Source organism: Acomys russatus, chromosome 29, assembly GCF_903995435.1.
Source record: "Acomys russatus chromosome 29, mAcoRus1.1, whole genome shotgun sequence".
NCBI classification, from domain to species: Eukaryota; Metazoa; Chordata; class Mammalia; order Rodentia; family Muridae; genus Acomys; species Acomys russatus.
The window spans coordinates 26636520-26706583 of NC_067165.1; the positions used below are offsets into that span (position 1 = coordinate 26636520).

Below are 70064 nucleotides of genomic sequence, written 5' to 3' on the forward strand. Positions count from 1 at the left end.
GCAGCCCCAGCCCCGCCCCTGGGCAGCCCCAGGGTCCCGGGCTCTCTCTGCCTGCCACACCTGGATATGGTCCTTGGTGATGAGCCAAGGCCGATGTGCCAGTAACTTGTTGATCTCGCTGAGTTTTCGAAGTTTTTCAGGGGCCCGGTCGAGGCCCAGCAGCCACTCAGGGTCACCTCCAGTCTGCAGGAACTCTGTCATGTGGGTACCCACCAGGTAAGAACACTGGTGGCGGGCAGCAGCCTGTGGAGGGAGTCAATAAGCCTGAACTACCCGCCTTCTGTGACCCATCCTGGGAAGACCCCCTTGAAATCTAAGAGGCAGAGAAATCTATGGTCTAACTTCAGCTCCAGTACCAGCTTGCTGGTCACCTGACCCCCTTTGCTCCTCACTTTCCCCATTTGCAAAATATACACTTAAAGATGTCTCTCTTCAGCCGGGGTGGTGGTGGCACACATCTTTGATCCCAGCACTCAGGAGGCAGAGGCAGGTGGATCTCTCTGTGTTCCAGGCCAGCCTGGTCTACAAAGCGAGTCCAGGACAGTCAAGGCTACACAGAAAAAAAAAAAGGTGTCTCTCTTTAAATATTTTATTTAATTTTAATTTATGTGCATCGGTGTAGGGGTGTCAGATCTTGGAGTTACGGACAGTTGTGAGCTGCCATGTGGGTGCTGGGAATTGAACCGAGGTCCTTTGGAAGAGCAGGCAGTGCTCTTAACCATTGAGCCATCTCTCCAGCCCCAGGTGTCTCTCTTTAAAACTTAAAATTCCATGGACACCATCAGGTAAAGCTAGAACTTCCTTTTCACCTTTAAAAAACAAAAAAACAAGCCGGGTGTGGTGGTACACGCCTTTAATCCCAGTACTTGGGAGGCAGAGGCAGGCGGATTGCTGTGAGTTCGAGGCCAGCATGGTCTACAAAGGGAGTCCAGGACAGCCAAGGCTACACAGAGAAACCTTGTCTCAAAAAACAAAACAAAACAAAACAAAAAAACCAAAACAAAAACCCAAAACAAACAAAAAGCTAGGGGGTGGGGGTAGGGGGCTGGAGAGATGGCTCAGAGGTTAAGAGCATTGACTGCTCTTCCAAAGATCCTGAGTTCAATTCCCAGCAACCACATGGTGGCTTACAACTATCTATAAAGAGATCTGGTGCTCTCTCCAGATCTCTGGTACAGAATGCTGTATACATAATAATAAATAATGGTGCACACCTTTAATCCCAGCACTCAGGAGGCAGAGGCAGGCAGATCACAGTGAGTTTGAGGCCAGCCTGGTCTACAAAGGGAGTCTAGGACAGCGAAGGCTACACAGAGAGACCCTGTCTCAAAAACAAACAAACAAACAAACAAACAAAAAACACAAGGCTGGGTAGTGGAGGGTACACAGCTTTAATCCCAGCAGAAGCAGGTGGATCTCTGTGAGTTCGGGAGGCCAGCCTGGTATACAGAGTGAGTCCCCAATAGTCAACGCTACACAGAGAAACCCTATCTCGAAAAAACAAACCAAAAAAAAAAAAAAAAAAAAAAAAAATCCAACTCAGGAGAGTCCCAGCAATGAAGCTAGAACCACTATTTGGCCGCCCTGCAAGCATCAAGCCCAGGCAAGCTTACCATGATGGCAATATAGTGGCGCCAGGAGCTGGCCAGGGGTCCATCCGTGTGCAGCAGCTGGTAGTGCAGGCGCCAAAAGCTGCTAAGGTAGTCGGGGTGCAGCCCCATCACCACCGCCAGGTTGTCCACCCGCCCCGAAGACATCATCGCCTCAAGCCCCAGGTGCTGCTCCAGGCTCTCAGCTCCTTCCCGAAAGATCTGCTGGGCAAAGAGGACAGCATGGGCTCTCTCCTGCCCCCCAACCCCATACTGACCAACCTCTTCTCTGTTTTATACATATAGTTGTATTATATAGATATAAGATAAGAGCAGGAAACTGAACACCACCAATCACATCCACAGGAGGAGGCCGACTAAGCAATACTTCTTAGGTACCTTATAAGGTCTACCACATGTTGGGCGCTGTCCAAGTACTTCATATAAACTTACTCAAGACAGCTAGGAAATTAGGGTTTCATTTTCTCTATTTTTACTCTGCAATGATAAAAAGATTTCTTTCCTTCTTTTTATTTTTTTTTTCCAATGCTGGGGATCAAACCTAGGGCCTCGTGCACGCTAGACAAACGTCATGCCACTAAGCGTCATCCCCAGGCCCTCCTCCCTTCTTATTTTTTGCAACAGGGTCTCTCTGTGTAGCTCTGGCTGTCCTGAAACTTGCTCTGTAGACCAGGCTGGCCTCAGACACACAGAGATCGGGCCTGGCTCTACTTCCCGAGTGCTGAGATTAAACGTGCATGCCACTACTGCCTGGCTCCCTTCTCTCTTCTGCATAGAACCAGGTTTTTACACTTCACAATCTCGGGGCTCAGAGTGGGATCAAATATCCTGCGACATTGATCCTCTTGCCTCTACCCGTCAAGTGATGGGATTATAGGCATGTGCTACTGTTAGGATTCTGCTTTACTCTGCCTACCCGTGATGACATTGCCTACCTGCCACCCGGGTGTGGCCCTGCCCAGGGCTATATAAAAGGACAGAACCTCCTCGTGGTCCCCTCTCTCAACTCCCTTACTCCTTACTTTTCCTCTCTCTGTCTCTCCCTGGGCTACCCCTTCCCCTTTCCTTCTCCCCCCATGGTCATTTAATAAACTCCTCTACAACATAATATCTGCTGCTTGGTACCTTATTACCTTATATCTTTATATTTAATCATAAAAACCACCATGACCAGTTTATGTGGAGCTAAGGATCTAACCCAGGGCTTTGTAGACGGCAGGCAAACACACTAACATCCGCAGTGGCCTATACCACAGCCCCTGTCCCCTTTCCTTCCTCCTTTCCCTTCTTGTTTGTTCACTGTGGAGCTGGGTCCCAAACCCAGGGTCTTGTGCATGGCGAGCAAGTGTTCTGTCTCTGAGCGACACCCCTATCCCTGACTGGTTCATTCACCTAACAGACAGCTATCTGATTAGGAATCTCCTTGAGTGTTTGAACTTGCCCTGTGAGGTGAATACTATTATTTTCCTCCATTAACAGATGGAAAAGCCAGATCTGCTTCAGGCCACAGATCTGATAAATAACAGAAACAGGATTCTAATCTAGATGAACTCCAAGGCCCCCTGTTTCTCCCCGCCCCCTTTTTTAAAAAAAATAAAAGATAAATTATTTATAAACAGAAAAAAAGAAAATACAGGAACAATATGTGAGAGTAAAATGCTGGCATACAGACGTAAAATACGAGTGGCAGCCCACTGTAGTTTGGGGATCTCAAGTTTGGCTGTGTCACTATCATCTCATCCTTTGAAATTCCTTCTTTGCAGACAACTTTGAGGTTGAGAACATCCCAGCTTCAAGAGCCTTTGTATGCAACTAAATGTATCAGGAGTGGGAAAAGAAAAGATCCTGATCTTCCTGTGGTCCATGCCCCCCACGCCCTTCCAAACTCACCTCCTCCACTGGGATGAAGGCACTGGGCCCCCGAGGGCCTCGCCGAGCCGGGCCTTCTCGATGCTCCTGTGCAGGGAAATACGTGGTGGTTATTTAGCAGAAGGGAGGACTAATGAGGACAGAGAGAGCTGTTAGCTGTCTAGCCTCCTTCTCCAACCCAAGTGTCACTGAGTTTCTTTCTTTTCTTTTTTCTTTCTTTTTTTTTGGTTTTTCGAGACAGGGTTTCTCTGTGTAGCCTTGGCTGTCCTGGACTCACTGTGTAGACCAGGCTGGCCTTGAATTCACAGAGATCCACCTGCCTCTGCCTCCCGAGTGAAGGGATTAAAAGGCGTGAGCCAACACACCCAGCATGTCACTGAGCTTCTGAAGTACGTTCTTGGTACAGCCTTCATGGAGGAGCCAGGGAGAACATTTAGTCCTGTTGGGTGTGTAGCGAACGGGTAAGAGAAAGAGCTGGCCTGTACAGGGACTCAGCCAGGGCCCAGAAACCAAGCATGGCTGGGCGGGAAAGGAAAGAGATAGCTTTCATTTTGCCTGTCTCCAGGAGACCAGTGTCTCTACAGTCCCAGAGGACTTGTGTACTATATAGAATTCTTTACACAGGCCAAAGAGATACCCCAGTGGGGAGAGGGGTTTGCCACCAAGTGGGAAGACTTAAATTCAATCCCTGGGCACCCACATGGTAGAAAGAGACCTGACTCCTCCTACAAGTTGTCCTCTGACGTCACACACACATGCTGTGATTTATGCACACACACTTTTTAAAACAAGAAATTAGAAGTCCAGGACAGCCAAGGCTACACGGAGAAACCTTGTCCCAAACAAACAAACAAACAAAATAAAAAGAAAAACAAACAAGAAATTAAGCTACCGGAGTGGTGGTGCACACTTGTAATCCCAGCCCTTGGGGAGGCAGAGGGCAGGCGGATCTCTGTGGGTTCCAGGACAGTCAGGGCTACACAGCGAGACACTTATCTGGGGCTGAGGGGAGACTCTTTTCAAATAAGAGCCCTTTATATTCCAAAGCCAGTTACTACTACTCTCCATGCCTTTGAAGAAGCTTCAATACCTCTCAAATATTCATTTTTCTTTCTTTCTTGTTTCTGTCTTCAATGCTGAGGATGAACCTAGGCATCATGCCTGGCTTGCTGGGCACACTCTACACTCAAATGCACCCCTCACAGGCCTGCAAACAGTCATGTGCTCATCCTTCCTTCAGAAGCGTCTAGGCCGTCATCACGGTCAGCCTCGTCAACTGCCCCTGTCTGCACCAGCCAGAACCTACCCGGCACCCAGATGGACTTTCTGGAGTATGAATCACTTAAGTCCCACTTTCCCTTACCAAAGCCTTCCTGATAGACGAGTGATCCAGCCCCACTCAATGCCATCGTGGGGCTCGCTGTATCAGCCTTGATACAACTGATCCAAATAAGCCGGGTGTGGTGGCGCATGCCTTTAGTCCCAGAACTCGGGAGGCAGATCACTGAGAGTTCAAGGACAGCCTGATCTACAAAGCTAAGGCTACAAAAAGAAACCCTGTCTCAAACCAAACCAAACCAAAAAATCCGCCTGCCTCTGCCTCCCGAGCACTGGGATTAAAGGCTTGCACCACTATGCCCAGTGGTAAGTAGATCTCTAAATTCAAGGCCAGCCTGATCTACAGAGTGAGTGAGTTGCAAGCCAGCCAGGGCTACATAGAGAAACCTTGTCTCAGAAAAACAAAACAAAACAAAAAGCCCCCCCCCCCAAAACAACAATACAGAAGTGCTTTGAAGGAGAGGCAACCTATATAGGCCTACAGGATAACAAAAGAAAGAAGGAAGGAGCCTGGTGGCCTAGGCATGCATACTGGTTCTTTGGCTAATTTTCTGTGCTGTCTGGCCTAAAAGTTAGGTAGACTCTCTGGGTCTGATTCCTGAAGGCAGAAGAGACTAGGCTGGCCCCTTTCAACCCACATCCCCCCCCCCTTTTCTTAGCAGTCCTGGAACTCAACTCTGTAGACCAGGTTGGCCTTGAACTCCAAGATCCAGCTGCCTGCACCTCCTGAGTGCCAGCATGAAAGGCCTGTGTCGGCAGCCACCATGCAGGGTTTCAACCCACACTTGGAAGAGGTAGCAGTAGCAGGCTAGTCTGGTCTGAGGACTTACAGAAACACCATGCTGCACAAGCACTCCCTTCACAGCTCCCCTCCCTCCCTCACTTGAGAAAATGCCCAACAGCTCTGTCAGGAGATAAGACCTGCTGACTCCACCGACTGGGCCTCCAGCTCTCCTGAGGACCTGAGGGCAGACTGAGAAAGCACAGCTAAACACCTGCAACACCAGCATTGGGGAGGCTGAGGCAAGAGGATCAGAAGTTTGAGGCTTTGAGGCCAGCCTTGGCTACCCAGTGAGCTGTTGTCTCAAAACCAATCAACAAACGGAACCGTTGGAGTGGAGCCATAGCTCCTTTGTAGGGTGTCGCCGTGGAGGGGGCTGAAAGCATAGCTCAAATAGGTGAGCATAGCCTGTGTAAGGCCCTGGGTTCAAGGCTGGGCACACACAAAAGAATGTTTTTGATAGGCCGGCCCACCAGTTAGCAATGTGAGCCTCAGTTTCCTCCTGGAATAACTGGACTTTCACTGGGGACTTTACAGCCCCCGCTCCTCTCTCATTTGAGAGGGTGGCCCAGCAGCTCTGTCTGGGAAACAAGGACTGCTGCCGGTGCTGCTGTGCTTTCCTTGTTCTCTTTTTTATTTTCATTTTTCATCTCAGAACTTTAATATCCACACATACCCAAATCGTTTTGTTTGTTTGTTACGAGGATTTAAAGGGACTGACTGTGCCACAGTTTACCTCAGCGCCTCCACCAGGAAGAGCACTTTGTAAAACTCCCTGTCATTAACTTCATTGTTATTTTAAACAAGAGCCTCCCTGCCCTGCAAGTCCATTAGAATCCCTTTGTGAAGCTTTTTTTTTTAATTACTAAAACCAAAGCCCCCCCTTCAGCAATCCACACAGAGATTGGGGGTGGGGGGCAGGGCGGCAGCGGATGCTTTTTACCAATGGCTGTCTCAGGCACAGAGCGCAGTGCTAAGTGCTTTCCAGGTAAAATCAGAATTAATTTGTTCATTTGACAATTTCTTGATGACTGTATTGCAGGCAGTATGAATACACTAGTGAAAAAGACAACGTCCCAGCCAGCCTTCATATAATTTTCGTTCCCAGGGAGAGAGCAAACGAATGATGAACAGGATTTCCAATCATAGGAGAGGGATGAAACAGAGCCGTGAGTAATGGCGGGGTGGGAGAGAGTGTGTGGCATTTTAGTTTAAGAGGACAGGAAAAACTACTGGGGAGGTAAGTGACCTTTGAGCTGGCTGAGAAGGCAACAGAGCCTGTGAGGATGAGAGGACCAGCGGTCAGCCTCTAGGGACACTGGAGAGCCCTAGATACAAGGCTAGAGACTGGAATCCATATGGCTCCAATACCCTGACCGCTCCCCTCACTTCACACCTGGGCATGTCCAGGGCAAGCTGGAGGAGCAGGGCCTCACTGCCAAGATGTGGCATCACTAACACAGATGTCCTCCCAGGCCCTGGGACATCCATAATAGCATTGAGCAATTACAAGGAAATCCCTGGTTCCACTGGTGTATGCGTTGACTCCACATCTGCTACAATCTAAACTAGATGGTAGAAGCTGCGACTAACGTGTTACAGCTAAGAGATAAGGCACTGAGAGGTCCAAGTTAGCATGGTGGTGCACGCCTTTAGTCCCAGCAATCGGGAGACAGAGGCAGGCGGATCTCTAAGTTTGAGGCCAACCTGATCTACAGAGTGGGTTCTAAGACAGGCAGGGCTACACAGAGAAACCCTGTCTCCCGTGTCTCAAAAACAAAACAAAACAGAAACAAAAACCAAAGAGTGCAAGCAGAACTTTCCAGATGGGGGATGCTTTGCATCTGCACTAACACTCATGGTAGTCTCTTTCCATTCTTCATGCCCAAGCATTTGAATTGTGACCACAGCAACAACAACAACAAAAATTTCAATTTTTGATTACCTTAATTGGAATTTAGCTTAATTAGTTAAAAAAACTTTTTGTAAAGGGTTTTCAAGACAGGGTTTCTCTGTGTAGCCTTGGCTGTCCTGGACTCACTTTGTAGACCAGGCTGGCCTCGAACTCACAGCGATCCACCTGCCTCTGCCTCCCGAGTGCTGGGATTAAAGCCGTGCGCCACCACACCTGTCTAAGAATAAAGTACCAACCATCTAACAAGTGTCTAATATGCAATTTGAACCCAAAGGGAGCCATTTCTACTCCACCATAACCGGCTCTGGAAATGGGACCTGACCTAGCGATTTGAATCCATACCTCCCAGAGCACTGTTCACCAGCTGCTCTGGCCCCTCACAGTAGCCCAGCCTGTGTTCTTCTCTGGAGTCGGCCAGCCCCAGGCCTCAGCAACAGATACCTGCTAGGTCATTCTGCAAGCTGGTAATAAGGTCTGTCAACTCCCTGTCAACTGAATCCAGATTATGTGTCCCGGTTTACACTTCAGGTGAAGACCTCCAAGCCAGCCTTGGGGGGGAAGGGGCGGAGGGGCAGGCCAGCAGAGCAGCAGACAGCATGGACCGGCCCAAGGCTAAAAGTGCTTTACTTGCTTTGTTCTCACAAGCACCTTAATTCCTCTCAAACATCCTGAGAGAAGCAGAACTTGACCTCTCTTCAGAGACAAGTGACCTAAGCTCAAGAGTGGTCCCTTTCTGGCCTGGCACAGTTCATAGGGAGTTTCAGAGCCTCAACAGTTGACAAGGGTCAGTTAAGAATGCAGCTGCAAACCACAGTGAGCCCTGCGGGGGTGTTACTAAGTAGTCCAGGGGAGGGAGGCTGGCGCAGAAAGGAGGGCCTCGCTTTTGAAACTAGCTTGCAAAGGCGAAGGGGACTAGAAGAGGTAGGCAAAGGAACTCATCTGGTGAGGAGAAAAGGCTTTTCTGAGGAAGTGACAGACGTTTGAGGAAGTCGTTCTAGAATCCCATAAGCATGTTTTGAAAACATACAAGAGTCAGGTCCGTGGAACTTACTGGAGACAGGTGTATTTGAAGGCCTTGATCCTCTGCAAGAAGGTCTGAAACGGTTGAGCGGACTACCCACCCTTCCCTTGGGTCTTGCACACTAGGGCCTGGACGATGGGCGCCCTCTCTTCTCAGGCTCCCACTTAAAGCAGACACCCTCAAGGTCATCTTTTCTTGAGGGAGAGGGAGCTGTAGAAATGTTGTAAACCTTACCAGCTTTCCTCAATGCTGGTAAAGTGACTTTCTTAAATCTAGTGGGGGGGGGGGTCGGGGGACACTTGTAATTCCAACCCTCAGGAGGTTGAGATGGAAAGATAGTCTCGAGGTCGAGGCCGGCCTAGGGGTGGGGGAAGGGGGAGCTCAGGTCCTCTAAGGCGTCCTATCTCCCTAGGATCCTACCTAGACCGCCTGCGATTGTCTTCCCCTCCAGGCACTGTGGGGAGAGAACTGGGCTGGCTCTCCTCCTTAGGTAGCAGAGAAAAAGACTCAGATTCCCTCCGGAGGCACTGGGGGCGGGGCGGGATGTCTGCTAAGTCAGTCTTACAGAGAAGCTAGCATTTTTAAATGCAAGGACGGTTCCCTGCAATAAATAAGTCCCAGGCACTCTGCTTCAGGCCTTTGCTTGTATTTGAGGTTAATTTGCCCAACAATATCTTAGTAATACCATCAAAATACCTATAAAAGAGACTGCATTCAAAGAGGCCACTTGGCCAAGATAAGCCAGCAAGAAAGTGGAGGGTGGGTCTGGAATCCAGGACTCACTTACCAGAGCTCTCACTAACAACACTGTTCACAAAGCAGGCAGGCAGGAGTGATCGGCGAAGAAGGCACAGAAGGGGGGGGGGGACTTTCTTCACACAGATTCCTAAACCTTGCGAAGAAACCACGGGCTGCTGGGCGGAGGACCCCCCCAGATATGACATTCTTCAGGTATGAGCAGAGCTTCTCTGAGGGTCATACACCTTCGGACTAGCACTCTACCCATTTCCAGCCCTGGCAATATACCTTCCACACTGCTCTAGGCTTAGAAAAAAAACAAAAGTACAAAACAAGACCAAATTTAAAAAAAAAAAAAAAAAAAACCCGAACAATGCAAAGACTCACTCTCTCTCTCTCTCACTCACTCTCTCTCTCTCTCCTTCTCGGCCTCGATTTTCTCGTTCTGTGAAATGGGCCTAAAGGGCAGTTTGTATTTGCTGTCCTTGTCAGACAAAACCTACACGCTGGCATCCAGTAGGTGCTCCATAAAGGATAGACGGTGTTCATCGCCAAGGCTGATGGAGGAGGACGGCTTTCTTTATACCTTGCCTCCCTGCTAAGAGTCCCTCTACGCTCTGAGGGGACAGCAAGACAAACTTTGAGGATCCCAGAACATTCTAATAGGGAGCAGCCTGAGACTTGTTACGCTTTGAGAGTCCGGACCAAGGGTTATCCGTTTTCTCCCCCCAGCTCTGGCTGCTGCCGCCGACGATCAGGCGGCCAGCCAAACCCCTAAAGCACTCGGGCTAGTTTCCAGACCGGGGGTGCAGGTGGGGACTGGGGAAGGGGGGAGGTCGACCTTCGCTGGCCAGTCCCAGGTGGCTCACTCCCTTCGCTGCGCGATCGGAGCACACACGGACCCTAGAAAGAGCTCCCAGCCCGCCGGCCCCTACAGAGAGGAAGGGAATCTGCGGAAGGGGGCGGGGTGGAGGAGTGGTCGGGTCTCTCCGGCCGGGATTTGCCTGGACTTGAAAACGTTCGCTGCTCCAGAGCACAAACCCACAGAGAAGGCGTCCCCTCTCATTGGCCTGGAGTCCGAAGGAGGCAGGGAGGGCTCCGCAGCCCCCTCCCTCCCAGGGTGGTGGGGGCGGGAGAGGCGAGGGCAATGGGAAAAAGAAGGGAGACCCGGAGGCTGCAGTTGATGCAACCCTAGCCCTAGCTTACGTGCTCCTAGACCCTGAGCCCGGGGAGGGGGGGGGGGGTCGCACCAGACTTAGCCCGGGTCAGCCCAAGGCTCATCAGTGGCTAGAGAAGAGCGGCGTCGCCCGGCGGTTGCTTACCTCTCCGGTCCCGGGGCCGTCAACGCCGCCCCTGGCGAACGGCAGGTAGCTCTTGATCTCCGCACCGCCCTCGGAGTCCGCAACGATCATGGTGTGCGCCAGGACCCAGCCGCGGCTCGTCAGCGCCCGGGGCACCGGAGGGGGTCTGAGGCGGGCGCGCGCCGGAGGCCGGGACTAGGGGTCGCCGCTGCTGGGGGAAAGCTCGAGAAGCCCTGGGTGTCTGTCGGGATGCGGAGAACCGGCGCTACCTCGTTGGACACTCCTTCCAGCCCAGCTTGGGGCACTATGACCGGCCTCGGAGGCCTGGGGTTGGTCGCGGCGCAGGGGTTTTCACGGCCGGGAGTGCCTCGGAAGTCCGCAGTAGCCAGCACTGCTCGCGAAGCCGGCGCTCCTCAGCATCCCCACCGCGGAACTGCCAGCGCTCTCCCGGCTCTTGTCAGCCCGCTGCGGTCCCTGGGGGAGGGCGGGGACACAAAAGCCTCACCGCACAGCCAATCAGATGCCTGTTTCCCGGGAAGGCGGGGCCGACACCTCCCCCCGGAGCCAACCGTCCCTCCAATCAGCACCGAGAAGCGCCTCGGAACTCTGGGAGCTGTAGTTGGCCTCGCACAGATGCTGCAAACTTTTGCAAGAAGGGGGTTAGTCAGATCTCTGGCAATACCAGATGAGAGTGACAGCCCAGGGAGTCATTAGGGCTACGTGATGAAACGGGACTTCACGGGGCTGGACCAGACAGCCAGGTGTGAAATCCCTTCCGAGTAAGTTCTTCAGCTTTCCAGTTCCTGGAGGGACTGGTTAGGGCTGCAGAAAGCCCTAACCACATCCAGTTGTTCTAATTATAGATCAAATACCACAAATTGAAGGCCAAGAGCCACACCCTGTCCCCTCAGGCTTTGAGAGATCTGCACCTTCAGAAGCACCAAACCAAGGAAATCACCTTATTTTTGGAGTCTAGGGAAAGCCCTCGCTGAAATACCCTTGGCTCGTCTCAGATTTAATCTCAATCCGGATTGCTACAATTTCCCTCTTCTGCCCTGCCTGGGTGCCTGCCCTCCTGTCTTCCACCCTGCAGGACCTCCTGGAAACTTTGTAACTTGGGTGTCTGGCTGAGTCTATTCTGGTTTCTCCCTCTGGCCACTCCCCCCTCTGACTCCTCTTTTTCCTTCCACTCCCTAACAGTGGGTGCTCCCCTAGTTTCTGTTTTTATCCCTCTTTTTTTTTTTTTTTTTCTAGACACTCACCCTCTTCACTTCCTGGCACTCACTTCTCCTCTTGCCAGGAGATTGCCTCTTCCAACGCCCCCAGCACTTTAAGCTCCATTCGCCGTCACTTTTAGTAATCGCATCCTTCAGGCTGTTCTTCTTTGTTTCTTTTAAAATTTCTCTTTATTCTGGTCAAGGAGTCCCTGACAGACCTGGAGCGGACTAGTCCTTTCAGTTTCCCCCTGAAACAGTCTGAATTTCTGTTTATGATACCAAGGATGCTCTTCTGACCTGGTCTAGTTCCTCTCTAACTTTAGTGGGGAAGGCAGTTGGCCAGCCCCCTCTAGAGCTCCCTAAGGAACATTTTAATCTTTTTCATACTCTGCCTTGTACTGTCACTTTCTGTGCATTTGTCTTATCTGAACATGTGTATTATAAACTTGTTGAGGCCAATGTCTACATTTTGACATCTTTTCCTCCCTGCTTTATGCCACCTGGCACAATGGCCTTCTAGTAACATACCCTTGGTCACTAAGTATCTCTTTCTATCAGATTTGGTTTCTCTTTAAAAGCATCTACTCTGTGGGCTGGAGATGGGGCCTAGTGTTACAGTGTCCACTTTAGGATCCCAAAGCCTTGGCTTCTGGTCCCCACACCCCAAAGAGAAGACAAACAAAAATCGCTATAATGTTAACAGCCAGGTTAGAATGTTTTCAGTGCTATTTCATCAGCTATGGAGTAAAGTTAGACCTCTAGGTTGATCCTCAAGGCCTGCCAAGATACGTGTCAGTGTTAGCCCACATCTTTAGTCTTACCTGCCACACCCACGATCCAACTGTTCACCACTCTTTTGCAAGTCTCGCCTATGGGAGACACATGGAACCCTCAGTGCCCTCTCCCTGCGGGTGGCCCGGATGCAGGATGCAGCCTTCAAGATGCCACTAACTACAAAAGCCTTCCTTAGCCCTGCTGAAAGATGTCCTGCCCGTTCCTCAATGCCTCCCACCTCTCCCTTTAGCCCTGTTTTCCAAATCCACTCAGCTACACTATCCTATTTGCAAGCCATACCCCTTCCTTCCAGTTAATGGACTATATTACCAATCACTTGTACAAAGTGAGGACACTTCAGTGCAGAAAGGTAAAAATGGATTGTCAAGGTCACACAGCATCTTCTTTTGGCAGCATTAAGCTGTGGGAATGTCATTTAAGACAGTAATCGTGTCTCCCTCTCTATCCCTCACCGCACTGGCCTGTTATTTAATACTTTTGTTTTCAGTACTGGGGATCAAAGATCAAATCAGGGTCTTTTACATGCTAGAAAGCGTTCCTCTGCTGAGCTACACCTCCATGCCTCTAGTACAGATTTTTGAATGAATGTGAGTTATTGTCTTCATAAGAATAATCCTTAAAAAAAAAAGAAGAATCCTTTAGCCAGATGGTGGTGGTAGCAGTGGTGGTGGCACACATCTTTAATCCCAGTACTTGCATGCAGATCTCTGTAAGTTCAGCCTGATCTACAGAATGAAAAACAACAACAACAAAAACAAATAAATAAAATAATAATCCTTTAACAAAGATGGGCATAGTGTACATTCTTGTAATACCAGCACTCAGGAGTCTAAAAATAAAAGAAAACTGACTTTCTGATCATCAGAGATAAAATGAATCCAAGCCGGGCGTGGTGGTGCATGTCTTTAATCCCAGCACTCGGGAGGCAGAGGCAGGCGGATCACTGTGAGTTCAAGGCCAGCCTGGTCTACAAAGTGAGTCCAGAACAGCCAAGGCTACACAGAGAAAAGATAAGATGAATCCACTTATAAGACAAATGGTTTGGGTTTTTTGTTTGTTTGTTTTTTCAAGACAGGGTTTCTCTGTGTAGCCTCTGCTGTCCGGGACTCACAAGTGCTGGGATTAAAGGCGCGCGCCACCATGCCGGCCTCAAGACAAATGGTTTTGTGGAGGAAAATCAGAGGGCACTAATAAACCAAAAGTGGGCGATATTTCGTGACCTAGCTAGTGTTTGGTTCTACTAACGGGAGTCCGGGCTACACCCATTATCCCATTATAACTCTCACCACAACCTCCTTAAGTAGCCTTTATGTCCCCATTTGATGGATGACAAAACTGAAGCTCTCAAGAGGTGCGCCGGCCGAGGTCAGGTGGCTTAGTAATGGGCAAAGTGTTCTAAGGCAGTATGACTCCATAGCAGAAACTCTGCCACACCAGTGATGAGAGAGGGACGTGCTATGTAGGAGGCAGGGAGGCAGGCTGGCACTTGTCATTGATGCCTAGAGCAGAGATAGGGACTAGGAGTAAGAAACATAACTGTAAAGTGGCCCAGAGTGGGTGTGTCAGCACATCTCTGGGACAGGGGCTCTATGGAAAGAGATGGCTTAGGGCAGCTAGAATCTGAGCAAGAGCAGCGAGGTAGAGGGACTCCATCGCTGGCTGTGTTCAGAGAGGTCTGCTCCTTCCTGCTCTTTCATTCAGTAAAGAATTTTGACCATGCACTGTGTGCCAGCTCCTGGCCTAGGAAAACCAGCAGTGAAGTTCCCAGCCCAGCCAGGAATGGGGAGGTGAGTTAGTTACTGGTTGGATGCGTTCCTCCCCTCCCCCACACCTTGCTTCTCTTTTTCTTTCGTTCTTTTTTTTTTTTTTCCCCCAGTCAGGCACGGTCTCTCTCTTCCTCCTGTTGCCATACTCTCTGGACTCTTGCATCAGCCGCGTTAAGGCCACTGATTGGCCAAAGCTATTTTTATTCCTCAATCATCTTGCAGTCCCGAAGACATGTCTAGATCCGATCTGAAGTGTTTTTGAGACTTCTTCAGCCTTGGATCTTCTCAGATTATGAACCGAATAGGATTCTCACCTTTTTTTTTTTTTTTTTCCTGAATTGATTTTTTGTGGTATTAAACTCTTGGCTCATTTTATTATAATGACCTTACATTGTAATCATTTCAGGGACTATGATTTGTCACTCCTTGTCTCAATTTTTTTCTTGAGCGCTTATTGTTTTCCAGCCCCTGTTCCCAATAGCAGAACACAATTTCTACCGCGGGAAATCTTGTAGGAAGGACGTCTTGTTCCGATCATTTTAATAAAGCCAAAGAGACACGCCACGCACCCAGCAAAGCTTACATTCATTCACTTACTCATGAAGCAGGCATTGTGCGAGGTGCTGAACAAGGACGAACCGTGACTCTCCGACGTGTCACAGACCCTCAGAAACAGAGTCAACGACGACCCTAAAGCATTTTTGAGGAGTCGGGCAACTCAGACGCTTTCCTTTCCCAACTCTTGTTTTCTTACGTACTAAACCAAGGAATTTCAGAAAGAGCCCTCTCTCCAGTCACTGTCCAGAGAGCTAGTGGTTGTCTGGAAAACATCACTTCCCTCGATTGCACGTCTTGGATAGAAAACGTCGAAGTTTGGAAAAAGCTCATCCTTTTAAATAAAATAGGAAAGCAAACCTATTCTATATGCTTTTGGACCATTAGGCTGGGCTTTTCGAATGTAATCAGTTGAGCGGGCCCGCAGCGCCTCCTGCAGGCCAAATCTTGCTATAGCTCAGTCACCGTGGACTGACGAGGGCTCCCGAGGCCGCGCTAGTGACTCAGTATACATGATTGTCAGGCCCCATGTCATGGCGTCCAGGTCTTAACAAGAAGAAGCCAGACGGTGGCTAAGTAAATATCGCTGAAAAGCCTAGCAAGAAGTAAGCGTTCCCAAGACTTCACAGCCTAAATATTTCTCCCATTGTTTGGCCATGCCCTCTCACCCCACAGGCAGGAAGCCCCTGCTCAAGAGGGAAGGAATTCGCTAAAGACCCTCGGAAAGCTGATTCAGGGGCTTATATCTAGAAACAGCAAAAAGCAAAAGCAAAAGCCAAAAGCCCATCTGTTTGCTACGGTGTCCTTCTTCTCTCACTCCGTTCCCACGAAGCCTCCCTATCAGGACAGAGGGGATAAAGGTTGCAGTCTCAGCTCTTTAAACCCTTGTAAAATCTGGACAAGTCTCTGCACCTGTTTCCTGCTGGGTCAAAGCAGGGCTGCTGTGAGGACGGAAGCTAATTCAAGGAAACCCGTCAACAGGGCTTCGTGCAAACCACGTGGTCAATGAAGCAGAGCCGGGGTCGTTATTTTATTTATATTGTTATTGTTGTTTTCCCCGAAGTCTCCACGCCGAAAGCTGCAACACTTTTTTTTTTTTTTTTTTTTTTTTTTTTTGAGTGCTCAGCAACAGGCTCTTCTTACGTCAATCGCGGCGGCCAATGAACAGGACGGTGGGCGTGGTCTTAGAAGGAGCCAATTGGAGCGGGCAGCGACGCTCAGGATAGGACCAGGCGGGTTTCTAGGCTGACTAAGGAAGCGAGTCTCCGAGGCTGCGGAAGGGACCGGAAGGGTCTTTAAAAATCTTCATGCTCTGCCCGTCAACTGGGCTCTGATTGGTGTAGAACGCAGCGCCTGCCTCTCCCCCGCCCTCCCCGAGCAGAAAAGGAGCAGGTAGCTCAAGGCTTGGTTTTTTCGGGTTTTTTTTTGTTTTTGTTTTTTAAACTTTCTGAGACTAGGTCTCCTGTATACCAGGCTGGTCTGGAACTCAAACTCGTTATGTATCCAGAGAGACTGATCCCCCTGCCACAGCCTCTCAAGTAACTGATATTACAAGTGTGTATCACCTTCCCTGGCGTTTTAAATCTGTACACATTTTTTTTTTTTTTTTTTGGTTTTTCGAGACAGGGTTTCTCTGTGTAGCCTTGGCCATCCTGGACTCACTTTGTAGACCAGGCTGGCCTCGAACTCAGCGATCCGCCTGCCTCTGCCTCCCGAGTGCTGGGATTAAAGGCGTGCGCCACCACGCCCGGCTAAATCTGTACACATTTTTACCCATTTACATTTAAATGCTTCAATAGGTTACATTTTTAATTTGGGGAGACCCTTAAGTGGGGTGTGATGGTGCACAGGCATGTGTTCAAGGCCAGACTGGGCTACACAGTGAATTTTAGTAATTCAGTAAGTGCAGTCTCAAAAGACAAAAAATAAATAAATAAATAAAAGAAAAGAAAAGAAAGAGAAGTCCGTGTAAAGACCGGGAAAAAGCAACTGTTGATTTCCCTACTTTAGCCCCCTGAGTAGTTGGGTTTTACAAACCTGGCTGTATGATCTTTGTAATTTACTTCTTATTTGTACTGTCTTTGTAAGCTCTTATGTACGGCAGGGTCTCCTGTAGTACAAGCTTTCCTTGGACTTTATGTAGCCTACAGGATGACCCTGAATGTCTAACCTCGACTTCACCGGCTAGAGTGCTAAGATTATAGGTCTGTGCCATTATACTGGGCTCTTCAACTTTTACTTGTAAAAACTGCATATTTTATGTGTATGTGCCTGTATATAAGCATTTGCACTGCATGTACACAGGTACCTTCAGAGGTCTATGTTACACAAGACCTTATCTTGCCAAAAAAAAAAAAAAATTTTTTTTTTTTGAGAGATTTCGCATAAAATCCCCTATTTGCTGGTAGTGGCACACACTGGTAGGATTTGCTGAAGGAGGCAGAGGCAGAAGGATCACAAATTTGAGGCTAGCCTGGGCTCAAATTTGAACTACACGCCTCTGAAGGCTAGAGAGATGGCTCAGCAGCTAGGAGCACTGGTTGCTCTTCCAGAGCTCCTGAGTTCAATTCCGGGAAAACCACATGGTGGCTCCCAACCATCTATAGTGGAATCTGCTGCCCTCTTCTGGCATGCAAATAGAACACTCTTACATAAAACAAATACATCTTAAATAAATAAAGTGTATGCCTTTGATCTCAGGACTCAGGAAGGCAGAGGCAGGCGGATCTCTGAGAGTTCGAGGTCAGCCTGGTCTACAAAGCAAGTCCTGGACATCCAAGGCTACACAAAGAAACTCTGTCTCGAAAAATAAACAAATAAACCAAACCAAAACAACAACAACAACCAAAAAAGTCTATCTGTGGGGCTGGAGAGGTGGCTCAGAGGTGAAGCGCACCAACTGCTCTTCTAAGGGTCCTGAGTTCAATTCCCAGAAACCACATGGTGGCTCACAACCATCTATTTGATCTGATACCCTCTTCTGGCGTGCAGGCACACATGCAGGTGGAACACCATATATATACTAAATAAATAAATCATTTTTTTAAATCCTGCCTTGTTAAAAAAAATCTATGTGTGATTTCTCTTGGGACACTGAGCTTCCGGCCAGTAGCTAGACTTGTCGTTTCATGTTTTCAGCAATCACAAATTGTACAGACCTTTTAACTTATCCACATTATCTATAGGAACCTGAGTCGGAAACTAGCTGGAGCTGGCAGCCTATGCCTGTAATCTCAGCTCCTGGGGAGGCTGAAGCAGGCAGACCCAATGACTGGTTGGGAAATTTAGTGAGACCCTGCTCTCTGGTTCCAAAAAGAAAAGCAAAGGGGGGGGGGCACCCTGGAGAGATGGCTCAGCAGATAAGAGCATTGGGTGCGCTTACAGAGGACTTAGGTTTGATTCCCAGCCCCCACGGGGTGTCTCACAATCACTTGCAACTACAGTTCCAGGGGATTCGATGTCCTCTTCTGGCCTTTACAGGTACCAGGCATGCCAGTAGTGCACAGACATACACACAAGCAAAAACGCCCATACACGTTTAAAATATAACTTAAGTAAAAGCAAGATGTGCACTACAAGGCCAGAAATACGGGGAAGGGGAGTAAGACATGAGCTGGGGTGTGGCTCGGTGACAGAGCACACGGGAATAAGGCGCTAGGTCAATCCCCAGCACTACTTTCCTTTTTTTTTTTTTTTTTTTTAAAGGAGACAACAGGGTCTTTATAGCACTCAGGGGCTGTCCTGAACCTCATTATGTAGACCAGGCTGGCCTCAAACTCGGAGAGCTTCTGTTTCTGCCTCCTGAGTGCTGGGCTTAAAGGTATGTGACATTATGCCTAGACCTTCTCTTTTTTATTTTTTTATTTTTTGGTTTTTCGAGACAGGGTTTCTCTGTGTAGCCTTGGCCATCCTGGACTCACTTTGTAGACCAGGTTGGCCTCGATCACTTTGTAGACCAGGTTTGTCTCGAACTCACAGCGATCCGCCTGCCTCTGCCTCCCGAGTGCTGGGATTAAAGGTGTGCACCACCACGCCCGGCTTAGACCTTCTCTTTTAAATGCACCTTTATTTATTTAGTGTGTGTGTGTGTGTGTGTGTGTGTGTGTGTGTGTGCGCGCGTGTGCGCGCTCTTGCGTGTCATGTGTCACGGCTTGCATGTGGAGGCCAGAAGACAACCTGTGGGAGTTAGTTTTCTCCTTTTACCATTTGAGTTCTGGGGATCAACTCAGACCCTTGGTCTTGTTGGCGAGTGCCCTTCTGCGCTGAGGCATCTCACCTGCCTTTTTTGTGTGTGCTGAAGATCAAACCCTGGGCCTTGGAACATGTGAGGGAATCCTCCTGCCTCTGAGCAACACCAGCAGCCTCCACTTCCTTCTATTTTCGCAAGTACTTATTGACTCATAGCTTTGCTGGAGGTCAAGGTCGGACGCGAAGACAGTAGGAGTTAGGAGTTTCCCAGTCACTTCCCTTGCTCTTTAATGCCTTAAAAAAAAAAAAAAAGATTGATTTATTTATTATTATGTATACAGTGCTCTGCCAGAAGAGGGCGTCAGATCACATTATAGATGGTTGTGAGCCACCATGTGGGTGCTGGGAATTGAACTCAGGACCTCTGGAAGAGCAGTCAGTGCTCTTAACCTCTGAGCCATCTCTCCAGTCCTTAATGCCTTTATATAGTAGTTAAATACTCATTAATTTCTCCCTACCACTTAAGAGACAAGGTCTATTATTTTGTGCAGCTGCCATTAAAAACTTGGCTTCCCAGAGAAGCCCTGTCTCAAATAAGACCAAAAAAAAAAAAGCCATAAAAACACTTGGGCACAAGCCTGGCATGGTGGTGTATGCCTTTAGTACTCAGGTGGCAGAGACTGGTGGATCTCTGAGTTCGAGGCCAGCATGTTCTACAGAGTGAGTTCCAGGGCAGTCAGGGATATACAGAGAAACCCTGTCTCAAACAAACAAAAAGCAAAAGGAAAAAACAAAAAGAAAGAAAGAAAAGAAAAGCTGGGTGTGGTGGTGCATGTCTTCAATTTCAGCACTCGGGAGGCAGAGGCAGGTGGATCGCTGTGAATTCGAGGCCAACCTGGTCTACAAGGCGAGTCTAGGACAGCCAAGGGTACACAGAGAAACCCTGTCTTGAAAAAACAAAACAAACAAAAATCAAAGCCTGCAACTGTGTGCCTGCAGACGCAGAGCGTGGCTGGGAGGAGAGGAGAGACAGGAGGATTACTAAGGTTTCTGGCTGTTATGTTTGTTAGAACCCTTCCCCTGGACAGACAAACAGAAACACCTACCTCCTCCTTAGAGGGCACCCATAACAAGCCAAAGCAGGATCCCACTGAAGTCCAGCTTGGGAAACCAGTGACTTCACTGGACTGGACTTGTTTGGAAAGCCTTCTTTCAGCATGTATGATGACTTCCTTATAGCTGCAGATCGAGTCCCTCCCTTCAGTTAACCTTGCCCCGGTCTGTACACCTGAGATGACCAGGCCTTGTACAGCTCACTGGGAAGTGCATGAGGAAGGAACTGGAATCTTAAAGGGGGAGGGGGGTTGTATCATCACACTCCTTAGACACCCCCTCCTCTGAGGAAAGGCTGAAGAAGGTCACCAACAGCTCTGATCTCCCGGGTCACTTGTACGTAGTCACAGCACTCTGGGGGCAATTATGACTTTTATGCCGTGGAAGGCAGAGCTGCCTGTCTAACACTGGCTGGACAGCCTGGCTGAAAACCTCTGAGCTTCTGGTCTGGTGAGTGACCCTGTCTCAAGAGAGTAAGGTGGAAGGAAAGGCGATAGGGCAGGGCATCCTAGCCCAGCCTCCATGCATGTGGACTTCTCTTTAGCTGCATGGAAAGCGGAGTTCAAGGCCAGCCTGGGACATCTGAGACCTGTCACAAAAAACAAAACAGAACAACACTATGTGAAACAAAGCCCTAGTTTTCTTTTATTTATTTATTTATTTATTTATTTATTTATTATTTATACAACGTTTTGCCTGCATGTACACCTGCAGGCCAGAAGAGGGCACCATATAGATGGTCATGGGCCACCATGTGGTTACTGGGAATTGAACTCAGGACCTTTAGAAGAGCGGACAGTGCTCTTAACCTCTGAGCTACCTCTCCAACCCTCTTTCTTTCTTTTTATTTATTTATTTATTTATTTATTTATTTATTTATTTATTTATTTATTTGGTTTTTAGAGATAGGTTTCTCTGTGTAGCCTTGGCTGTCCTAGACTCGCTTTGTAGACCAGGCTGGACTCGAACTCCCAGTGATTTGCCTGCCTCTGCCTCCCAAGTGCCGGGATTAAAGGTGTGCTCCACCAAGCTGGGCCTTCCTTTCTTTTTTTTTTTTTTTAAACCTAGGATATGCAACTATGCTTCTGGAATGGAGAAATGACCCAGGGTTCTCTGAAGGAATTGGGCAAAGAGACCAACACACACACACACACACACACACACACACACACAGAGCCACCTTAAGTAGAATGTCCCTCTTGGTGAAAAGAATAGAAACTGAATTTTCATCCTTGCTGGTGCCTTCAGCCTGGTGTTTTGTACAGGAAATAAACTGCTCAAACACAGACAGACTTGCAATTTTAGCCATAGTTTGGGGGGAAAAAAACCTCTGGAGATTTTTTTTGAAAATACTAATGTCCAGGATCAAATTGTTTTGATTTTTATTTTATTGAAATATTATCTTGATGGGTGTGGTGGCGCAGGCCTGTAATCCCAGCACCTGGTCCGGGAGGCAGAGGCACTTGGATCTCTGAGATAGGGCCAGCAAAATCTTTTTTCAAGACAAGGTTTCTCTGTGTAGCCCCTGGCTGTCCTGGACTCACTTTGTGGACCAGGCTGACCTCAAACTCACAGTGATCTGCCTGCCTCTGCCTCCTGAGAGCTGGGATTAAAGGCGTGCGCCACCACGCCCAGCTTCTTCCCAGTGCTGTACAGAGCAAATTCTAACACAGGGCTACACAGAGAAACTCTGTTTTGAGAAACCAAACCAAATAAATAAATAATAAGATTTGATGTGCATGAGTATCTTTCCCTGCATGTATATGCACCACAGCCATGCTTGATGGCCTTTGCCTTAGATCTCCTGGAATTTGAATTATAAGCAGTTGTGAGCCTCAATGTGGGAGTTAAGATCCAAGCATGGATCCTGGTTCAGCAAGCGCTCTCAACTGCTGAGCCATCTCTCCGGCTCCCTTTTCTTCTTTCTTTTTTTTGTTTTTGTTTTTTGTTTTCTGTTTTTCGAGACAGGGTTTCTCTGTGTAGCCTTGGCTGCCCCGGACTTACTTTGTAGACCAGGCTGGCCTCAAACTCACAGTGATCCTCCTGCCTCTGCCTCCCGGGTGCTGGGATTAAAAGCATGCGCCATCACGCATAGTTCTCCCTTTTCTTTTGAGATAAGGTTTTGCAAAGGAGTTCATGATGGCTTGAGGTGCTCCTGTGGCTGCCTTCGGAGTGTTGGGATTATGGGTGTAAGGCAATCTGGGGGTTGTGCGTGTCTGTGGAGTACAGGTACAGTCAACAAGGTGTGTATACATACATGAGTGCAGGAGTGTGGAGGGTGTCTTTCTCAGTCTCTCAGTTGCTTTCCATCTTTTTGTTCTGAGACAAGGCAGGTGGATCGCTGTGAGTTCGAGGCCAGCCTGGTCTACAGAGTGAGTCCAGGACAGCCAGGGCTACACAGAGAAACCCTGTCTTGTAAAACCAAAAAAAGAAAAAGAAAAAAAGAAAGAAAATGGAAGTTTATGCATTAGGCTAGGCTGATGCTAATTAACTTCACAACCCTCCTGCCTCGACCCTCCCCTTTCCTACTTTATGCCAGAGTTACTGGTCCTCAGGCTTCTGCAGTAGGCATGTCATCCACTGAGCCATCACTTCAGTCGTACATTTGGATGTAACTGGTCCTGGGATGATGGGGAGCTTCCTTTTCCTCTTCCTCCTCGCCTTCCCCCCACTTCTCTTTCCAGGCCTGGGACTCCAACCCAGGGAGATTTGGTTTCTAGAGACACCCTGCCCCCCACCCCCCACCCCTCCACCCCTCCACCCCCCACCCCTCCACCCCCCACCCCCCCACCCCTCCACCCTCCTGCGCCACCGATATTTCTGTGTGCAGCTTGGGTTGAAAACAACTTTTTTTTGGTTTTGTTTTGTTTCGGGACAAGATTTCTCTGTGGAGTCCTGGCTGTCCTGGAACTTGTTCTAATAGACCACACCGATCTAGTACTCACAGAGATCTGCCCGCCTCTGCTTCTGCCTCCCCCCCCCCCCCCCCCCCCGACCCAGGTGCTGCCATTAAAGGCATGCAACACTCCTGCCCAGCTGGAAACAACGTTTGAGTTAGCTGCTGTGGTAATCTCCAACAGCTAGGATCACAAGTTTGTGTTGCAGGGACATGCACAGACATGCTGATGGGGGATTCGTGTCACAGCATGTTACAGAGTGTCACAGCTAACGCGCCGGAGCCAATGCCAACCATAGCCACTTCTACACCTCCTGCTAAGGAGCCTTTTTCCATTCACCTCCACAGGACCACCCACACCGCTCCTCACACCTGATCCACAGGTAAGGGGGAGTTCTTGGCTCCCAAAAGAGCCTGGAACTGTAGCTAAGGGCTTTGAGAGCACATTCTGAAGTAACAGCTTTTTGCTCAGGACAGACCTCATCAGGAGACCTGCCGGAAGTTACCTCACAGCCCGTTTCAGCACCTTTGGGTGTAAAATTAAACTAGGACCAGGGGTGTAGCTCAGCAGTAGAGTTCATGTTTAGCATGTGAAAGATCCTTTGATTTCCAGTACTATCAATTCTATTAAAAAAGTATGCATAATTAATGAAATTAATTTGCCAAAAGTAACTTGAGATGTAATAAGCAAATAATTGTAACATGATCTGTACGTAGAAATTTTGTGCAAGTTGTAAATAATCCATTTTGTAAAATTCCATAGGACTAGTTAAGAAAGAAAAGAAAAGCCGGGCGTGGTGGCGCACGCCTGTAATCCCAGCACTCGGGAGGCAGAGGCAGGTGGATCGCTGTGAGTTCGAGCCCAGCCTGGGCCAAAGCTAACACAGAAAGACCCTGTCTCAAAAAAAAAAAAAAAAAAAAAAAAAAAAGAAAAGAAAGAACGAACGAAAAAAGAAACAAAAAAATGGGCTGGTGAGATGGCTCAGTGGGTAAAGGTGGCTGCCACCAAGCCTGACAATGACTTGAGCTTGGTTCCCAGAACCCCCATGGAGGTCCCTCACAAGTTGTCTTCTGACATCTGTGGCACAAACACAACCCCCGTCCCTAGACTTTCCCCACACCTAAAATAATGTTTAAAACACACACACACATACAAAACAAAAACAAAAACCAAGAAACCAAGTCAGTGACAGGTCTCAGTGGGCAGAGCGCCTGCTGCCAATCCTGACAACCCGAGTTCAGTCTCCAGGACTCATAAGGCAGGAGAAAGCCGACTCTCTCAGAGCTCTCCTGTGACCTCCGCACCAAGCAGTGGCACACATCCACACATGCATATAAGAAAAATGGAATTTGGAGCTGGAGAGCTGGCTCAGAGGTTAAGAGCACTGGCTGTTCTTCCAAAGGTCCTGAGTTCAATTCCCAGCAACCATATGATGGCTCACAACCCTCTATAATGAGATCTGGTGCCCTCTTCTGGTGTGCAGGCACATGCAGGCAGAATACTGTATAAATAAATAATAAATAAATAAATATTTAAAGAAAAAGAAAAATGTAATTTAAGAAAATTCTAATAACATGGTAGTGCATGCCTATACTCCCAGCACTCGGGAGGCAGAGGCAGGCGGATCCATGTGAGTTCGAGGCCAGCCTGATCTACAAAGTGAGTCCAGGACAGCCAGGGCAGTACATTAAATTAGAACAAACACAAAAAGCAGAGAGTGCTCCAGCGATGACAGGGCTGGCTTGGAAGCTGTTTAGACAGAGCTGCTCCTGCCACTCAGGGAGCTGCTCTGCCTGTTCAGTCCGGATTGTTCATGTCCTGAGATTCTGGGAGATAGTGATCCCCATTCTTCTGATAAAATACTGTTTCCCCGGAAGCCACCCAGAACTGGCACTTCTGTAAGCCAAAATACAAGTAATAAAACAACTTATGCATCTCAAACAACTAAAACAACTACTGTATTTCTCTCTCTCTCTCTCTTTTTTTGTTTTTTCAAGACAGGGTTTCTCTGGGTAGCCTAGGCTGTACTGGACTCACTTTGTAGACCAGGCCGGCCTCAAACTCACAGGTATCCACCTGCCTCTGCCTCCCAAAGTGTTGGGATTAAAGGTGTGCGCCACGATGCCCGGCCCCTTTTCTTTTTTGGCTGCTACTTCAGAACTGTAATTCTGCTATTGCTATAAATTATAAAGCAAGTATCTGATATTTCCGACAGTCTCAGGTGACTCTCATGAAAGGGTCTCAACCCACAGGCTGGGGACTGCCGCTCTAAATAGAAGGCATCAGGCACAGTTTACTGGTGATAACTTTATTCTCTGTGAGTGGCACACAACCAAATATTCATCACTCAAAACTCACTCTGCGGGAGTGGGGCACGCTACACAGGCCATCCCAGGAGGAGCTGTGGACAGCTAATTGCTGTTGTCCTTTAGAGTTTTCAGCTTCTTCTTATGCCGCTCAATCTGTTTCTGCAGCCGCTCGATCTCCTTCACGTGCTGCTCGATTTCATCTTCGTGATGTTTCTTCAGGGCAGCCAGCTGCTCTCTCGTCTTCTCTCTGCAAGGAAACAGTGGGCTAAGGGTTTAATTCCAACCCTCGTTCTTTCTTTTTCTCTAAGACAGAGTCTCTCTGTGTAACACTGGCTGTCTTAGACTCGCTTTGTAGACCAGGCTGGTCTTGAACTCTAAGAGATCCACACACCTGCCTCTGTCTCCTGAGTGCTGGGATTAAAAGTGTGTACCACCATGCCTGGCTCTTTATTTTACTTTTATAACATTTATGTTGCAGAAAATAAAAAGGCTATAAATTTTACTATTAATAGCCTATAAATTTATTTATTTATTTATTTATTTATTTATTTTTTTTTTTTGAGACAGGGTTTCTCTGGGTAGTCTTGACTGTCCTAGATTTGCTTTGTATGTAGACCAGGCTAGCCTCAAACTCACAGCAATCTGGCTGCCTCTGCTTCAAGAGTGCTGGGATTAAAGGCATGTGGCAACCCCGCCCGGCTAGCCTATAAATTTTATGGCAGTTATTATAAATCTGCTACCATATCGATAAAATGCCTACATCTGGGCAGAGCAAAAGAGAGGTGGGTGTGGCCAAAATTCAAGGGCTTGGAAGACAGAAGGATTAAGGGAAGGGGAGAGACAGTCGTAGAGGGGAAGGGAGCTGGACTGCCATGGGTGAGTGTGGAGAGCACCAGGTGGCCAGGAGGAATGTGATCTGAGAATCAGCGATGCTGGAGAGAAGCAGAGGGAAAGCACAAACATGGGATTGGGGCGGGAAGTAGCCCAGATAGGGATGATTACTGCAGCTCGCATGGGACGTGGGGCTGGGAGGTAACAAGGTAGCTTAGGGGGCTTATTATATCTTTCCAGCCCCAGGCTTAAGGCATAGTAAAAATACAACAGGTTGGGCTGGAGAGATGGCTCAGCGGTTAAGAGCACTGACTTTGCTCTTCCAGGGTCTGGAGTTCAATTCCTAGCAACCACGTGGTAGCTCACAACCATCTATAAATGAGATCCGCTGCCCTCTTCTGGCATACATGCAGGCAGAGCACTGTATATGGAATAAATAAATCTTAACAAACAAAACAAAAAACAGAACAGGTGTCTGTGTCTTTTATTGGTTGATAGTGGGATAAATAATACCTGTTGTAATAATTATATGGCTTGGTTTAATAATAGCTATTAATAAACAATTTTTTTTTCTGGGGACTGGAGAGACGGCTCAGTGGTTAAGAGCACTGACTGCTCTTCCAGAGGAAATGAGTTCAATTCCCAGCAACCACATAGTGGCTCACAACCATCTCTAATGTGATCTGATGCCCTCTTCTGGCAGAGCACTGTATACATAATAATAAAAAAACAAAACAACAAAAAACATTTTTTTTTCCACAGCACCTCCTTTGTTCGCATGTGTGCACGGGGTGAGGGGGTGGTAGCGGGTGAAGTCTGTGGGAGTCAGTTCTTTCCTTCTATCACGTGAGTCCCCGGCATCAAAACGCAGGTCCATAGCCTTGGTTATAAAGCACCTTTACCCTCTGGGCCATTTCACCAACTCCCAAGGGAATCGTTGATGCCCACCAGGGAGACCTAAGGCAGGCTGAGTCCGCGCTCACAGTTGTAGTCTCAGCAGCTTGAGAGCTGAGACAGAAGGGACCGCTGCAAGTTTGAGGCCAGCCTGAATTCGAACACAACTGCAACCAGGGCTGGAGAGATGGCTCAGCGGTTAAGAGCACTGCTTGCTCTTGCAGAGGACCCGGGTTCGGTTCCCAGCGCCCACACAGTGGCCGACAGCCATCTGTGACTCCAGTTCTAGGGGAGCCAACTGCGGTCTTTGGATCAGTTCCGATTGAAGCTCCCCGAGTTGCGACTGGGAACATGGGTCAATGATTAAAAGCAACCTGCTCTTGCAGAGAACTTGGGTTCAGTTCCAGCACCCCAAACAGCAGCTCACAACCATATGTAACTGCAGTTCCAGGGGATCCGGTGCCCTCTTCTAGCCGGCACAGGTGTGAGGTGCTCAATACATGCAGGCAATACACACATATACATAAAATACACAATAAAATTGAAGGTGGAGAGATGGCTCTGACATTAACAGAATATATTTTTCTCCCATAGGAATTTATTTATTTATTTATTTTAATTTATTTATTTATATTGATTATGTATACAGTGTTCTGCTTACATGTACACCTGCAGGCCCAAAGAGGACATCATATCACATTATAGATGGTTGTGAGCCACCATGTGGTTGCTGGGGATTGAACTCAGCACCTTTGGAAGAGCAAACAGTGCTCTTAACCTCTGAGCCATCTCTCCAGCCCATCCCATAGGAATTTATAACTACCTGTAAATCCAACTCCAGAGGATCTATCTGCCTGCCTTTGGCTTAGGCTGGTCCTCACACACTTGGCACAAACATGCATGCAGGCATGTGTGTCTCACACACATTTAAATAAATCACAAACATGATCAGCTTCTTTTTGAGATTTAAAAAAAAAATATTTATTAAGTATACAGTGTTTTGCCTGTATGCGTGCCTACATGCCAGAAGAGGACACCAGATCTCAGTATAGATGGTTGTGAGCCACTATGTGGTTGCTGGGAATTGAACTCAGGACCTTTGGAAGAGCAGGCAGTGTTTTTAACCTCTGAGCCATCCCTCCCGCCCGAGATTTATTTGTTTTAAAATTATGTGTATGAGTGTTTTGCCAGCATATATATGGTATTTATGTATGGCACTCCTGGAACTCACTCGCTATGTAGACCAGACTGGCCTCAAACTCAAGAGAGATCGGCCTGCTTCTGCCTCTGCCTCCAGAGTGTTTGGGTTACAGGTGTGCACCACACCTGGCGTCTGCATGTATGTTTAATGCACCACATGCATGCACTGCCCATGTAGGCCAGCAGAGGGTATGCGGTGCCATGGAATTGGAGCTATAAACAGTTGTTAGACACCACGTGGGCACCGGCAATAGAACCGGGTCCTCTGGAAGAGCAGTCGGTGCTCTCGGTCCCTGAGCCACCTCTCCAGGCCCTGCATGCTGCTCTCGCGGAGGACGTCAGTTTGGTTCCCAGCATCCCCGCCAACAGCTCACAACTGCTCTCTAATTCCAGGAGCACCCACTAGCTTCTCATGGGCACCTTTACGCATGTGCATGTGTCCACACAGTCACAGAATTAAAAAGGAATCTTTGGAAGAAGAAAACCAAAACATAAGCCCCCCTCCCCAAAACAATAATACTTAAGGTAAAGAATAGAGGTTCTATCAGGCGTGGTGCCACCCCCCTCCCCCTTTCCCGGTAGCCTGTAATCCCAGCACCCGGGGAGGTAGAGTTCACTGTGGGTTCAAAGCCAGCCCGGTCTACAAAACAAATCCAGGCCAGCCAAGGCAAGTCAAGGCTACACAGAGAAACCCTGTCTTGAAACAAACAAACAAACAAACAAAAAGAGCTGAAAAGTATAAGCTCGGAAGGCTGAGGCTGCCATCCTGATAATTGTGATGGTTTTTGTTTGTTTGTTTTTTATAATTGTGGTTTTGGTTCTGAGATTTGAACACCGGGCCTCTGCGTGTTTAAGCTCCATAACTGAGCATCAACCCTCAAAGACTTAGTATAGAGACCAAAGGAGAAACGGAAGCAAGATTAGTTTCTGGCCTCTCTCCAGTGTGGCCAGGAGTTAGCTAAAGATAACTCAGGGCTGGGAAAAGGTCGCAGATAGACCTAGTCCACTCCCTATTTCTTTCTTTCTTCCTTTTTAAGTCACAATTTGCTGTAGTGCGTCTTTTTTTTTTTTTTTTTTTTTTTTTTAATTTACATTGGCAGTCTGTCTTCATGTATGTCTGTGAAAGGGTGTCAAATTCCTTCTGGAATTACAGACTTACAGACAGTTGTAAATTGCCATGTGGCTGCTGGGATTTGAACCCAGGTGCTTTGGAAGAATAGTCAGTGTTCTTAAACCATCTCTCCAGCCCCAAAATTATGGTGAACTTTTTTGTTTGGTTGGCTTTTTTCAAGACAAGTATTCTCTGTGTTGCCTTGGCTGTCTCGGAACTCATTTTGTAGACCAAGCTGGTCTCAAACTCACAGAGATCTGCCTGCCTCTGCCTCCCGATCGCTGTGATTAAGGGTGTGCGCCACCACGGACCGGTTTACTCCTTATTTCTAACCAGTTGACAGATACCGACAACCCAGGGTTTGAGTAGGTACAAAAGTCTCCTGAAATGGGGGACGTCTACCTTGAGTAGGTACTAGCTAGTTCTTGAAAAGAATTGCAGAATACGTGTAGGAGCTAGAAATAGCTGACCGGGTCGGAGGGTCTCAGGGAACGGACGCAGCCTTTACAAAACTAAATCGGGGAGCAGGCGGTTGGGGGAGAAAAGATGAGGCGACTGGTGAGTGAGCCGAGCTCAGAGGATCTGTACATTTTGGCTGGATGGCGGTAAATAACAGGCCTGGGGGAGTCTCGCACCACCAAGGTTGCAGAGGGCGAGGAAGAGGACAGCAAATGATAAATTTGGAGGCGAGCCTTGGGCTGAGGTCCTGCAGACCGAGTGTAAAAGGTTGAGGGCTGGGCGGGAGGCCAGGAGTGTGATGTTAGCTGTCTTCAATCGTGTTGAGACGCAATGGCTTCAACGGCCTAGGAATTCAGCCAGAAGATGGGCGCCCCAAGGGATCAGGTAAAGATGGGTGGAGCGACAGAGGGCGTAGAAAAAGGACAGAAAGGGAAACTGGGGCCTCACCGGAAGTACCGATCCTCTTCGGCCTTCTCCCTCTTTCCGAAGGCCCCACCGGCTTCTCGGATGGAGCCAGCGCCAGGGTCCATGCTGTCCGACTGCAGGGAGAGACATGGGCATGGAAAACGGCACAACGACGGAGGGAGGACCCGCGCCCTGGGGATGGGCCGTGGGTGGTGTCGTGACCTACCGAGTCCGAGCCGAAGCTTCGGGTTTGCAGGACCCTCATGCCCCAAACACCGAGCCGAGCCCGAGCCGCCAACGCCGAGCCTGCCATTGTCGCCTGCAACGCTCCTTCTAAGGTTCCGGGCGTGGCAGCTTCTCTCCTAGCGCGCTAAGAGCGAGGGCGGCTGAGCAGCCAATGCGGAAGGCGGAGAGGCGGGACTAGTACCGAAATAGCGAATCAGGAGGGAGGGGCCGGGGCTCTGGCTGTCCTCCGCGATTGTTGAGAGAGGGATGCTGGTTTATATTTTAGCCAACTGTTGTTAACCCAGGTTCCCGTACATCGTGACCCTGGAGTCTATGGAGCAGTGTCTGAAAGCGAAGTCTTGGCTTTGGTCCCATTAGAATGAGACGTGTCGTTCGCTCCCACAGCATAATTTCAGTGCTTAAGGTCGATTTTTATTAAAAATGTAAACGATGGGAATTTAAATCGGGGAATTACAGGGTGTGTGGTAGCATTGTCACTTCAGACTCTTCTCTCACCTTAAATGTCGCGGTCTCAGAGAATCCTTAGTCATCCTGCCTTCAGCAGTTTTTTTTTTTTTTTTTAACATCCTACTTCCCAGTTCTCTCTCAACAGTGTGAAGCCACCAGAGCTTTAGTAGGTAGTTAATTAGTATTTTTGAACTGTATTAATGTGTCGTTGAGTGGACCACCAGATAACTTCTGGTTATGTGATGCAACGAAGTGGAACTGATGGTACAAACCTGCAATCTCACCACTCCTGAGGGACACGCAGCGAAAAAGAGCAAATATGTTTAGTTCATCCTGTGCTAGGGAATTCTGGGCCAGCTAGGACTTCATAGTGGCACATCTGTTTTAAAAACCAAACAAACAGGTCTGGAGAGATGGTTCAGCAGTTAAGAGCATTTGCTGCAGCAGGGCGTGGTGGCGCACGCCTTTAACCCCAGCACTTGGGAGGCAGAGGCAGGCGGATCGCTGTGAGTTCGAGGCCAGCCTGGTCTACAAAGTGAGTCCAGGATGGCCAAGGCTACACAGAGAAACCCTGTCTCGAAAAACCAAAAGAAAAAAAAAAATCTACGTTAAAGAGCTAAACACAAAGTGAGACGCGGTGGAGCACGCCTTTAATCCTAGCACTCCAGAGGCAGAGGCAAGGTGATCGCTGTGAGTTCCAGGACAGCCAGAGTTATACAGAGAAATTCTGTCTCAAATAGGATATATATTTTTATTCCACTCATGGGGATGTGTGAAAAAAAATTACGTGTAGCAAGGCATGTTGTTGGTACTTGCCGCCTAGAACTCAGAAGGCAGAGGCAGCCGGATCTCTGAGTATCAAGGCCAGCCTTGTCTACAAAGTAAGTTCCAGGAGCCAGGGCTATGTAGAGAGACTCTGTGTCACAAAACAACAAGAAGTGTGTGTAGTGTGTTTGAAGTCAGAAGGCAACTTTTGGGAGTCTTTGTTGTTTTTTTCTTTCACTCTGTCCTCAGGTTTGGAGGTAAGAGCCCTGACCAGCTGGCTCGTTTCTCTCTCTGGGACTAAAGTTGTGCACCACCGTGCCTGGCTCTGCTGAGCTATCTCAAAGGTCCTTCATTTTAATTTTCCCAGGTACACCTTTAATCCTAGCACTCACGGGGCAGAGGCGGGTAGATTTCTGAGTTCCAGGCCAACCTGGTCTATAGAGTGAGTTCCAGTAGCCAGAGAAACCCTATTCTGAAAACCAAAAAAAAAAAAAAAAAAAAAAAAAAACCAGAAAGAAAGAAAAGAAAAGTGGGTATGGGCTGGAGAGATGGTTCCAGGGCTAAAGGCTAGGCTCATAACCAAAAATCTAAACGTAGGGTCTCGGTCCCTTTAAGTGCGGATTGCTGGCAGAGGCAGATCCGAAAGGTCCGCTTGGAGGAGGTGGGTCACGTGGGGGCTGCGCCTGCGCAGAACGGTCACGTGGTGGCTGGCCGGGAAAATGGCGGCTTCGGGGGAGAGCGGCGCATCGGGCGGCGGGGGCAGCACCGAGGAGGCATTTATGACCTTCTACAGTGAGGTGAGCCCGGAGTAAGGATGGTGGCTTCAGGGAGACCGCGCCCCGATTCCGTCCGCAGAGACCGGGGTCAGCGGGACGCCTCCCGGGACTGTTGGCCTGCGCCGGGCGGCCGGCCTGGGGACTGCGGAGCGGCCGCGGGGTGCGTGCGTGACCGCCCCTGTGCCTGTTGGGGTCCCCGGAGCGCGGCGGGGCGCAGAGGCTTGGAGAGGGGCCGACGGTCTGCTTGGGGCGCGGTGCAGCCTGCAGACCGGGGGGGTCTCCGATCGGCGGAGGCCGGGCCCTTCCTGGCGGAGACTGAGCTGCGGGACACCTGCCTTTATTTGTAAACAGGAGGGAGGCCTTTCCCAACTCCTCTGCCATGAATTTTGTGCCAGTGGCCATTTCTGCGGTTAACCAGTGCTGAGCACTGTTGATCGTGACAAGAATGCGTTATGTGACACCCCCCCCCCATCTTTAATATGAACCTTAAGAGTGCGCATACGTACTTGGTTCTGCGACTTAAATAGCAGGTAAAAACTTGGCGTGAGGTAGGACAGGAGTGAACTTGGTCCGAGCCTTGTTTACGATTGCATCGCCAGCAGGGAGGCTGTGAGTTCGAGGCCAGCCTTGGTCTACAAAGTGACAGCCAAGGCTACACAGAGAAACAATGTCTCGGGAAAAAAAATTCATGACGGGATTTAATTTATAAGAAAGCAGCTTGCAGATTATAAAGTAGAAGCAACACAGGCGTTTTTTTTAAAGTCAGTAGCTCCTGTTAGCCTAGGTTGGACCTACACGCTAAAGCCTCCGAAGCCCTGGGATTAGAGCCCTTGTCTCTTGTGTTATAACGGTATTTGTTACATAGTATTTCTTTCCTCATATCTCTTTTTTCCTCCTGAGACAGAGTTTCTCTTTGTAACAGCACTGGTTGTCCTGGGACTTGCTCTGTAGACCAGGCTGCTCCCCCTGTGCCTGCCGCTGCCTCCCGAGTGCTGGGATTAAAGTGGTGCGCCACCACAGCCTGGCCTATTTAGTTTTTTTTGAGACCCTATTTAGGCTTTTCACGGCAGGGTTTCCCTGTGTGTAGGCCTGCCTGGCCTGGTGCTCCATCTGTAAACTAGGCCTATCTCGGACTCCCAGAGATCATGTGCCTCTGCCTAAGATGTGCACCACCACCGCTGGCCCTGGCTTTTGATAAGTTCTCAGTGAAGCTTAGATCCATCCACTCACTTTGCAGTGCTGGCTGCCAGGAACTAATGGTGATCCTCCTGCTTCAGCCTCCCAAATACTAGAATTAGAGGAGTGAGCCGCCTCATCCAGCTTTATTCTTTTGCTGAGGAGCAAACCCAGGATTCTATGCATGATAGGCTGAGCAGTCCAACTCAGCTACACCCCAAGCCCCAATAATGGTGTTGAATGTTGCTCAGGGTTCAGTGTAACTGCGTTTTTCCTCTTGACAAGAAAAAAGATGGCTTAGCTGCACCCACATGCAATTCCAGTTCTGTGGAGGCTGCTGTGCTTCATATCTGGGTATTGTTTTTAAAATTATCTGTGTTATCTGTAGGCCCGGCTAGCGATCAATTAAGACACAGAAACTTGTTATGTTTTAAAATATCAATCCTCTAAACTACTTTCCATAGTAGGGCCTCAGGCATGGGATCCCTGCCCCAATCCCATGCCATCTGCTTCCAATAACTTCTATCAAGCTACCTCCCGTCCAAAATCCCAAATACTTGCTCCTGTTCTTTATCTGGGCTGGGTTCTCCATCCACGCCGCGGGCCATGTGCTGCTCCTCCAGCTAACCTATGGCACCCTTCCTCCCTTCACTTCAGGTCTCTTTCCTTTTTCTCCTGGCAGTCTTTCTTCTTTTCAGAATCCCTCTCTCTCTTAGCCCCACCTGTCTCCTTTGTCCTGCCCAGGTGAGAGGCCTTTTATTTAACAAAAGGTTGGTCACAGAGACAGTAAACAGTAATTAGCATTAAAATACATCAGACCTTACTCCCGACGCCTGGGAATCTTCTTGATGGCTGACTGGCTGTCAAGGCCTTGGGGTAAATTTCTCACAAGTTAGGTAATTGGAAATCTCTGTCTCTGTAAGCCTTATTTTTTTCCTGTGTCTAAAATGCTGAGAAGGGTTTCTCTGTGTAGCCTTGGCTGTCCTGCACTGGTTTTGTTGACCAGGCTGGCCTGGAACTCAAAGCTATCCACCTGCCTCTGCCTCCCAAGTGCTGGTATTAAAGGCATGCACCACCACACCTGGATTTTTAAAGATTTATTTACTTATTATGTATATAGTGTAGGCCAGAAGAGGGCATCAGATCTCATTACAGATGGTTGTGAGCCGCCATGTGGTTTCTGGGAATTGAACTCAGGACCTCTGGAAGAGCAGATAGTGTTCTTAACCTCTGAGCCATCTCTCCAGCCCTCCCCCCCCACCCCCCATGTTATTTTTTTGAGACAAGATCTGTCACTGAATGCGGAGCCCAACAGTTGTCTAGCTTGGCCGTCCAGTGAGCTCTGGGCTCCACCTGCCTCCTCCTCCCCTAGCTCTGGGGTTGCAGGTGCCTGTGCCCACCCGCAGCCTTTATGTGGATGCTGGAGTCTGAGCTACTGTTGTATGACTAGGCCCGCTGTTGTAATCACTCCTCAGTGTTGCAGCAAAGTGTTCTGCACGTTGATAGAGTGAGTAGTTGTTGCTGAGCATATTGGTATTGGGTTAAAGTAGATATTCAGGTTTTTTTTTTTTTTAAGATTTATTTATTTTATGTATTAGTGCTCCCAGCTGCTTATTTTTACTAATGAAATTATCATTCCTTTTACCCTTAGGTGAAACAAATAGAGAAGAGAGATTCAGTTCTAACATCCAAAAATCAGATTGAAAGATTGACTCGTCCTGGTTCCTCTTACTTTAATCTGAACCCATTTGAGGTGAGTGGATTGTCACTGTAGTGTCACTGTGGAGAGCTTTTCATATGTGCAGACTGAGTTACGTGTGTGTTCATTGTTGCTGCTGTAGTGTCTGGTGGAGAGCTTTAAAAAAAAAATATATATATATATATATATATGTAAAAATGCAGGTTTATTAGCACAGCAGGGGAAGGGAGAGGGTGGGGTGGGAACGGGGAGGAAGGAAGGGAGAGCAGGCACGGGGGCGGGAGAAGGGCAAGGGCAGGGGTGGGCAAAAGAGGCTGGTAGAGAGCTTTTCGTACGTAAACATGTGAAAGTTGGATGTAGGGGTTTATTTTTATTTTTTTATTGCTTTTTTTTAAACTCCAGATCTTCCTGCCTCATCCTCCCAAATGCTGAGACTGTAGAAATAGGAACCACCACCCCTGGCTAGCTATTTCTGAAATAGGATCTTGCTGTAGCTCACAGAGTCCTGGGGCTCACTGTGCACCCCAGCTTGGCCTTGGCCTCTGTGCTGCTCCTGCCTCAGCCTCTAAGTGCTGGGGCTTCAGGAGTCAGCCGTGATGCCGGGAACCGGACGTGGAGAGAGATTGTGTTACAGCATACACCCCACGTTATGTTAGGTGGGAACGAAAAACACAGGTAAAGTGGAATTTTTTTTTTTTTTTTTTTTTTTTTGGTTTTTCGAGACAGGGTTTCTCTGTGTAGCCTTGGCCATCCTGGACTCACTTTGTAGACCAGGCTGGCCTCGAACTCACAGCGATCCGCCTGCCTCTGCCTCCCGAGTGCTGGGATTAAAGGCATGCGCCACCACGCCCGGCGGTAAAGTGGAATTTATATGCTGGGTAGCTTGTCTCTGAAGTCGCGTGGTTTCATGTGAGTAGAGTTGCTGAGGTAGCTTATTTAAGAAAAAGGAGCTAGATTTTTGTCCTGCCAAATATTCTCCAGTACGTAACTTCCGTGGACCAAATTTACAAAGGTTCGCTTTTTGTTGTTTTTGTCGTTGTTGTTGTTTTAGGCTTTTCGAGACAGGGTTTCTCTGTGTAATGGTCCCTGGCTGTCCTGGACTCGCTTTGTCGACCAGGCTGGCCTTGAACTCACAGCGATCCGCCTGCCTCCACCTCCCGAGTGCTGGGATTAAAGGCGCCCAGCCAAAAGTTTGTTTTTGATACAGAGATATAGCTGGTCTGATAAATTTAGGGTCCTTGTTTTTAAATTTTTGCCAGGTGAGGTGGAGCATACCTTTAATCCCATCACTTGGAGGCAGAGGCAAGCAGATCACTAAGTTCCAGGCCAGCCTGGTCTACAAAGACCAGGACAGCCAAGGCTACACAGAGAGAGACTCTGTCTCAGAAAAAAAATTTAGTCATGCCAGGTATGTAATACTCTCTGGACTCAGGAGACAGAGGCAGGAGTATCCCTACAAGCCTGAGGCCAGCCTGGTCTACATAGGCAAGGAAGGCTTGGGCCAGCTCAGGACTCCAGGGAGACCCTGGTTTTGTTTTTAAAGAAAAAGCAAAAAAGTTTTAGAACTTTTTTTGTTACAGGAAAATAAAAAATAACCAAAGATTCAGGAAAAGCAGAGTGATGACTAGGGGAGTTTAGAGACGCTGGTGCACTTCCTGTCTTGAACTTGTCTCAGATGTAGCCCAGATTGGCTCAGCCTAGTGCTCCTCCTACGTCACCTTCCCGAGTGTGTGTGTGTGTGTGTGTGTGTGTGTGTGTGTGTGTGTAATCATGGGCACCACCCACGGTTATGCCTGGCTCTGAACATGTCTTTTGTTTTTGCTTTTGTTTTTAGAGATAGGGTTTCTCTGTGTAGCCCTGGCTGTCCTGGAACTCGCTCTGTAGACCAGGCTGGCCTCGAACTCAGAGATCCACCTGCCTCTGGAGTGCTGGGATTACAGGCGTGCGCCACCACTGCAGGGAGTTCTGAACGTTTCTTATCATCACTAATCACTGTTCTTTTTTGTGTCGTTTACCTCAAATCACAGTTAGTCCGCAGCATGGCTTCCTTTGTCTCTCCAGTACAGTGCTGCAGACAGGTTCTGGTGCTGCCCTCAGTGACTCTGACACTGTTGGGTCTGCGCCTCAGATCCTCCAAATGCACTGATGATTTGTTTTGTTTTGTTTTTGAAGACAGGGTTTCCCTGTATAGCTTTGGCTGTCCTGAAGTAACAGTAGATCAGGCCTTGAACTCACAAAGATCACCTGCCTCTGCTTCCCAAGCGTGGAATTAAAGGTGTGCACCACCACCTGCCCGGCTGAAAATATTTATTTTATTTATTTATTTATTTATTTATTTTTTGGGTTTTTCGAGACAGGGTTTCTCTGTTTAGAAAATTTCTTTATCTATATATATATGTTTGTTTTGTCTGCATGTTGCTAGCCATGATGTGGGTGCTAGGAATTAATTGTAGGAGCGATCTTAACTGTGGAGCCATTATTTCTCTGTTTTTCTTCTTTGATGCTGTCAGTGGAATTCAAGGCTTTCAGATAAACATTTTACCATTGTGCACACTAGATTGGCTGTTTGGTTTGGTTTGGTTTGGTTTGGTTTGGTTTGGGCTCTTTTGTTTTTCTAGACAAAGTTTCTCTGTGTAGTCCTGTCTGTCCTGGAACTTCTTCTGTAGACTAGGCTGGCCTTGAACTCACAGGGATCCACCTGCCTCTGTTTTCCTAGTGCTGGCCTTTGCTATCCTCGCTTGGCTTTTTTGTTGTTTTGAGACAGCGTCTCAGGTAGCCCAGGCTGCCTTTAAACTCAGTTGGGTAGCTGAGGAGATTCCTGAACGTTCTGCTCAGCATCCCAAATGCTGGGATTGAAGGCCTGGGCCTGTTGCCACACCAATGATACCCGTTTTTGTTTGTTTTGTTTTGTTGTTTGTTTGCTTGCTTTTGTAGTTTTTCTTTAAGAGTTATTTTTCTCATTCATTCATTCATTTACTTTTTTGTTTTGTTTTGTTTTTCGTTTTTGTTTGTCAAGGTAGGGTTTCTCGGTGTAGCCTTGATCTCCCATCATAGACCAAACTGGCCTCAAACTCACAGAGATGTGCCTGTCTCTGCTTCTCAAGTGCTGGGATCAAAGGTGTGCGCCACTGTGCCTGGATAAGATTTTCTTAGATTATGTGACTGTGTGTGGGTTTGTGTTCCTGGGTCAAGGTACACATGGAGAGCAGACATGTTGGATTCCTAGAGCTGGAGATACAGGTAGTTGTGAACCACCCAAGATGGGAGCTGGTAACTAGTTTGGGTCCTCTGTAAGAGCAACAAGCATTCTTAACCACGGAGTCACAGCGCCACCCACCGTTTTTATTTTAAACTCTCTGTGTATGTCTATATCTGGGCCTCTGCATATGTGAGTGCAGGTGCCCATGGAGGCCAGGTGTGTTGGATCCCCTGGGAGTTAAAGGAGGCTGGGAACTGAACTCCTGTCCCAGAGCAGTGCATGCTATTAACTTCCGAGCCATCTCTCCAGCCTCTGTTCTTATTTTTAAAGTCAGGTTCTCTGATTTTTGTTTAGGTCAGCCTGTAACTCTGACAGATCTGTCAGCTTGCTAAATACTGGGGTTTGCAGGCATGAAGCACTGGGCTAAGTCCATGTTAACGTCTCTACCCTCCTTAGGCACTGACACAGTACGCCAGGCAGCCTGGCTCTGGCCTTGCCTTCCTCATCCTTTCTTGCACTCCACGTCAGGCTGCCATTCCCCCCAGCACAGGCTCTAGCACTCTGACTAACCTTTTGTATGTGCTGTCTCTTCCCTGTCCTGGGGGAGCTCTGAGCTCTGACTCTGTGTTCTGGACTGTATGTCACTTCACGTGGTTTTACTTAATGAATTAGTTATATTGCTCAGGACAGACAGCGTGAGGGAGGGGAATACATACTTAGCAGGCATGTTCACACACACACACACACACACACACACACACACACACACACGTTCTCTCCTCTCTCTCTCTCTCTTTTTTTTTTTTTTTTTTTTTGGAGACATATCTCACGCAGCCCAGGCTGGAATTGAGTTTGTTACATAGCCAAGCATGGCCTTGACTTCCTGACCGCGTGTGGTAGGATTCTAGGACTACTGCCCCACTCCCAAGTCTTGTGTTTTTGTTGGTTTGGGGGTTGTCCTGCTTGTAACCAAGCCTGGGCCTGCACTTACTATCCCTCTGCCTCTGTTTTCCTAGGATTGAGATGACATAAGGGCCACCACGCTCAGCTTTACACTTGTTTGCTCTTGGCTCTTGCAGGTTCTTCAGATAGATCCTGAAGTGACAGATGAAGAAATAAAGAAGCGCTTCCGGCAGGTACGGTCTGTCGCTCCCACTAGAGGCTGAGCCTTTGCTTCTGCAGCTGGGGTCTCAGGCAGGGTCCTAGAATTCCTCACTGTGCAATAAGGGATGACCTTGAACTTCTGATCTTCCTGTTTTCACTTGCCTGCATCCTGGGACTACAGTCATATGCCATACCTGGTTTATGGGGTGCTGGGGTTTGAACCCAGGTTTTCATGTACACTAAGACAAGCAAGCGCTCTCTACCAATTGAGCTGCACCCTAGATATGATTTTTGAGAACTAGATTTTTTTTTTTCCTTTCCAAATTAAGACTGGATAACTGTTCTCATAAGCTTACGGTGACATATATGTGTAGTGATAGAAGATGTTAAATCATGTAGTAAGTAGAGGTTGTCCCGTGAATATAATGGTTTTTATTTCCAAATTTAGTAGCTGCAGACTTGTGCTTTTTATTTGAGGTGGGATCTGATGACCTCACACTCCTGGTTTATATGACTGGTCCTGCCTTAGCCTTTAAGTAGCTGCTGGGATAACTGGCACATGCCATGTGCCTAACCCACTCAGTAACTTGTCTTGCAAATGGTTGTAAATACTCAAGAAATATTCAGCTTAGGTTAGTGAGGTGGCTTAGCAGTTTACCTGCTGCCAACCCTGATCACCAGGAACCTACATGGTAGAAGGAGAGAGAGGTAACTTCAGCAGCGTATCCTCTGATCTGCACACACATGCAATGGCTTGTGTTCACGTCCCCCATGCCGAAAAGTGTAAGAAGTTCTTAAAAAATAAATACCTGGCCAGCCGTGGTGGCTTACGCTTTTAATCCCAGCACTAAGGAGGTAGAGGCTACGCTTTTAATCCCAGCACTCAGGAGGTAGAGGCAGAGGCAGAGGCAGGCGGATCACTGTGAGTTCGAGGCCAGCCTGGTCTATAAAGCAAGCCCAGGACAGCCAGGACTACACAGAGAAACCCTGTCTCAAAAAACCAAAAAACAAACAAACAAAAAAACCTGGCTTAGGTTTTTGTTTTGTTTCGGTTTGTTTTGTTTTGACACAGGGTTTCTCTGTGTTAGCCTTGGCGTCTTGGACTCACTTTATAGACCAGGCTAGCCTCAAACTTACAGTGATCCACCTGCCTCTGCCTCTGCCTTTGGAGTGCTGGGATCACAGGCATGTGCGACTGAGCCAGCTGGGTTTTTTTTCTCTACCTCCCACCCCACACCCTACCTCTCTGGTCCCTGCCAGGGCCACCCTGGCTTAGTTGTAACAAGTGCTTTTTGAAATTTCTTCAACAAAGTAGCTCTCTGGCCTCTGAATCTTGCCAGTGTCTGTCTTTCTTTTTCTTTAATCTTCCTATGCTCTTTAAATCTTCATGTTTTCACATTTGAGTAGGACCTGGCCCATGCTGACTGTAATGCTCTGATTCTCACCACAGTTTTATTAATATCCAGTGCAAGAAATTCCTCCATATTGCTGACTCACAGTTACCTCTGATCTCCCAGCAGGCTATATTAAGCTAAGATGTTTTGGTTTTGACTGCTCAGGCATTTCCCATTATATAACTTTATAGCTTTATTCTTTTTAACTGTGCATAAATTTAGCATCCCATCCTCCCCTCAGTCTTGTTTTCCAGTACAGCCCATTACAACAAGCACTTCAGTCCTTACTCAGACTTTTCTTGGAGCTTGATTTTTTTTTTTTTTTTCTCCCTTCGAGACAGGGTTTCTCTGTGTAGCCTTGACTGTCCTGGACTCACTTTGTAGACCAGGCTAGCCTCAAACTTACAGAGATCCACTTGTCTCTGCCTCTGGAGTGCTGGGATTAAAGGCGCGCGCCACTACACCGCCTGGCCATCTTAATAAGATTTATAACTCCCATAGTTAAGAGCATATATGACTTTAGTTTTAATTTATTCTCTTGAGCAAGTGCTTTGGACTTTTCTTTTTATTTATTTATTTTAAAAATTTTCCCCTTTTTTATTAATTTATTCATATTACATCTCAATGGTTATCCCCTCCCTTGTATCCTCCCATTCCTCCCTCCCTCCCATTTTCCCCTTACTCCCCTCCCCTATGACTGTGACTGAGGGGGACCTCCTCCCCCTGTATATGCTCATAGGGTATCAGCTTTGGACTTTTCTGTGTCTATTTTTCCTCATTTGGTAAATGTGTCTAAATGTTTAAATGAGGTGTCACACACAGAAGGCTTTCAATGGATGCCTTGATGGTTTGTACATGCTAACCATATCCGTGGATGTTACTGTGCAAATTCGTTCTCTCTCTCTCTCTTTCCTTGATCTCTTCTCTCTTCCACTTCTCATTTCCTCTTTTCCATTTTTTCTTCTCATCCCTTTCCTCCTCTTCGCTCTGTTTTCCTCTCCTTTTTTTCTCTCCTTTCCCTGCCTATCCCATAGGGTTTTACCATGTCCCCCAGGCCAGCCCTGAACTCATAATCATCCCTAGTGTTGAGAGTAGAAAATGCCGCCTCCCTCCCCCAGTCAGTTTATTCTTATACTTGCATTGTTCGTTTTGTTCACACAGCGAACTATTTGAGTGCTTTGTATTTTTCCAGCAATGGAGCAGGAAGCTAGGTGAAGATAGGTTTTGTTGCTCAGGGTCAGAAAGCTAGCATATGACTGAGGTTAGAATCACAACTGGCCGGGCGTGGTGGCGCACGCCTTTACTCCCAGCACTTGGGAGGCAGAGGCCGGCCTGGTGTACAAAGCAACTCCAGGCCAGCCAAGACCGCACAGAGAAAATCTGTCTCTAAAAACAAACAAAGAAAAGAATCACAACTGACTGTGGCTCTGGGAGTCTGCGATTAATATTAGGTTTCATCTCCGGTTCTTTTTGCTCCAACTCCTTTCTGCCCCTTGTAAATGTCTTATAAAAAAATTCCTGTTGCTGGGCGTGGTGGCGCACGCATTTAACCCTAGCACTAGGGAGGCAGAGGCAGGCAGATCGCTATGAGTTCAAGGCCAGCCTGGTCTACATAGTGAGTCCAGGACAGCCAAAAAGTTACACAGAGGGGCTGGAGCAATGGCTCAATGGTAAAGAGCCCTGTCTGCTCTTCCAGAGGTCCTGAGTTCAATTCCCAGCAACGACATGGTGGCTCACAAGCACTTATACTGAGATCTGGTGCCCTCTTCTGGCATGCAAGCTCACATGCAGGCAGAACACTGTATAAATAATAAATAAATAAATCTTTAAAAAAAAAAAAAAAAAAAAAGCTACACAGAGAAACCCTGCCTCGAAAAATCAAAAGGAAAAAAAAAAAAAGCATTCCTGTCTTATTTATATGTATGTGAAGAGTGCAAGTCACTTCTATGAACTGTTGACAAACCCAACTTCTCTCTTCCGTGTAGTTATCTATATTGGTGCATCCTGACAAAAATCAAGACGATGCTGACAGAGCACAGAAGGCTTTTGAAGGTATTTGTAAATTTACCTGCTTTTGAGTAATGTATGTTGTCAATGCTGAGCAGTAACTGGCTATGGCGAAGCTGTGGATTTCAGCAAAGCAGCCATTTAAGCAGACTATGTCCTTGGGGCTGGGTGTGTAGCTCAGTGCTTGTCTGGCATGCTTGAGGCCCTGGGTTCAGTCCCCAGCACAGCATAGAAAGTGCACCTTTGTTTTGTTAAGACTCATGTGTCGGCCAATATACTTTGATTGCATAAGATCGTTTTTTCACTGAATATAAGTGGGAAATACTTTATCACTGTGTTAAATCTAGATGCAGTATATTTAGCCTTGAGTGTATATTTAATAATTTTTTTTCTAAGACTTTCAAGGTCATTACTATGGTTGTATGTTTTTAAAAAAAAGATGGGTTTAACAATGGTTAATAATTTAACACAGTAGGGAATGTTTTTAGATAGTGCAAGTCCATTTACACTGCCTGAGTCTAGCTCAGACTTTGAGAGGGTATTTGCAGAAACAGTTAACCTCAATGTTTTGCATTAGCTGTGGACAAAGCTTACAAGTTGCTACTGGATCAGGAACAAAAGAAGAGGGCCCTGGATGTAATTCAGGCAGGAAAAGAATACGTGGAACACACTGTAAGTATTTCTAGTGCTGCTGTGTTTACAGGAAGTAACAGCAAGCCTTGGGTGCTGTAGAAGGGTGTGTGAAACCTAGCAGTACAGAGCACCCGGCTAGTGGCGTCTCTGGTTCTCGCTACCTTTCCGCTGTGGTGCTCATGAACAGTGCAGAAGCTAGCATCCTTTGCCGAGTTGAGCTCAGGGTGAGGAGCACCTAGGACACTGCCATAACCACTCACCCTGCCAGGCCTGTGTTGTAGATAGTCACTTTGGGCCTTGTAGCCGTGTTGCCATGCTACCCCGGTGAGAGCGGAGAAGTGTGGCTCTGACGGCATTGCCTCCTCTGGTTTTACTGTTGTTGCTGTGAAGGGTTTGGAGATGAGAGAGGCTGTCAAGGAGCCCGAGTGCATTCATTGTAAAGCAGGGGAGGCGCATGTCCAGACTAACAACACTCTGAAGACGCAATTGAAACGAACAGCTTTTTGTTTTTGTTTTTTCAAGACAGGGTCTCTCTGTGTAGCTTTGGCTGTCCTGGACTCGCTTTGTAGACCAGGCTGGCCTGGAACTCACAGCGATCGACCTGCCTCTGCCTCCCGAGTGCTGGGATTGCAGTGGTGTGTGTTTTATCTGCGTGTGTGTCTGGGCACCATAGGCAGCAGGTGATAAGATGCATCATGATCCTCTGGAGCTGTAGTTATGGATGGTTGTGAGCCACTGTGTGGGTGCTGGGAACTGAGCCTGGATCCTTGCAGGAACAGCTGAGCCATGTCTTCAGCCCTTGGCCTTGCATTCTTGATTCTTCTCCATGTCCAGTTGCTCGGATTGTAGGACTGCACCTCTGTGCCCGGTGAGAAAGCTCTCAAGACCATCCCAAGAGTGATTTCAGTGGGGAGCAAAGCAGGAGTCCACCTTTGTTTTGAAGAGCATTAGACTCTGAATTGAGACTTTGTAGGCAATCATAATAAAGACTGACCCATTTTAGATGAAGACGATGAGAGGACAAATAGGAAAAGGAAAGGGTTGGCTTTTTTTTTGGTTTGTTTGTTTGTTTTGTGTTTCGAGACAGGGCTTCTCTGTGTAGCCTTCACTATCCTGGACTCACAGCAATCCCCCTGCCTCTGCCTCCCAAGTGCTGGGATTAAAGGCGTGCGCCACCACTGCCTGGCCAGGAAAGGGTTGTAATGGGGTCCTGCTGGTTGTGTTGCACAGGGCACTTGGAGAGCCAGTCCTTGGAGATCAGAAGAGCACACAACAGAATGTACAATCCTCCCCTCTATTTTGCTTATAAAGAATCATCCTTACAATTTCTGGCCACAAGGTGACAGTAAAGTGCTTCTGAACCTGGCTGTGTGACGCTCTCATGGCCCACTTATGGAGTAGCATTAGTCTCTTGTGAATTTTTTTTTTTTTTAGGCTCAGTGGTGGCCAGAGTGATGAGCACATCCGTTAGTGTCATGTGAAAATTATGGTTTCCTGGAGTTTCACAGTGGAAACCATCAAGAATATACTTTTAGAAATTACCAGCAATGCTGGGTGTGGTGGTGCACGCCTTTAATTCCAGCACTCTGGAGGCAGAGGCAGGCAGATCCCTGTGAGTTTGAGGCCAGCCTGGTCTACAGAGTGAGTCCAGGACAGGCAGAGCTCTGTTACACAGAGAAACCCTGTCTCATAAATAAATAAGAAAGAAAGAAAAAGAAATTCCCAGTAACCACATGGTGGCTCACAGCCACCCATATCCTCTAATGCCCTCTTCTGGTGTGCAGGCGTACACGCAGATAGAGCACTCATATGCATAAAATAAATAAAATCTTAAAAAGAAATTTTTTTTATACTTAAAATGCCATATATTTTCTAGATCCTTCTAAAGTTTGGCAAACATGCTTTCTTTGTTATAACTATGTGACCAGGAATTAAGAAAGCTAAATGAGGGGCTAGAAAAATGGCTCCGAGGCTCTTCCAGAGTCCTGAGTTCAATTCCCAGCAACCACATGGTGGCTCACAACTATCTGTATTACAATATGATGCCCTCTTCTGGTGTGTAGGTGTTCATGCAAATAGAGGACTCCTATACAATTAAAAAAAAATCTGAAAAAAAAAGCTAAGTGACCATGTCTAAGGGTGTTGGCTGTGGCTCAGCCTTTATGAGTTGGGGACATCTATCTGCTGGTTGCCTTTCCCTAGTGTTTACCAGGAGCACAGGCTAGGGCAGGTTTCAGATGATGTTACAGGAAGGACCTAAGGCTCTGTGTCTGCTCAGTTGCTTTACAGTGTTTATTATTATTATTATTATTATTATTTCTACTACTACTATTAATGGTGCAGGAGGAGGCTCTTTTGCTTTCATCTTACCCTATGCCTATGGAAAAGTGCACATATGTACAGCTCAACTGTCCTTAAGGTGTGATTGCTTACATTTTGATGAAAAAAATTCTTTTTAGGTTAAAGAGCGCAAAAAACAACTAAAGAAGGAAGGAAAGCCTACAAATGTAGAGGAAGACGATCCGGAGCTGGTGAGTTACTGTGGAAGGCCATTTTTCCTATGTGATTTTTGGGTAAGAGGAGGGCCTCACTTAAAACGTGGAAGTGGATGTTTCATTTACCTTTTCTTATTCCTCCTGTGTGTGGGTGGGTGTATTTGTCTTCCGTCTGGATATGTGCTATATGTATGTTGTATGTGCACACGTGTGTTCATGTGTGTACACATGTGTAGAAGCCAGAGGAGGTTTTTGCTGTAGCACTTTTTATCTGTTCCCCTTAGGCGAGGTCTTTGACTGAAATACCTGGAGCTAGGCTGGTGGCCAGCAGGTCCCATGGCTTGTGCTGTCCGCTCCAGCACCGGGTTACAGGCATGTGTTGTCACGTAGGGCGCTGGAGAGTTTCACTCAGGCCCTCGTACTGGCACAGCAGGCACACTTGCCCACTAAACCATCTCTCTTTGCCTTTTTTTTCCCCCCCCCTGCGACAGGCTGTCCTGGACTAACTTTGTAGACCAGCCTGGCCTCAAAGTCACAGAAATCCACCTGCCTCTGACTCCCGAGTGTTGGGATTAAAGGCGTGCGCCGCTGCCGCCACCACCACCCCCACCACCCCCATCCCCACTACTGCCTGGCCTCTCTCAGTCTTTTAAATGTAGGGCTACTGCCCTTCCTTCTTTCCTTCCTTTCTTTTTTTTTTTTTTTTTTTCCCCAAGACAGAGTTTCTCTCTGTAGCCTTGATTATCCTGGACTCGCTTTGTAGACCTGGCTGGGCTTGAACTCACAGGGATCCACGTGCCTCTGTGTCCTGGGGTGCTGGGATTAAAGGCGTGCCCCACTACTGCCAGTATCATGGTTTAAATATACTTCTCCTAGAGTTTGCTGTTGACTGTTTTACAAGCCACACATACAAAGTATTATATACAGTTATGGTTTTTAATGTCTTTTGAGATACATAAGAACTATAGGTTCTTGTGAAGGAATCTAGGGCTGGAGAGGAGCTCTGTGCTCAGAACTGCTGCTCTTGTAGAGAACCTGGGTTCAGTTTCCAGCACCCACATGGTGGCTCACAGCTCCTTTTCAGTTCCAGTTCTGAGAGATGTGATGCTGTTTCTTGTCCTCTATTAGCACTTACACACACAGACAAGCAGACACACACACAAACACACCTAAGGTAATTAAATAAAAAATTTGGGAAAACCAGGTGTGGTGATTCACACCTTTAATCCCAGCCCTGGGTGCTAGATAGCTAGATCGCTGTGAGTTTGAAGTTAGCCGGTCCATATAATGAGCTCTGGGACAGTTAGAGCTACATCAAAAGCAGTGAGGCAGGAGCCGATGCACAGGCTATGGACGGGTGGTCACCCAGATTTATTACAGAGCCCAGGGCCACTAGATCAAGAATGGCAGCACCACCACTGGTCTGGGGACACCACCATCAAACATTAAGAAAAGTACTCTACAATTGGATCTTATGGAGGCTTTTTTTTTTTTTTTTTTTTTTTTTTTTTTTTTAGACAGAGTCTCTCTATGTAGCCTTGGCTGCCTGGACTCCCTTTGTAGACCAGGCTGGCCTCAAACTCACAGCAATCCATCTGCCTCTGTCTCTCGAGTGCGGAGATTAAAGGCGTGCGCCACCACGCCCGGTAGAGGCATCCTTTTCAATTGATGTTTGCTCCTTTTAGATGATCTTAGCTTGTGTCATGTTGGCATAAAACGAGCCAGCACACACCTATACACACCCATAGACACACATACTACACAGGAACTTAAAAGTTGGAGTCTGGATAGATGGGTTTTATTTATTTCTAGGTTATTTTTTTTCAAGACAGGGTTTCTCTGTGTAACAACTCTGGCTGTCCTGGAACTCAATTTTGTGCTCACAGAGATCTGCCTGCTTCTGCCTCCCAATTTACTTAGTTTTTTTTGTTTTGTTTTGTTTTTTTTGGAGGGGGCAGTTTGGTTTTTCGAGACAGGGTTTCTCTGTGTAGGCTTGGCTGTCCTAGACTCACTTTGTAGACCAGGCTGGCCTTGAATTCACAGCGATCCGCCACCATTGCACGGCTAAGTGCTGATATTTTAGTATCTTTAAAAAGCTCTAAATAGTTGGGAGGCAGAGGCAGGTAGATCTCTGTGAGTTCCAGTTCAAATCCTAGCAGCCATATGGTAGCTTCACAACTGTCTATAGCTCCAGTCCCTGGAGATCCAATGCTCTCCTCTGGCCTCTAAAAGTACCACGCATACATGTGGTACACAGACAGACAGACAGACAGACAAAACAGCCATACACATAAAAATAAAGCTTTAAAACTAAAAGTAGCCAGTGGTGGTGGCGCACACCTTTATTCCCAGCAGAGGCAAGCGGAGCACTGTGAGTTCAAGGCCAGCCTGGTCTACAAAAGTGAGTCCAGGACAGCTGGGACTACACAGAGAAACCTTATCTCTAAAAAACAAACAAAGCTACTAAAATATTTGGGGCTGGGGAATTGGCTCAGTGGGTCAGGCCTTGCCATACAAGTCTAAGGATCAGAATTCAAGTCCCCGTATCCCAAGCACAGCCTGGACAGGTGTGGTGGCTGCCGACAATCCATAGCTCTAGAAGCATGTTAGACTAGCTGGAAGTGGTGAGTTCCAGGCTCAGTGAAAGACTGCCTTACTCAGTAAAGTGGAGACAATTGCTGAAGACACCTGATGCCAGTTTCAGGCCTCCACATTCACCCTCTGCATCTGCATCCATGTATGTTGTGTCTTCTATTTAATGCTTTTGTTGTTGTTGTTTGTTTGTTTTTCAAGACAGGGTTTCTCTGTGTAGCCTTGGCTGTCCTGGACTTACTTTGTAGACTATGCTGGCCTCGAACTCACAGCGATCCACCTGCCTCTGCCTCCCGAGTGCTGGGATTAAAGGCATGCGCCACCACCGCCCAGCTAACATTGTCTTATATGTTCCTGTCGGTGTATTGCTTAAGGTGTAAAGAGAACTGGTTACAGGACACAGAATGGCTTGATCAAGGTAGAGCTTGTCTGCCCTGTGTAGACATCTTGGCGGGATGCCTGCTGGCATGGAAGCTCTGCACCATGTCCTTCCAAGCTTTGCCTCTTCATGGCTCTGCGAACAAGGATGTGGCTCCCACCTCCGTGGTCCATGGTGGCTTACCATCTCCCTCATACGCCAAATAGAATTAAGAGGGAAGAAGGACGATGCCACTCCTTCTAAGAACATCCAGATGTTGCCCCTGAGTATTTGACTGAACTCTGTGCCGTGTGGCCATATGTAGCTGTAAGGAAGCCAGAGGATTGTGGGCTTCTGTGTGTAGTGCTCTATCCCTTAAGACGGGATTGCAGTTGGGGGCAGGGTCACCTATGTAGGGTTCAGCTTGGTTCTGGCCACTAGGTCAAAATTATAAAGTATTTACGAAAAGGAGGAGTAGAAGATAGTCTTGGGAAATTCTTGGAGAAGAGCACCCTTCAAAATCTCAGGTGGCGGCATAAGTTGCTTATATTTTTCTCTAAGAGCCAAGTTTCTAGGAGAGGAAATGTCTCCTTAAATAGTCAGTGTTGCTAGTTGGGTCTCCCTGCACACATTTCCTTGCCAGTTGTAATCTTTAGGACTAAATGTAATGGCTTGATTTCACCGTTGATGTGGATTTGTTTACTTTTATTTTCTTCTGTCCTTAATTTTCTTGCAGTTCAAACAGGCAGTCTACAAGCAGACCATGAAACTGTTCGCTGAGCTGGAAATTAAAAGAAAAGAGAGAGAAGCCAAAGAAATGCACGAAAGGTACCCGGCCCTGTACTCACCTTAACCTCAGGCGGTGCGCAGACTGGCTAAGGCAGGCTGCTGGGGAGTTTTCTCGTGAATTTGATAGCACATCGTTTAGGAGAATAAGCTGGAAAGGCGGGGTACAGCTTATGGTGGAGCTCCTGCCTGGGACAGTCACCGCTGAGACACTGAGGAGTTTTGGGAAATCCTGACTACACCTGGCTGTAGGGAGTTTGTTTTCTTCCTTTCTGGAATTCAGTGGAGTTTTTGAGGCTCTTGAGGCCCACTGTGGTGAGGAGGTAGAATTGGAACAGGATAGCTGTAACGGGTTACTCTGCTCAAGTACGATTTCCTTTGATTGTCAGAGTGTTGAGGTTGCCGGTTATGGTGGTACACACCCATGATCCCAGCACTTGGGAGGTGCGTGCAGGAAAAAAAGTAGTTGAAGCCTACTTTTGGCAAAATAGCAAGTCTGAGGCCAGCTTGAATTACTTGAGTCCTTGTCTCAAAAAAATACAAAAACAACAACAAAAGGAAGCTAGCCTTGGAGGTATAGTGTAGGCTCAATTTTCTTAACCAATATATTTTATTAACAACTTAGTGACCGAGCCTACGTCACTTATAACCCGACTAACCAAACAATAGGAAATGAGGATTAATGGACACAATAACAAAACCTTAAGGATATCAGTTCCGAGGAACAATTCTCCGGGCGTGAGCCGCAGGATTTCTTCTGCTGGAACCTGGGGTAACGAGAACCAGAACCTCAGCAGGAGCTGGAGCCCCGAAGCCTTCCCTTGAGCAGTTCTCTCTAGGAGCGTCCTGAAGTGCAGCAATGAGCAGCCAAAACTATCCCAAGTCTCCAAAACGCCCCGCCTCCAGTTCTGGGCTCATTTATATATCTCCTCTCAGAGTCTGGCCACGGGATCTTTTCAGCTGACAACAATTAAGCTCCTGCACGAGGTGGTTGCTCTTCTAGTGAATTAACCTCACCTGTTCTCTCACGAGACCATTCCGATCCCACACTTGGAATCCTAAAAAACAGGTTTATCTCTCCTTCAGTATAGGCCTTTAATCCTGGCAGAGGCAGGTGGATTTCTGTGAGGTTGAGGCCAGCTTGGTCTGCAAAGCAAGTTTCAGGACAACCACAATTGTTACACAGAGAAACCCTGCCTTGGTTTTTTGTTTTGTTTTGTTTTGTTTTTTTGACACAGGGTTTCTCTGTGTAGCCCTGGCTGTCCTTGAACTCACCGAGTGCTGGGATTAAAGGCATGCATCACCACGCCTGGGGAGAAACTGTGTCTTGAGAAGCAAAAAAAAAAAAAGGGGGTGGGGTGGGGTGGGGAACCACTGAGGTCAATTTGTCGTCTGTATTTTGTGTTGTTGACTGGAGTAATTAGGTTTTGCTGGTTGAGTTTGTATGAAGTCATTTAGGGTTGGATTTTGTCATCTTCGTGTTTTGAGGCCTCTGCTGGCTCTGGCTTTCTGTGTCCTTCTGTGCAGCTACACGTTAGCTCATGCTCTGAAGAGTACCCAGTAAAGACTGCTCTGCTCTCCTCCTAGGAAACGGCAGAGAGAAGAGGAAATCGAAGCCCAGGAAAAAGCCAAGCGAGAAAGGGAGTGGCAGAAAAACTTTGAGGTGAGTAGCTGGGGTGGGTCCTTCCAGGGGAAGAAGGTTTGATTCCTGGGGCTCCGTGGGTTCCTGGGGTGGACAGGGAAGTGGGATGTGTGGGTGAGCGTAGGCTCTGGAGAAGCAGGGTGTGGGGCCGCCTTGCCCTGACAAGCCACCAGATGGGCCCAGGACAAATGAATTCAGGGGTAATATGAAGTATTACCCTACTTAGCTTTGAGGATAATTTGTGGAAACAGGTTCTTTTGGGGGTGAGGCATTGAGTCAAGTTCATGTGTAGTCCAGTCTGGCTCTGACCTTACTGCGTAACGGATAATGACCTTGAACTCCTGATTCTTCTCCAGCTTCCAAAACCCTGGGAGTGAGGTGTACACCAACACATACAAACCCCTGGAAACAGGTCCTTTTGACCCAATTGTCCATTTTTCAGAGAGATTCTGACATTTCGTCTTTTTGAGACAGTCTTACTTTGTAGCCTAAGGTTTCTTAGAACTCATTATGTAGCCTAGGCTGGCCTTGAACCCTTGATGCTCTTTTTACCTCAGCCACTTCAGTGCTGGGATTACAGGCATGTGCTGCCACACCAGCTCACCTTGTAGCTTTTGAACTGGGTCCGTTGCTCTTCAGTTCTGGATTTGGTCTCTTTTTTTAAATAGGATTTAGAATTTACAAAATTTTTTACTTTGGTTCTGTTTAGCTTTATGAAAAGGGCAAATGAGTAGTTGATTTGATAATAAAGTAGAGATCTTTGTGGCCAGAGGGTAGCTGGTTTTGGAACATGCCATCGTAGTTGCTGAAGGGGTAGCAGGTGAAGAGAGAATGGCTGTACTCCCAGCTAGCTTTACAGTTGAGAAAGCCATCAGCCTTCATCATTGTACAGTCCTGTCCAGCATACACTGTGGTCGGCATCTTGTGAAGGTTAGAAGAGACAAGCAGGGCTCCAGGTGTGATGGGGCATGTCTTGTCCCAGCACTCAGGAGGCAGAGCCTGGCAAATCTCTGGGTTATTCAAGGCCAGGCTGGTGTACATAGTAAGCTCCAGCCAGATTAGGCTGAGTAGTAAAACAGGGTCTTAAAAACATCAAACAAAATGTTGGGCATGGTGGTGCACACCTTTAATCCCAGCACTGGAGAGGCAGAGGCAGGCGGATAGCTGTGAGTTCAAGGCCAGCCTGGTCTACAAAGTGAAGCAACCAAGGCTACACAGTGAAACTTACCTTGAAACAAACAAACAACAGCAACAACAACAAAAAACCCACCAAACAAAAAGAAGTAACAGGCCAGCGTTGGCAGTGTAGCTCAGTTGTGGAAATACAACAGAAGGAGCTTGTGTGGAACACCCGCCCAGAGGCTGCTTTGAAAGGCTCCCCAGAGGAGGGGGAACGCGCTGGTCTCCACTCTGCGCTGTCTGGAGAGCCGATTGGCTGGGCTCTGGGAGGACAGTTGGTGGCAGGACACGTTCAGCCCTTCCTTGCTTATTAGTGACCTCACCTTGAACTTATGTTTTCGTTCAGGAAAGTCGGGATGGTCGAGTGGACAGTTGGCGAAATTTTCAGGCAAATACAAAGGGGAAGAAGGAGAAGAAGAATCGGACCTTCTTGCGGCCACCGAAAGTCAAAATGGAGCAGCGCGAGTGACCAGCAGGGCCATGGCCTGAGCCGTTCCGGCCGTTCCCTCTGCTTCCAGGACTCACTCTTTTCCTCCTCCACCCCAACATAGAGCAGCGTTGGCTTTTTAGTTTATTTTGTTTTCCATGCAATTTAATACCAATCAAAGTAATTCTCTGTACATTGACAGGAGGGGCTGGGTCTAACCTTCCCTGTCCTTACCCATGGAACCACCAGGATCTGAAGGAGCCACTGACTCAAGCCGCCTTCTTTTCCCACAGCCTGTAACTTAATGTTTCGTATTTCACTGAATTGTGGTGGCTCGAAGGTCATACATACTTAGTGGAGATCCTTCAGTTAAATGTGCTTAGAGTGGTGTTGCCGTGACTCCACACCAGCCTGGGCTGCCTTGGGAAGCCCCTCTGCTTGCTTCTGGGCGTGCATCCCTGAAGTCCTCGGTCTAACAGGAGCGGCACTGTGGACTCACGGAGCAGTCACCTGATGCCCTGACACCCTGTGGCGTTTGGCACCAGTTCTTCTGTCTGACTGACCAATCAGTCGGGGGTGGCTCGAGGCTCCCATCCACTTAAACCTGCTCACTTTCCAAAGAGATAGCCATCTTCCAACCAGTCCCAGGTGTCCTCGCTTGTCTGCATTCATTAGTGGTAATATTCTTTTACGTATAATAAATTTTTATACCCAAGCTTTTGATGTTCTCTTCCTCAGGTGTGACGCCAAGGGCAGACAGGTCTATTGTCTTGCATGGGCCCGCCCTGAGAGTGTCTATGGCTGGACACAGAGAGCTGAACCTTAGCTTCTTTACCTACAAACAAACTGGGACTAGAGGGCTAGGGATGTGCTCTGGTAGAGTGCCTGCCTAGCATGTGTGCTCTCAGAACGGCAGAGATCAGTACAAGAATATCAAGCAGGGCAGGACTGACCAGGATGTGTGTATGAGCCCCAGGCTTCGCCCCAGCAGCACCAACGATTTGGATTGATTGGTTTCGCTGTTGGAACTTTTGAGTTGGCCGTTGCATGTCTGACGCGGGTACCATCCTGTCCAACATGGGTATTCTTGATGTCACGTCTCTAAAGTTAGATACTGCTCACTTTGTGGATAAAGTGTTGTGTGTAAAAATCATCAACCAACTTGCTGGGCGTGGACGCCTTTAATCCCAGCACTCGGGAGGCAGAGGCTGATGGATCACTGTGGGTTCGAGGCCAGCCAGGTCAACAAAGTGAGTCCAGGACAGCCAAGGCTACACAGAAGAACCCTATCTCAAAAAGCAAAAAAAACCCACAAAAACCAACCAACTTATAGTGTATGCTCAACCTGTGGGAAGGGCAGAGGAGTAGAAAATGACACGTGAGATGAGACAGCATGAGAAACAGATCTTTCGTTGTGCTGCCTGTAGATATGTCCGGGTGAAATGGCTGCACTAGCCTTCCAGCTACATCTGGGCATGTCCAGCTCCTGTGGGATGCAGTAACTCCTCACACCAAACCAAGGCCGAGGGAGGGAAGTGCTTGGTCACCAGGTAGAACTGCTGCATCTCCTGAGCTGATGCAGATTGTCCTGGGTGGAGAGCTTTCCAGGCAGGCAGAGTGGCACCTCCTCCAGTGAGCAGGGGCTCGAACATACATGAGAGTGCCTTGAGGTTGTGATTCGGTTCCGGCCCCAGGCAAGCCCACGAGAGCTCTCAGAAGGCCATGCCAGCAATTAGCCACTGTCGTGCTCACAGCAGCTGAGGCACGGTGAGCAGGAACAAAGATTGAGGAAGGCACATGGACCTGCTCCTCTGGAGGCCTCTGTTCTGTCCTTGGCAGCCAGCAGGTGTGTCCTGGAGAAACTGGTGTTCAGGGGGAGTTGCACAGCTTCAGTTGCAGGGTAAAATAAGTGCAGTATGTGTTCCCCTACCTCTGGTATTCACAGCCTTGGTGACACCAAGGGGATGGCTGCACTGTTGCTGCTCCATCCAGGAGGCTTTATCATTTTGCTCTACCCAGATCACGAGACTCCCAAAAATACCACCAGGGCTCAATACCTGTGCAATATACACAGGAGGGCCTTTACTTTTTCAACTCAAGCTGACCTCTGCGGGTCACCAATACAGTGGTATCCAGAAAGAGCCCCTAACTCTGAGCTGAGGGTAAATGTATAGGTTCCTATCCCTCCCAGTACCCCCAAAGCAGGGGCGTTCCAGTCTGGCAAGCGCCTATTGGTTGAGTAACATAAGGAAATCTAATGTCCAAAGGTGACAGGCTACAGAAAAAGGCCTAAGACCGCCCATGGCTTATTTTTCTTTGTTCTCTTTGTTCACTGCCTTGTCCAGGGAAGTGTCTGGTTTCCTATTAACCCTATCTCTGGTGGGCAGGAAGGAATGTGGCCATAAAACTGGGTCTTTTATCAACTCTTTTGGGTCAGTCATTAGGCAACGCTATCTTGAGTGGGGCTCTTCTCTGCAGCTGGCCAGATTATCTCCCTGTAGGCCTGTTCCTTAACCTTTGACCCGGTAACCCTCTAATTCGATGTTATTTCTTTTGGTACTTCAATCTCAGTAGCTGGAAGCTGCACCTTATAACTGTAAAGTGAAAGGTCCCAGGAAGTGGTTTCCCCAGAGGTGGAAGTCCCCCAAATGGGTCCGAGGACATGTCTAGTGAAGGACAGCTGGGCAGAAGAGACAGAATATGCCTTGTTTCCTTGGGGGGCCCACCGGTTCCCAAAGAGATTAAGTTTGCCAGTGAGAGGGGGAATCTTCTGGAACACTTAACAATGACTGACACAGGTGGAGAGGGGAAGGTGTTAAGGTCAGAAGCAGCCCCATGTGGCTGGCAGTGAGGTCATATTCTCTGCCTGCATCATGGGGTGCAGGGAGCTAGGGTCAGGAGTTCCTTGCGCTATTTGGGTTTCAGTTAAGGACGTCACATTTTCTAGATGAAATGGTCACATTTTGGCCATAGACTGGCCTGGAAGAGTAGCAGTGGCCCTTATCCTGGACAAAACCCTGCTCAGAACAGCTTTCTCAGTGGTGACTCAGGCTCACAGCCAAGTCTGAGCTCTCTGCAGCCCTTATCTCCGCCCCCTCGCTCCCCCCCACCCCCCCAGCCCCAGAGAGGAAAAGGGAAGCTCCAGGCACCAAAAGCTCAGTGGCAGATTGCTGAATCAGGAGCCATTCCACTCTTCCTGTGGCATGTGTGAGTCAAAGCCACCGCCCCACACCTTCCATGGCACAGTCACCTGTTAACAAGGCCTCACCGGGCACAGGTAAAGTGGTGAGAGCCAGTGAGGATCTTGGCATTTGAGTCAGCAATGATGTCAACCCAAACCCTCAGCTTCCTCGCATGAAGTAGCCACCGTGCCTTTAAAAGGCAAGTCATTCCTTTAGCAGTCTGGTCAGCATTCTGGTGAGGAGGTGCCGGGGAGAGACGGGCAACTTAGCACAGAAGCTGGAACTGCAGCCAAGTCCTTGGTCCTTGTCAGAGCTGCGGTCTTTGGCTCCCATCAGACTAAGGGTTCCTCCGAGACAGGGTTATCTACCTCACTCTCAGCTGAGGTAACTTCAGAAGGCGGCGTTGTCTCCTTACAGACTAGGCATCCAAAAGGCAAGGTTATTAAGCTTCCTTGCTTCGAGTGCCTGTGGTCGTCTGTGATCCTCGGTGTGTCCCCTCAGATAGGTGTCTTCCGAAATTAAGCTTTGGGTCTTTCCTCTCAGGCTCACTGGATTTGGGACTGTCTTGCTGAAGTTCAGGCTCCTGAGTATATTGCTAGAATCTTCCTTCTCCCCCCTCAGACAGGGAGCCCTGTTCTTTAATTTTCTGCTTCCCCCAGGCCTGGCCCTTCCTCCCAGAGGGGCCCAGTGTTGGCTGAAAGGAGTACAGAGTCCTAGTTGGGTGTGAGTATTTCTGGTGACCTTGGGGTTGGGGCTCCACCCAAGGAGTTAGCTTCCTGCCCTCAGGTGCCCTGCTGTTCAGCAGAGCCCGAAAGCAAACTTCCCCCAGTTCTTCATCCTAATGTCACCACTGAAAAAAAAAACAAGGAGTGGAGGGCAGAATAAAATGACTCACACACTTGAGTCCAGGCCCGCCTTCTGCCTACGCCTCTCTCATTCTCTCCCCTGCTTCCCGAGCTCCTCCGAGAAACCGTCAAGGAAACAGGCTCATAGTGACCTCCCTCCCCTGCAGCTCTCTCACCTTGTGGACCAGCGTCCTCACCACTGCTCAGGTAAGAATTGGATGGCCTGAGTGAGATTCAGGTGTAACTGGCCGACTTGACCTAAAGAACCACTCAGGCTTTATTTACATGGGTCTTCAGGCCTAGGTTATATCTAACTTAAACACACACACATGCCACACATGTCATAGCCTCCCAGTCCTCAGATCTTTACATGTGAACAGACACATCTTTCACACACATCATACAACATACAGCCTCAGCTGTGTGTGTGGGGAGGCCCAAGCCTGTAGTTTTTGGAGGCAGGAGGACCAGGAGTTCAAGGTCATCCTCAGCTATATAGCAATTATGAGGTTACTGAGCTAGATGAGACTCTATTTTAAAACAAAGCCGGGCGTGGTGGCGCACGCCTTTAATCTCAGCACTTGGGAGGCCGAGGCAAGAGGATCGCTGTGAGTTCGAGGCCAGGCTGGTCTACAGAGTGTGTACAGATCAGCCAAGGCTACACAGAAAAACCCTGTCTCGAAACAAAAACGAACAAACAAACAAAAAAAACCCAAAACACCCCCAAACCAAAACCAGGGCTGGAGAAATGAATGGCTCAGGGGTTAGGAGCAAATACTGGTCTTTAAGAAGATTGGAGGGGGTCGGGTGAGGACCTGAGTTCAGTTCCCAGCATTCAGGTGGCTTGCAGCTCTGGCTCCAAGGGACATCTGATGCCCTCTTCTGGCCTTTGAAGGTACCTACACTCAAATTGAACATATACACAGCACATACTCACAAAGACACACATATAGCCATAGTTAAATAACAAAATTTTGGGCTGGAGAGATGGCTCAGCACTTAACAGCATGTGCTACTCTTGCAGAGAACTTGAGTTCAATTCCCAATACCCATGTCCAGTGACTCACTACCACGTGTAACTACAACTTCAGGGGATTGGACACCTGGCCTCCCTACCCCCCACAGAACATGCATACAAAACGTGATTTAAAATAAATAAATTATAACAATTGAGTTGCAATCTGAGTAGATTACCTAAATAAAAAATTTAAAAAATTTACCCAGGTGTAGTGTCACATGCCTTTAATCCCAGCATTCAGGGAGGCAGAAGCAGGCAGGTCTCTGTGAGTTTGAAGCCAGCCTGGTCTACAAAGCAAGTGCAGGACAGCCAAGGCTCCACAGGGAAACCCTGTCTCGAGCCCCCTCTCCAAAATAAGAATATTAAAATATTTTTTAAAAAAACCCCACAACATCTCCCCTATATACCCACATACACACGACAGACCGTTGTCATCCACAGATGGAACCTATGACCACTCACTATATATAACACTATACAACACACAAACTGTCACCAACTGACATGAAATTTTATTGATCATTTGCTGGATGAAACACACATAAAAAAACAAAAAACAAAAAAACCCAAAACACTGAGGGCACCAGATCTCATTATAGATGGTTGTGAGCCACCATGTCATTGCTGGGAATTGAACTCAAGACCTCTGGAAGAGCAGACAGTGTGCTTAACCACTGAACCATCTCTCTAGCCCAAAATGCACATCATTAGACATAGTGTATGCAATTGCACTGGCAGGCATCTCCTTGCCACATGGAAGAGCCTCCAGTTTGCTCACTGTGGACAAGCCTGCTGCACAAGGCAACACAAGCATCTCCAACACACACACACACACACACACACACACACACACACACACACACACACACACTCATTCAGAAACATCTGCACATGCCACAGATCCCTTTGTTCATAGGTCCTCAGGACACTTGGATACCGCTCCGCTTAAGTCGGGGTCAACAACACAACCCTCCGGTCTAGATGGTCCATGCTTCTGAGTTGTCTACTGTGTTTCTCTGAACTCTCTTTAGCCTCGGTTACCACTTCCTCATCATCTGGGTGCTGCAATGTTGCACTAAGAGTCGGTGCGCGAGGGAGAAGCCCGTTGTGCATCCTGGCTTGCGTATGTCCAGTCTTCATAAGGCTGTCGGCTATTCTTGGAGCTTTGTTTTTCACTTGGGATTTAAGCAGTCAGCTTGTAAAGTTCCTTGGAAAATTCTCTTGGGCTATGAATGCGTGTATTTGCATGTGTGCAGGTTGTAATATATATGTGTGTGCTTATGTGCAAACCCATATGTGTGCATACAGAAGCCTAAGAAGGGTGGTGTCTTCCTCTACCACTCTCCAACTTCTTCTTTCTTTCTTTTTTTTTTGAGACAGGGTTTCTCTATGTAGCCTTGGCTGTCCTGAGCTCATTTTGTAGGCCAGGCTGGCCAGGGATCCACCTGCCTCTGCCTCTGCCTCTGCCTCCCAAGTGCTGGGATTAAAGGCATGCGCCACCACGCCACCACAACTTCTTTTCTCTGTCCTGGAACTCACTCTGTAGACCAGGCTGACTATGAACTCAAGAGATCCATCTTAGCTGGGTGTGGCGGCACACGCCTTTAATCTCAGCACTCGGGAGGCAGAGGCAGGTGGATCGCTGTGAGTTCGAGGCCAGCCTGGTCTACAAAGTGAGTCTAGCTCAGCCAAGGCTGCACAGAGAAATCCTGTCTCAGAAAGAGAGAGAGAGAGAGAGAGAGAGAGAGAGAGGGAGAGAGAGAGAGAGATCTGCCTCTGACTCCTGGGATTGATTAAAAGCTTGTACCACCAAACCTGGCCCTAGCAAGGCTTTTGTGACAGTTAATGAGGGACAGAACTGGCCTTAGTGAGTCTGGGTCCTGCTTCCAGCTCCCACACTCTTTCCTCAGTTGTTTCCTCTCTCCTTAATTCATTGGTTCAATTACTATTATATAGCCCTTGTGATGTGCCCCCAAGAGATTTCAAAAATGTTATTTATTTAGTGTGTGTGTGTATGGGTGCATGGATGCCATGGCATGCCTGTTGGGAACAACTCGGAACCAGTTCTCTCCTTCCATTTTGTGTCCCTCGCATTAAACTTGGGTCATCATGAGTCTTGGCAGCAAGCCTCTTTCCCTGCTGAGCCATCTTGTTGGCCCCATCCCAGGAGATTTTTTTTTTTAAGCCAACATAGAAACTTTTAGAAATATAGGAAATACAGTCCAGGGCTAGAGAGATGGCCCAATGGTTAAGAGCACCTCCTGATTTTTCAGAGGACTCAGTTTGGTTCCTCGACATCCACACTGGGCAACTCACCGTGCCTAATGTTCCAGTTTCAGGGGACCCAGCACTGCCCCAGTGGGTACCCAGTGACGGTGTTCTTCAGCTCACTGTGTAGTCTAGGCTACATAGGACCCTGTCTGGTGAGCCGGGCATGGTGGTGCACATCTTAACTCCAGAACTCAGGAGGCAAAGGCACTTAGATCTCTGTGAGTTTGAGGCCAGCCTGGTCTACATAGCAAGCTCCACTTGCCTCTGCCTCCTAAGTGCTGGGATTAAAGGCACACGCCACTACACTTAGCTTCAAATTTTTGAATATATTTATCTGAACATCCCATACGCATCTTTTGTTTTATTACAAAAATGTTTTCGGAGCCAGGCGTGGGGGTGCATGCCTTTAATCCCAGCACTCGGGAGGCAGAGGCAGGAGGATCGCTGTGAGTTCGAGGCCAGCCTGGTCTACAAAGCGAGTCCAGGACAGCCAAGGCTACACAGAGAAACCCTGTCTCAAAAAACCAAAAACAAAAAATTGTTTTTGGAAGCCAGGCAGTGGAGGCACACACCTTTAATCCCAGCACTTGGGAGACAGAGGCAGGTGGATCTTTGAGTTCGAGGCCAGCCGGGTCTACAGAGTGAGTTCCAGGATAGCCACGGATACACAGAGAAACCCTGTCTCAAAGAAAAAATAAAAATAAAAATATGTTTGCATATAACCCTGCACACCACACGACAGCATCATATATAATTACACACATGCACTTTCACATTTAGATGAGAGTTCAGCCTGGCCTCGAACTCAGAAATCCACCTGCCTCTGCTTCCCAAGTGCTTGGATTAAAGGTGTGTGCCACCACCCAGCTGTGAACGTGTTTTGTTTTTTGTTTTTGGTTTTGGTTTTGGTTTTTCGAGACAGGGTTTCTCTGTGTAGCCTTGGCCATCATGGACTCACTTTGTAGACCAGGCTGGCCTCGAACTCACAGCGATCCGCCTGCCTCTGCCTACCGAGTGCTGGGATTAAAGGCGTGCGCCACCACGCCCGGCTTTGTGAACGTGTTTTGAGTATATCTGCTCGTGTGATGAGCGGAGGTGGAGAGACTGGGCAGAACATCTCGGAATTTACCGTGCACGTTCTACGGATTGACGTTCGGGTCATGAGGCTACACGGTGAGCACCTTTACCCTGTGAGTCGTGTAGCAAGAGCACAGCCACCTCATCCCCCCCCCCTGCCCCGCCCCCCCCCCCCTCCCCGAGACAGGGTCTCTCTGTGTGGCCTTGGCTGTCCTGGACTCACTTTGTAGATCAGGCTGGCCTGGAACTCACAACGATCCACCTGCCTCTGCCTCCCGAGTGCTGGGATTAAAGGCGTGCGCCGCCACCACCCGTCCCCCAGCCACCTCAGTTTCTGAGAGAGCATCTCTCACTGAACCTGGAGTTTGTGATTTGACCATACCGGCTGGTCAGCAAGTCCTAGGGAATTCTCTTTTCTCTGCCTCCCCAGAGCTAGAACTACAGGCATATTCCACAACCTCTGGCTTTTTTCACCTGATTGAACTCAGATCCTCAAACTTGCATGAAAAACACCAAATGAGCCATTTCCCTATCTTCCTCCTTCTCTCCCTCCCCTCCCTCTTCTTCCTTCTTTTTTCTTTTTCTTTTCTTTTTTTTTTTTTTTTTTTTGGTTTTTCAAGACAGGGTTTCTCTGTGTAGCCTTGACTGTCCTGGACTCACTTTGTAGACCAGGCTGGCCTCGAACTCTCAGCGATCTGCCTGCCTCTGCCTGCCGAGTGCTGGGATTAAAGGCGTGCGCCACCATGCCCGGCTCCTCCTTTCTTTCTAAAGCATCTCATGTAGCCCAGGCTAGCTTTGAACTCAGTGTGCAGCCAAGAATGACTCTGAACCTCTGAGCCTACTGTCTCCACCTTCTAAGTGCTGGCATTGTACATGTGAGCCACATACCCATGGTTCTCTGGGGCTGAAGCACACGTTAATCAATCTTTAACCCATAGGGAGCCATTTTAGCGCTGACCAGAAGCCTCAGTAGGGTCTGACCAGCAGCAAGGGGCTTGCCCAGCTGCTCAGGAACCAAGGTTGGCCAGTGTGTGGGGATTCAGAAGGCCTGCCCTCCCTCTTGGCTCTGTTTTGTCACATGTTGCCATAAGACACATGCTGGTCCTTTCTGGACTTCAGCTGCCCTCCCTGTGGCAGAGGGGGTCGGGTCGGCTGGCGCCTGAGGGGCTTGTTTTCTTGGTCAGTGTCTTTCATGGACCTGGTGCCAACCGTTTAGGGTCTAAATTCGTTAGCGCTAAGCAGAAGGGAACTAAAGCCCCTCGGGGGTCGGTGGGGGCTCTCTGACTTATCTCTCATGCGTGCACACGAAGGCCTCACCTGACTCCCTCTCACACAAACCCACTTGCGCTCACTGGTCCCCAGCTGCGCACGTCTGTCACATGAACTCCCTTGCCACTCCACTCCACCTCAGGAGCCTGAGAGATTTCCTCCTTCCTCCAGCCCTCTGACTGCGCAGTCAGTCCCCTGGGTTTCTTGAGCCCAATGCTTCTTGCTCACCAGGATGCCCTGCCCAGCCTTAATGACCACAGCTGTGTTTCCAGCACTTTCTTCTACCCCTTCTCATCTAGCGGCCTCTCTCTCCTACAGAGGTGCATACTCTCCTAGGTCCATTCATTCATGCACACTCGGGTCCACTCTCTTGTCGCTGCCTTGGTCTCTGTCTCTGTGTCTTCCCATTTCTCTTCTGCATCCCTGTTTATATCAGCTGTCCTCCCCTCCCTCTCTCTCTTCCCCGCCCTCTCCTTTCCTTTCCTGACTCCCTTTCTCTCTCCTTGGGCTAACTGGTTGTTTTGGCACCTCTCTCTCTCTCTCTCTCTCTCATGCTTTCTCTGTCTCGGTCTGTCTGTCTCTCCCTGCTCCACACACCCAGGGACTGCCACCTACACCCACTCTTCCCCTTGCTTGCTTGCTCTGCAGGAAGCCTCCGCAATACTCAGGTCTGGCTGGCTCAGCGGTGGAGGTTCCTGTGGCATCCGTTGGAGGCCCCCCCCCCCCCGTCACTGTGTTTCCTCCCAGGGGTGACTTGGCAGGGCTATACCCTTGTTTCCTCACTTTTGCAATTGCCAGGCCGGGGGCTTGGACCCAGAGGGGACACGCAGAGCCTACAGCCGAGCTACTCTGTCCAGGTAAGGAGGGTAGCAGTCCCAGCTGGGTGAGGGAGAACCCTACACAGATGTCCTTATGGCCCCAGGTCACATTAAGGTAGATGAGTGGCTAGATTTTTTTTCTTTTTCCAAGACAGGGTTTCTCTGTGTAGCCTTGGCTGTCCTAGAATTGCTTTATAGACCAGGCTGGCCTCAAACTCATAGCAATCTGCCTGATTCTGCCTCCCAGAGTGCTGGGACTAAACATGTCTGGCTCGGTGGCTGGATTTTTTTTTTTTTAAAGATTTATTTATTAGGTATACAGATCTCATTATAGATGGTTGTGAGCCAATATGTGGTTGCTGGGAATTGAACTCATGACCTTTGGAAGAGCAGTCAGTACCCTTAACCTCTGAGCCATCTCTCCAGCCCTATTTTTATTTTTTAACGTTAAAAAAAATGTCATTGTTGTGTTTCTGCTAGCAGGCTCAGGCTGCATGTGGTGGTGGGTGTGGTGGCCTCAGAGCGGGTGAGACGGAGGAGCTGATGACTTGGTGGCCGGTTAGATATGCTTCTGGGAAGCCTGGAGGGAGGACTCGTGGCACGCCATCGCTAAGCCACCAGTAAGGTTGGGAAACTCTTGGGAATTTAGCTTCCCATCACTGTTGAGTCCAGCTTCTTCATTGTGGGGTCAAGGACTCCAGGGTCCTTCCGGTTCTTTGTGAAGGCAGCTGGCTCTGTGTCGGTGAGGGCAAGGAACTCAGTTTCGGAGAGTTGACAGCTGCCCGCATCCTTCCCACTGTCGCTTGGTCTCTGAGCCTGGACGTGTTTGCCAAGTTGAGAAGCGAGGTCGGGGTGCCACTGAGGTTGACAGCCCCTGGGACAGGAGTCGGCTGGCTGGATTTTTAAAGAACCAATCTCAGACCAACCTTCATGATCAAAAAAAGAGCTTTTTTGCTGTGTGACGGGCCAAACCCAGGATCTTACACTTGCTTAACCAGTACTCTACCACTGAGCTCTATTATCAAGTCTCCTTTTACTTTTTATTTGCTGTGTGTGTGTGTGTGTGTGTGTGTGTGATGGTGCACATGTATCGGTCAGAGGACAGCTTGTAGCAGTCAGTTTGCTTCTGTCTTCTGTCCCCGTGTGTCCTGGGGATTAATTTTCGTCCTTGGGCTTAGCAGCAGGTGCCTCTACTCACTGAGCTAACCCACCAGCCCCAACTTTTAGTTTACATCAGGCTCTTACAACCTTCCGAAGCTGGCTTGGAGCTCACTGTGTAGTACAGGCCACCTTGGATTATTTTATGTGTATGGGCGTTTTGCTTGCCTGTGTGTATGCTCACCGTGTGCATGCCTGGTGCCTTGGAGTTCAGAAGAGGGGGGGAGGAGTCAGGCTCCTGGAACTGGAGTAAGAGATGCTTGTGAGGTACCATATGGGTGTTGGGAACAGAACCTGGATCCTTTCCAAGAGCAGCCAGTGCTCCCCCCCCCCAGCCTCCCCTCCCCCCATCTGCCCCCCCTCCGCCGAGACAGGGTTTCTCTGTGTAGCCTTGGCTGTCCTGGACTCTCTTTGTAGACCAGGCTGGCCTCGAACTCACAGCAATCTGCCTGTCTCTGCCTCCGGAGTGCTGGGATTAAAGGTGTGCGCCATCATTGTCCGGCTTAGAGCAGCCAGTGCTCTTGTCTCTGCAGCCCCTATCTTTGGTTCTTAGTCCTCTTTTGGTCTTCTGAGTAGTTGGCATTTCTGGCCTGCCATCAAGTCTGACTTAGAAAGAGCTTGTGATCGAATGTTCCAGGAAACCCTTCTTTTCTGAAACTAAGCTGGAGCTGTCATTTCCTTAAGCACCCGGAGGTGCTGGTGCTGGTGAGAGGCGTCTACTTAGGGCTCTGCGAGCAGAGCACAGGGTGTGACACTGTGTGACTTTGGCGAAGCCAGACACCCTCTCTGGGCATAATCAGTGTTATCTCCCCCAGACAGCTTCTCTGGGGAGGGTGAGCTAAAGGATCTGGGACAGGGCTGGGGACCTGGGACTTCACTGGCTGGCTGCATTTCCCCAGAGGATGAAGACAACTGGGTTGCCGGTGCAGAGGACTAGGCCCACTGGCAGTTGCTACGTTCAGTCTCAGATGTTGGGGTCAGAGCCCCGTGTGGTACTGGCCATCTCTCCCCGGCAGGAGTCTTGGGGTCAGATTGACAAGCCAGAGCTGCTTCCCAGGGACTTGTGGGAAATGAGATTGGTAAAGGACCCACAGCTCTCTCCTTTGCTGCTGGCCAAACACCTGGCTGTGCTCCAGAGGGTCAAGGACCAGGAGTATGTTGGGATGAGGGGTGGTGCCTGGCAGAGAAGAGCAGGTCCCTTCCTCTGGGTACCCAGCCTGGGGGGGGGGGGGGGCGGGGAGAGGAAGAGACTGGCCTGGGCCTTCTGTGGCAGCTTCAGATTTGCTTATGAACTGGGACCTTGGCCGACTGCGTAACCTCACTTTTCTCCGTTGTGGTTTAAAATTCTGACCTCGTAGGTTTGTGGAAAGATGAACTGATGGGTCAGGTGGGTGGACATGCTTTGCCGGCTATGAAACTGTATGAACAGGAGCGTTGCCGTCAGTGCTGACACCGTAGCTCTTACTGAGGATGCCGTAAAGAGGAGCAGTGCTTTTACTTACTGTTTCTTCTCCCAGTTAGCAGGCTTTGGCGCACACAAGCACAGGACTGGGCACAGACTGGATACCATGGGCTCATCTGTGGTCTCCAGAGTCAGAGAGACAGTAGGATCAGGAGTTTGAGGCTAGCCTTAGCTACATAGCAAGTTGAAGTCCAGCCTGGGCTACTCGAGATCCGCCCCCCCCAACCCCTTTCCCAAATATGTACTAAGTAGATGAAAAGATAGCATCATCATCAAAACTGTAGTTGTTTGGGGTGGACAGTGAGCCACAGGCTAGCTCTGTCCTCACCCTAGTCACCGTGGGTCACTCCATCGGATCAGTGATGGTCCAGACAAGGGATTCACAGTCCCTGGCAGAGAGGACTAAATGTGCCCCGTGGGCAAGTTTTCTTCCCAATTGTTGGGTTGTGAGAAGCCCTGGCATGGCCTCGGTTTTATCTTTTTTTTTTTTCAATTAATATTTATTTGTTTGTTTATTTGCTTATTTATTTAACAGCTTGCCTTCCCTCTACTCCTTCCGGCTCTGCCCTGCCTCTTCTGTTTATCCTTTTTATGGGAATCAGAGGCCTCCCCTCTCCCGGCTGCCGAGACCTCCCGTCTCCCGGCTGCAGACAGGGCTTGTTGAAAGCCATTGACTTCTTCCATTTCCGTACAGGGCCCCTCAGTAAGTGGAGGTTTGGGGTCAGGATGGACTAATAGCTGAGCCAGAGTCTGGGAGCACCGCTGGATGGGCTCCTCTCTGAGAGTGGAGCCAGTTCCTAAGAGCAGCTGCTAGCCCCCAGCGCAGCCGCCCTGAGCAGACACTTAACATCTGGGTGAGAGAAGGAGAAGCTTCTGCGTGTTTGTGTGTGGGTTGGTGTTCAGCCCTACAGGAGTGGGACCTCCCACCAGCTCTGGAGGCTACTTGAGCTGGCTGACCCAGGAAGTACGTCAGTACCCTGGGCAAAGCCCTCTCCAGTTTCTAAAGCCCATTTTAACTTAGCCAAGTGTTAGCATTTTCTAAACACTTCACCTTCCCACCTCCTGAGATTTCACTTCCCTTGTGCAGTCCTGTCCGAGGCTGGCACTGCACCCCCGCCCCCACTCCCCACTCTCCCACCTCCCCACCCCCATCTACAGATACCAGCTCCCCCACCCCCCTCACCCCCGTCTGAACCGGGGAGAGATTCTCTCAAGGAGGCAGGTGACACTACTGAGACCAGAGTCCTGTTCCCCTGACCACAATGACTGTGCTTTCCCTTCAGCAACCCTGGAGGCTTCTTCCCAAAGATGTGGATTTGTGGCTTGTTAGTAGGGAGAACACTGTGGGGACAGTGGGAAGGGAGCCCCTTTGGCCATTAAAACTACTGTTACCAGTCTGAACCTTGAAAGGACTGACAGCTTCTTGCCCTGCTGATGGGTCACTGCTCGCTTGCAAAAAAACAAAAACAGAAATGAAATCACGATGACCAGGTGCTCCCAGCTGTGGACCATCAGGTCCCCACAAAGTCCACAAACACTTAAGCAGGGGTATCCAGACGGCTTGTCTGGATGCCGTGTTGGCACTCGAGGCAACCTTGGGATCTTCCTGATGATAAATAAATGTCTACTGGTTGCCATGACAGTAATGAACCATGCCCAAAACAGAGGAGAATAGAAAAAAACACCAGGGCTCCTGGAATCTCATCCCTGGAAGGGTTTGGTGGCTGCAGATAACCACCCCGCCCCCACCTCCCATATCTTAGCCCTAGTTAAAACATTCAGGCCCTAAGCCTGCTGGGAGAGGTCTCTCGGAGTGTGAATGGCTGTTCTCCATTGACAGTTGCATAAAATTCCTTTCTGCTCCTAGAACAATCTGCTAATGTGTGCATGATGGGCAAAGAGTCTGTAGTTTTGGTGAAAATACTTTGTAGGAAGACTTTGATTTTACTTATTTATGTTTCTACTTTTATTTTATTTTTGAAACAGCTTACTGTGCAAATCAGGCTGGGACTTGAATTCTTTTATTTTTTGTTGTTGTAGTTTTGGTTTTTTGAGATGGATTTCTCTGTGTAGCTTTGGTTGGTCTGGACTCTCTTTGTAGACCAGGCTGGCTGCAAGCTCACAGAGATCCCCCTGTCTCTGCCTCCCGAGTGCTGGGATTAAAGGCGTTCACCACCATGCCTGGCCCGGACTTGATTTTTTTTTTTTTTGAGACAAGGTTTCTCTGTGTGGCCTTGGCTGTCCTGGACTCATTCTGTAGACCAGACTGGCCTCAAACTCAGAGATCTGCCTGCCTCTGCCTTCTGAGTGCTGGGATTAAAGGCATGCGGCACCACGCCCGGATTGGGACTTGAATTCTTGATCCTCCTGCCTCCATCTCCCAAGTGCTGGGGTTATAGGCTTGTACCACTACATCCAGTCATAGAAAGTTAGATGGTTGGTTTGTTGTTGTTTCTCTGTGTATCCTTAGCTATCCTGGAACTTGCTCTGTAGACCAGGTTGGCCTTGAACTCAGCGATCTGCCTGCCTCTGCCTCCCTAGTGTTACCACTCCACCCCACCCCTGCTTCATAGAAAGAGAAAAATTTTTGTTGTTGTTGTTGTTTTGTTTTGTTTTTGAGACAGGGTTTCTCTGTGTATCCTTGGGCTGCCCTGGACTTGCTTTGTAGACCGGCTGGCCTCGAACTCAAAGCAATCCACCTGCCTCTGCCTCCCCAGTGCTGGGATTAAAGGTGTGCACCATCATGCCCAGCCCTCATAGAGATAGGTTTTAATTCTCATCATTTGTCATATGAAGAAAGGAAATGTAGCCAGACATGGTGGGCCACATCTGAATTCCCATCACTTTGGAGACTGAGGCAGGAGGATTGCTGTGAGCTTGAGACCAGCCTGAGATATAGAAGGAGACCTTATCACAATAAATATGTAAATAAACAAACAGGAAAAAAAGAAGAAAAAAAGAAAGGGAATCTGGGGGAGATAACTCAGTTACGCCAAGCAATTATCTTGCAGGCATGAGGACCCGAGTTTAACCTTCTTGTAAAAAAGTCAGTCGTGGGCACATACCTGCATCCCAGTGTGGAAAAGTGAGACCAGTGCATCTTGGGGGGGCTCACGGGCAAGTCAACCTCACCTACTCAGAGACCCTGTCTCAAAAGACAAGGGGACTGAATGTGAGGGCTGATACCTACATCAGCTGACTTCTGGTACACACGCTCACACACCACACACACACACACCATACACACTCATACACAACACACATACCATACACACACTTACACACACCACACACACTGCACAATACACGTTCATTCCTACAACACACATGATCACATACTCACACACACACACACTACGCACACACACGACACACGCACACACTCACGACACATAGACACACTCCCATACACACCACACACACACACTACGCACACACACGACACACGCACACACTCACGACACATAGACACACTCCCATACACACCACACACACACACTACGCACACACACGACACACGCACACACTCACGACACATAGACACACTCCCATACACACCACACACACACACTACGCACACACACGACACACGCACACACTCACGACACATAGACACACTCCCATACACACCACACACACACACTACGCACACACACGACACACGCACACACTCACGACACATACATACACTCCCATACACACCACACACACACACACACATACACA

The 70064-nt window shown here is 48.4% G+C and overlaps 3 protein-coding genes across 4 annotated transcripts in view; 1 reads left to right on the forward strand and 2 right to left on the reverse strand.

Annotated features, from left to right (window-relative positions):
- Window positions 1–11030, reverse strand: part of Sesn2 (sestrin 2) — a 16501-nt gene extending 5471 nt beyond the window's left edge. Inside the window, exons 1-4 of one of the 2 annotated variants that reach the window (XM_051171004.1) lie at window positions 10595–11030; window positions 3501–3566; window positions 1614–1811; window positions 61–243 (exon numbers count right to left, since the gene is read on the reverse strand). In XM_051171004.1, coding sequence (XP_051026961.1) covers window positions 61–243; window positions 1614–1811; window positions 3501–3566; window positions 10595–10684 — 537 coding nt within the window. In that variant the 5' untranslated portion in view covers window positions 10685–11030. Of the gene's footprint in view, window positions 1–60; window positions 244–1613; window positions 1815–3500; window positions 3567–10594 lie in introns of both variants that reach the window. The other variant, XM_051171003.1, reaches the window with a different exon arrangement.
- A 14485-nt stretch (window positions 11031–25515) lies between these two features.
- Atp5if1 (ATP synthase inhibitory factor subunit 1) lies at window positions 25516–30707 on the reverse strand. Its single transcript, XM_051171012.1, has 3 exons — window positions 30540–30707; window positions 30356–30447; window positions 25516–25660 (listed from the first exon to the last, which is right to left on the reverse strand). Exons 1-3 carry the CDS (start codon window positions 30624–30626, stop codon window positions 25516–25518), a joined length of 324 nt encoding a protein of 107 aa, XP_051026969.1. The 5' UTR covers window positions 30627–30707.
- Window positions 30708–32438: 1731 nt separating this feature from the next.
- On the forward strand, window positions 32439–53612 carry Dnajc8 (DnaJ heat shock protein family (Hsp40) member C8). Its single transcript, XM_051171008.1, has 9 exons — window positions 32439–32568; window positions 35375–35476; window positions 39701–39757; window positions 43105–43171; window positions 43704–43798; window positions 46219–46290; window positions 49941–50032; window positions 51578–51653; window positions 53158–53612. The coding sequence occupies exons 1-9, from the start codon at window positions 32491–32493 to the stop codon at window positions 53278–53280; spliced, it is 762 nt and encodes a 253-aa protein (XP_051026965.1). The 5' UTR covers window positions 32439–32490; the 3' UTR covers window positions 53281–53612.
- Window positions 53613–70064: the final 16452 nt, after the last annotated feature.

Excerpts from the sequence above, each read along its gene's own strand:
- Atp5if1 (XM_051171012.1), bottom strand. The coding sequence starts at position 30,626 with ATGGCAGGCTCGGCGTTGGCGGCTCGGGCTCGGCTCGGTGTTTGGGGC. Across the intron at positions 30,448-30,539 it reads GAAGCTTCGGCTCGGACTCG|TCGGACAGCATGGACCCTGG; the intron begins GTAGGTCACGAC and ends CTCTCCCTGCAG. Across the intron at positions 25,661-30,355 it reads GAAGAGGATCGGTACTTCCG|AGAGAAGACGAGAGAGCAGC; the intron begins GTGAGGCCCCAG and ends GTTTCCTTGCAG.
- Dnajc8 (XM_051171008.1), top strand. The coding sequence starts at position 32,491 with ATGGCGGCTTCGGGGGAGAGCGGCGCATCGGGCGGCGGGGGCAGCACC. Across the intron at positions 32,569-35,374 it reads TTATGACCTTCTACAGTGAG|GTGAAACAAATAGAGAAGAG; the intron begins GTGAGCCCGGAG and ends TTTTACCCTTAG. Across the intron at positions 50,033-51,577 it reads GCCAAAGAAATGCACGAAAG|GAAACGGCAGAGAGAAGAGG; the intron begins GTACCCGGCCCT and ends CTCTCCTCCTAG.